This window comes from Nycticebus coucang, chromosome Y (genome assembly GCF_027406575.1).
Source record: "Nycticebus coucang isolate mNycCou1 chromosome Y, mNycCou1.pri, whole genome shotgun sequence".
In the NCBI taxonomy this organism is placed as follows: domain Eukaryota; kingdom Metazoa; phylum Chordata; class Mammalia; order Primates; family Lorisidae; genus Nycticebus; species Nycticebus coucang.
This window is the reverse complement of record NC_069805.1, coordinates 11,123,623-11,195,711: the sequence shown is the minus strand read 5'-3', so window position 1 is coordinate 11,195,711 and position 72,089 is coordinate 11,123,623.

Below are 72,089 nucleotides of genomic sequence, written 5' to 3'. Positions count from 1 at the left end.
GGCGTTGTAGCGGGCGCCTGTAGTCCCAGCTACTCGGGAGGCTGAGGCAAGAGAATCGCTTAAGCCCAGGAGTTGGAGGTTGCTGTGAGCTGTGTCAGGCCACGGCACTCTACCGAGGGCCATAAAGTGAGACCCTGTCACTACAAAAAAAAAAAAAATCTATTGGTTAGGATTGTGTTGATAATTTTTGAATCTATATTCATTACTGAAACTGGTCTGAAGTTCTCCTTTTATTTTGGGTCTTTGCCTGGTTTTGGTATCAGGATGGTCTTTGCTTCATGAAATGTGTTGGGGAAGATTCCTTCCTCCTCAATTATTTGGAATAATTTCTTCAGTACAGAAATAAGCTCTTCTTTGAAGGTTTGATGAGATTCTGGTGTGAATTCATCTAGACAAGGGCATTTATTTCTTGGGAGACTGTTTATTATTTCTTTGATCTCAGTGCTTAAAATTGGTCTGCTCAGGGGATCTATTTCTTCCTGGCTAAGTTTAGGGAGGGAGTTTGATTCCAAATATTGATCCTCTTCCTTCACATTGTCAAATTTCTGGGCATTGAGTTTCTTTTAGTAGTCAGAGATAATCTCTCATATCATTGTGGCATCAGTTGTTATTTCCCCTTTATCATTTCTGATTGAGGTAACTAGAGATTTTATTATTCTATTTCTAGTAAGTGTGGCCAAAATTTTATCTATTTAATTTATCTTTTCAAAAAACCAACTCCTTGTTTCATTAATTTTCAGAATGATTATTTGTATTCAATTACATTACTCTCTGATTTAATTCTGGATATTTATTATCTCCTGTGGGGTTTAGACTTAGATTGTTCTTCTTTTTCCAAGTATATAATGATTTGTGAGTTTGTTGATGTTCTTTCTGTTTTTTGGATGTAGGCATCTAAAGTGATGAATTTTGCTCTCAGGACTGCTCTTGCTGTATTCCAGAGGTTTTGGTAGCTTGTATTCATTGTTTTTCTCAAGTTAGTAAATAATTTCCTCTTTTATCTCTTCCTGCACCCAACTGTCATTCAGCATAAGGTTGTTTAATTTCCATGCCTATGTTTGGGTTTGAAAGTTTATTTTTTATTTTTTATTTTTCATTTTTTGAGTTAATTCCCACCTTTAATTCCTTGTAGTCTGAGATGTCACAGCTAAAATTTCAATTATTTTGATTCTATTGAGGTTTGTTTTGTGTTCATATAAAATTCATCACTTTATATGTACACAATAGAAACAATTTTGGAGATTGTTCTATAAGCTGATGAGAAGAACATATTCTTTAGCTTTGGTATGAAGTGTTCCTTATACATCTATCAAAAACAGCTATTCCAGGGTCTCTTTTAACCCCCTTATATCTTTGTTTAATTTCTCATTAGAGGAACTGTACAGTTCTGTAAGAGGAGTGGGAAAGTCTAGTTTGTTATTATGGTATTATAGGATGTTATATTGCTCAGGCTGAGTAATTTCTGTTACAAAAATGTGAGGGCATTGAAGTTGGGTGCATAAATATTTAGAATTAAAATGTCTTCTTGTGGTATTTTTCCTTGACCAATACAAAGTGACTATCTTGAGATTTTGTTATATAGGCTAGTCTCGCTGGAGTTAGATGATATCTCAAAGTAGTTTTGATTTGCATTTCTCTGATGATTAAAGATGATGAGCATTTTTTCATATGTCTGAAGGCTGCACGCCTGTCTTCTTCAAAGAAGTTTCTTTTCAAGTCTTTTGCCCAGCCTGCGATGGTATCTTTTGTTCTTTTCTTGCTGATGCATTTGATTTCTCTGTGGATTCTGGTTATTAAACCTGTGTTGGAGACGTAACCTGCAAATATCTTCTCCCATTCTGTGGGCTGTTTGCTTGCTTTACTTACTGTGTTCTTGGCTGTGCAGAAGCTTTTTAGTTTGATCAAGTCCCAATAGTGTATTTTTGAAGCTGCTTCACTTGCCCGTGGTGTCCTTCTCATAAAAAACAAGCCCAACCCAATTTCTTCAAGGGTTTTCCCTGCACTCTCTTCTGGTATTTTCATAGTTTCATGTCTTAAGTTTAAATCTTTAATCCAGTAAGAGTCTATCATGGTTAATGGTGAAAGGTGTGGAACCAGTTTCAGTCTTCTACAGGTTGACAGGCAGTTCACCCAGCACCATTCGTTAAATAGGTGGATGTGGAGAAACGGGAACACTTTTGCACTGCTAGTGGGAATGCAAATTAATACATTCCTTTTGGAAACATATATGGAGAACTCTTAGAGTTCTAAAAATACATCTGCCATTCAATCCTGTAATTCCTCTGCTTGGCATATACACAGAAGACCAAAAATCACAATATAACAAAGATATTTGTACCAGAATGTTTATTGCAGCCCTATTCATAATTGCTAAGTCATGGAAAAAACCCATGTTTCCATTGATCCATGAATGGATTAATAAATTGTGGTATATGTACACCATGGAATACTATGAAGCCTTGAAGAAAGATGCAGACTTTACCTCTTTCATGTTTACATAGATAGAACAGGAACATATTCTTCTTAGTAAAGTGTCTCAAGAATGGAAGAATAAGTATCCAATGTGCTCACCCCTACTATGAAACTAATTTAGGACCTTCACATGAAAGCTATAACTCAGTTGCAACCTAAGAATAGGGGGAAGAGGGAAAGGGTGGGGAGGGAGGGGAGAGGTGGGGAGTGGGAAGAGAATTGAAAGAATGACATCTGTGGTGCATCTTACAAGGATAAATGTGCAGCTTAGTAAATGTGAAATGTAAATATCTTAGCAAAGTAACTAAGAAAATGCCAGGAGGGCTATGTCAATTAATGTGATGAAAATGTGTCAAATGGTCTATGAACCAAGGGTATGGGAAATTTAACATAAGAAAAATGCCATCTGAAGCCTTGGAAGGTACTTAGAAGTCCCCTTTATAACATCTATAAATTTATTCACCTATCCTAATTAAAATTGCCTGTAATCAAAATCACTATTAAAAATAAATACATGTACATTAAATAGGTTAATTGTATAGAATAGAAATTTTTCACAATAAAGCTGTTACTGAAAAAATTAAAAAAAAAACAATATAAAAAATAAAGTGACCATCTTTTTATTTTTTGACTTTAGTTATTTTAAATCCCATGTATCTGATAATAAGATTGCAACCCCTCTTTGCTTCAGAATTCCTTTTCCCTGAAATTTGTCTTCCAACACTAAACTCTGAATTTTAATTTGTCTTTTGAGGCTAGGTGTGTTTCCTAAAAACAGCAAATGGATGGCTTTGTTTTTTTTAATCCAATCAGCCAATCGATGCCTCTTCAGTGGGGAATTCAAGCCATTAAATTTTACTGAGATAATTGGTAAGTTTGGTAGCATTTTATTCATCTTCTTCTATGGAAGACCATTGCTTACTTTTGTCTTTTGCGTCACTCTGTAAGCTAGCTTTTGTCCTTTAATTTCTGGGTGCTTACATTGCTGGTGGTGCATTGTGATGGTCTATGTGTGGAAGAGGTTGAAATATTTTCTAGAGAGCTTGTTTTGTTGAGGCAAATTTCCTCAATTTTCACATATCGGTAAAAAATGTGATTTCTTAATCAACTGTAAAGTTTAGCTTAGGGGGATATAGAATTCTGGGCTGGAAATTGTTCTCTTTATGTAGATTAAAAATATATGACCATTGTGTTCTGGCTTGAAAAGTTTCATTAGAGAAGTCTGAAATCACCCTGATGGATTTGCCCCTGTAGTTCAATTGTAGCTTACTCCTGGTAACTTACAGAATCTTTTCTTTTTTCTTGACTTTTGGCAGTTTCATCATGATGTGTCTTGGAGAAGTCCTATTATTGTTGAGGTCACCTGTTGAGGTCACCTTTGATATCCTTCTGAAAGGAGTGTGTCAAAATTTTTGGTAATATTTAGGAAGTTTTCATTTATAATATTCTCTAGTATGACTTACATTCCTCTGGGGAATTCTCCTTCCCCCTTTGGGAAACCTATAACTCATGTTTGAAGGCTTCATAAAGAAACATAATTATGTCATTGAACATTCTGCTTTCTCTCTTGCCTCTTTAAATATCTGAGTTATCTTAAGAGCTCTGTCCTCTATAGCTGAGATTCCTTCTTCTGCATGGTCTAATCTGTTGTTGATTCTTCTATTGCATCTTTAACTTCACAAATTGCTTCAACTCCTTCATCTCTGCTATATCCTTTCTATATTGTTCATGTCATTTATCTCTTTTTTTTTTTTTTTTTTTTGGTTTTTGTCTGGGGCTAGGTTTGAAACCGGCACCTCCGGCATACAGGACCAGCGCCCTACTCCTTGAGCCACAGGCACTGCCCTCATTCATCTCTTATTTGATTCTGTTTTTTGATTTCCTTATTTTACACTTCCTCAGCAATTTCTTTCATTGTTTTTGTCATCTGTATTTTAAATCCCCATTCTGTCATTTATAAAATTTCTTTATAGGTGAAATTATCTGTAGTAGGTACCTTGTTCTCTCTTTGACAGGGTGCTCTGTACTGTTGTTCATATTGCCAGAATTTTTCTTCTGATTTTTCCTCATAAGTGTTTTCTTTTATCTGTTTCCTTGCCCTAATTTTTCTTTCACTTCTTGCTCTATAAGTTATTGTGCCTCTGACTTAAGGTTTTGTTGAGTGATTAAAAACCTCCAACCTCATGGAAGGCTGGATCAGGTGGTTCCCTTGAAGTCAGCAGTTCTTTGACAGCCTGTTCATACACAGTATCCCACCTCCCCCAAATGGAGAGGAAAAACAAAAATACTATAAATAAAACCCCAAAAAATTAACAAAACAACTCATAGGATAAAATTGCGGGAAAAACCATATGTTAGGGGCAGAAACATTAGCAGAAATAAAGTTATTTTTATTAAAGATGGCTACCATGGAAACTAGAAAAATGAAGTAAGAAAAGAAAAAAAATCTGTAGGGAAATATTAGAAACAAAATGCCAAAGCAATGCTATATATATATCTTGCTGAATATTATCTGGGCGACAGGTGATCTTTTAGGGTATGAGATGTTAATCACATTGCTGATACAGCTCTATGAGATGGAGACAGTAGGCCTATGCTGATTTCTCAAACCCAGCAGTATTGAGAGCCTAAATTTTTTTCTAGCTCGCTTAAAGTCACTTTAAACCACTAAACTTGGCTAAGCAGAAGTTTTCCCAGAAAATCATTTGTCACTAGAAATTCTCCTGAAGTGGCTTCCTGTTTATCCAGTGAGACAAAACTGGTCTTTCTCTATGCCCCTGAGGGGCAAGGTTGCAAGGCAGCCCTGCTACTGCCAAATACTGAAATCTCTGCTTTTCCCCAGCAACTCAGTCCCACCCTTTGGCACTGCTCAGTCAGTAGATCACTCACCCAAGGTCTCACAGCACGACCCAGGCTCTATGATGCTGAGAGCAGAGCCTTCAGGGGCAGTTCTCCTATAATGGCTACACCCAGCCCACACTGAACGATATCAGCACTATTCTGGCTCCGTGGTTCTGTCGGGGCCATAAACAACACTTAAAGTATTCCGCACTCTCGCCCAAGTTCTCCCAATGTAGTTCAACTGAGTGCCCAAAGTCCAAAAATAACCAAGTAGCCCACAGGGAATACCTTCCTCATTTGTAATCTCACTGTTCTTAGTTGTAGCACTGACAGCCACAGTCTCAGATGGAACACATGCAACCATTTGCCAGTTCTCCACTTCTTTTGTCCTTCTCCTAGGGTCCAGAAGACTCTAGGTATCTCTCTGTGTCCCCATGGGGATGCTTCTGGGCAGCGTCCAAAAGTCAGAGATACCTGGATTCTTCTCTCCCCAATCTAATGGTGATTGGTTGCAAAGAAGCTGTTACTTGGCCAGCATTTTACTCCTTCCTGTGGGGAGGTATTTTTGAGATACAGTTTCAGTATGTTGGGCAGACTAGACTTACATGGTTTCCGCCTAGATCATAGCAAATCTTAAACTTCAGGATTCAGGCAATGCTCCTACAGTGGCCTCCCAAGTGGCTAGGACTACAGATTCTGAAACAACATTTAGATTATTTTTTAATTTTGCACTAGAGACAGGGCCAGATTCTTGTTCAGTCTGTTCTCAGCATTTCCAAGTTAAAGAATTACACTCATCCTAGACACCAACAGGGCTAGGTGTGAGCCACCAATATTGATCATTTTTTCTTTTTTTGTTTCTAGCCCTGCATCTCTTTAGTCATTCTTCCTCTCATTCTCTCCCTCTCTCTCTATCTCTCATTCTCTCTCTCTTATTTCTTTTTTTTATCTTATTTCTTCTTTCATCTCTTTCTTTCCTCTCTCACTTTCACTGTCTCTCTCTCTCTCTTCTACACATTCAGGGATATCACTCTAATAAAAAACGATCAAACTATGGAAGTGATCCATGTAATTGTAATCTTGAGTGGAATATTTTAAATGAAGGAATTGGGTATTTTGTGATTTGTATTTAAGTAAACATACTAGTTTTAATCTATGGGCTTCTATTTGTTATGAAAATAGAGAGAATCTTTTATTCAAACCAAAAGTATGTATGAGCACCATAGCTCACACCTATACCCTTAGGATTTTAATTGGCTCAGGCAGGAAGGTAAACTAAATAAAGGGGTTCCTGACCAGACTGAGCAACTTAGGGAGAGCCTACTTGACAAAAAAAAAAAAAAAGGAAAACTTACCAAGCAGGGATGGTATAAGTCTGTACTCTCAGCTGCTAAGGAGAATCAATTCAGGAGGATCACTTGAGGTAAGTGATTTTCATTGTCTAGAGCAATGATGATACCCACTGCATTTTTCTGAGGCAAAATGAGGAAACACAGTCTCAAATATATAAGTGATAGACTGTATATCAGCAGAAAGTCTTTGGTAGCATACAAAATATTATAAACATGTTTACAAAATCTGACTTCATACAAGTAAATCAAGGCTAGCTAAATAAGGGAAAATCAAGTAAGAGAATACACCATGTTAATAGAACAAAGTAAAAACAGACAAACAACTACAAAAAAAGACATTATCCTGTGAAGACACACAGAAAAGACATTTGATAGATGCAACACATTTTGAAGATGAATATCATTTAAGAAATTAAGACTAGAAGGGAACTTCAGTAGTCTAAATGGGATCTATAGGTGATTGGATAGGTATAATGTGCTGTGTTCATAGGATGGAATATTTTTTAACATTAAAAATGAATGAAGTGCATATTTATGTTATAATACGAATGAACCTTAAAAACGTTATGATAAGGTGGAAAGGCCAGTCACAAAAGACCACACATATAGGAAAATGCCAGTTACAAAGACCACATATATACAATGATCAAACGTACAAGAAAACTCCAAATAATGCACCTTAGGTGTAGAAGGGAGGGGGAGGAAGGTGATGCAGAAGTTGAAAGTGACTGTGAGTTGGTATTGACTTTCTCTGGATGAAGGGAGAAGTACTGAAATTGGATTCTGATGGTAGCTGTACAATTCTGTGAATATAGTAAGAAACACAGAATTGTACACTTGAAAAGGGGGAAAATCTTTCAATAAAGGCACTTAAAGATGTTTTCTAAAACTTTAGGTGCTCTAAATGCTCCTGCATAACTATTACCAAGATAGTGAGAGTGCCTGAGGAGACAGTCAACCCTATTTCCCTGCTCAACTCATCCTACAGTTAATGGATATGGAAGGCACACTTTTCCACACCATTGCATTTGGGATTTTTTTTTTTTTCTTTGAGACAGGGTCTCACTCCTGAACCCTGGGTAGAGTGAACTGAAATAATTGTAGCTAACAGCAAGCTCAAACCTCTGGGCTCAAAAGTCCTATTTTTTGAGCCTCCTGAGTATCAGGGGTGGCCCCCTCCAAATTCCCAGTTACTTGTTTAAACCTGCTTCTGCTTTCCAAAACGTTATAATTATAGGTGGGAGTCACTACTCCAGGAGTGTTAGAATTAGAGGATTGAGCCACCACTGCAGGCCTTGAAGTTATGATATTTATTTATTATCATACTTTATACTTTAATTTCATTTATTTTTTCATTTTTTTGTATTTATTAAATCATAAATCTTACATTTCTATGATTATGGGGTTCACTGTAGTGATTGATATACAAAATGAAATGCTTACATTGAACTAATTATAATAGCCATTACAAATATATTCTTTTCTTAATAGTTTGGAAATATTCCACTGTATTATGCACAATAGCTAAGGCCTCCCAAACACCCTTCACCTCATGCCTTCCCCATCCCTTTCTTTTTCTGTTCTCTTCCATTCTACTTTCCTGACTATAGTTAGGGTTTGCCATTCCTATAAGTGTGCAGGTGATTCTATATTGAATTCATAGTGGTACTGAGTATTTTGGATACTTTTTTTTCCATTCTGGAGATACTTCACAAACAAGAATATGTTCTACGTCCATCCAGGTAAACGTAAAAGATGGGAGGTCTCTATCTTTTTTATGCCTGCATAGTATTCCATGATGTACATATGCCAACATTTGTTAATTCATTCATGCATAGATGGGCACTTGGGCTGCTTCCGTGTCTTTTAAATGATGAATTGGGCTCCAATGAACATTACAGTCAAATGTTATTATTTTTAAATGATTTTTGTTCATCTGGTATCTATCTAGTAGAGAAATTGAAGGATAGAAATGTAGTTCTACTTTTAGTTCCATTAGTATTCTCATGTGCATAAAGCAATAATAAATCTGTTTATTATGAACAGAGTGTGAATGGTTTTACCCCAACAAATGTTTAAACAAGGACACCATTTTCTTATTCTGTTGTATAAGCATTCTACATTGTATACCAAATCACCACATTGCATTCTCTAAATGCATTAATGTACACAGTTATGATTTAATAAATAATTTTCAAAATTGCCATATTAGCTTGCATTCCCAACAGCAGTGTAGAATTTTTACCTTCTCTGCATATCCATTCCAAAATCTGTGGGATTGGAATTTTGTGATGTTGGCTCATCTTACTGAAGTTGTGCATGGGTTCCAGTTTTCAGATCTTTATCAAGCAAACAGGGAGAGAAGAAGCCAACAACTTAATGGGTCATTTCAAGCAAATGGAATAGGAAGAACATTTCAGTCCCAACCCAGCTGAATAATAATAAAAAAAAGGCAAGAATTAAATGAAATTGAAAAGAAAAGAATCATTCAGAAGATCATTGATACCAAAATTTTTTTTTTAAAGTATTTTTATAATTGAGAAGACTTTGGCCAACCTAACCATAAACAAAAATGTAACATCTCTAATACCACCTATCTAAAATGATAATGGAGAAATAACAAAAGACACCTGATTAATTTAAGAAATCCTCAATGATTACAAAAGAACTCTATTCAACAGTGAAAATATGAAAAAAATGGATGAATACCTGTACAATTTCTTTGATACAGAAAGAGTCAGAAATCTTGAATAGACTATTACTGAAATAGCTTCCACTAGACACAATCTCCCAAGAAAGGAAAGTCTGGGACTAAACACATCTGTATTCTGTCAACCCTTTAAAGAGGAACTAGTACCAATATTGTACAAACTTTTCCAAAGCATAAAAAAGGAAGGAAAACTTCCCAACACATCCTATGAAGGAAATGTCACTCTCAAGTCTGGATTTGTTTAAAACTATTGTTTGTGGCCAGCAGTGGTCCTTCATGATTGTCATCTTGGTAATTTGGGAGGCCCAATCAGTTGGAGTGGCCTGAGCTTCTGAATTGGAGCCTAGCCTGAGTAAGGGTGAAACCCCATCTTTGAAGCATAAAAAATAGCTGGAGATTGTGCAGGCACTTATAGTCCCAGCTGAGAGAATAGGTTCACTTGATTACAACATTTGAAGACTGCTGTAAGCTATGCTACCAGGACACTCTACCGAGGGCAACAAAATAATAGTCTCCATATAGAAATGAAGAAAACCATTGTGATGAAACTTGCCCCTCATTTTTACTTTTTTCCCATGGATCTGGTTTCAAAATTTTGCCCATAAATTAGATATAAACTGGAGAAATTATTCTCTCATAAAGAAGTTGTCTTCCTAAAATGTGAATTAATAAAGCCTTTGGATTTTATGTAACTCTGACTCTTTTATATCCTGCGTTCACTGTAGTCCCCTGGAAACTGCACCCAGACTGAATTCATGCCTAAAATCAGGCTTTTCATATGAACGCTATTCAATCCAGAATGTACTCCACCTCTTCATTTGGGGTCTTTTAATATGGGCCAATATTCCCTTGGCCCACTCACTCTATGGCAGCTTCCCAGATATTTCTAGACAACACCTACAATTCAGATCAACTGACAATATCCCAAATAAACAATCAAAAACCCACTTGTCTCAACCCTTATTTGAAGCAGTAAGGAAGTAGGGCTCTTACCCTTCACATGTGTGCCCTAGACTTGAATCCTTAGTGGGTGAATGCCCAATTCCCAGTTCTTTGTTTTGGCTCTAGCCCCAGCCACATAACATGGCTAATGTGTGGAGGAAGAACAACCCTCTGACCTCAACCTTTGGTACTTTGGGAAGGGGAGACAGAACCCTCAAAGGCTGGTAAACTCCTTCAAGCTACTCTTGGGCCACATGGGTTAAAGAAACGTCCAGAACACAGAGAACTGGAGGAGGGAGTCCTCTTCCCTCCACCTGCAGCCACAGTGCATCTGGCAAACCCCCTCAAGCCTAAATTAGGAGCTGGAGGGCTGGAGGGCAGGAGGTCACTTGTCTTCCTTACTGCTTCAAATAAGGGTTGAGATAAAACCACCAAACCTTTCCCCCTGATTCTTACCAAACCAGGACACAGCCAGCAGGAGAGGGTGGCTCAAGATTTTAAAATGGGCTAGGTTGACTGGAGGAAGGAAAAGAGCCGGAGTGGTTATCAGTCATTGCCCATTGAGAAAGAGCTGGCTCTTTAGGGTGGAGCCATGACTATGGCTGGGCTGCTTCCTTGAGGACTGACCTCTTGGGTATCAAGCCCTTGCAGCCTCACATGGGGTGGGGAATGCTAGCCCACGGCATGCCCTCAGTCAGGAAAGAAGTAGGAGGCGCTGGTTCCCAGACCATCAGGTGGATCATCTTTCTCTCCTATCTCCCTCAAGAAAGAGGGACTATATTTTTACTGTACCCTGAGAGTTCTGGAAGAGAAAACAAGGAATCTGGATCAGTGGGCTGCTTAGCCTAGTCGGCAGCTGGGGAAAGCAATGGGAGCAGAAGGAGACTTGGGATTGTAGGCTGCAGCCATGCTCACTAGGTACCAGAGTCGGCTTGTTGCCCCTAAACTCCTGCAGTCCAGGGTGTGGTCTGGGCTGTGGCCTGAGGCCCAGGCCATTGAGCAGGCTCTCCTATCTGTTTACTCGACACCTGCTGCCTGGAGACTCAGCCCAGCCCCAGGCCTGCCACCTGCACCCCCTCCATCTCCCTGTGACGGGTGACCTGTGTACTGTGTCTCGGGTCCATTATATGAATTGTGAGCAGGGTTCATCTACTTTAAACAGATGTTTACAAAATAAAGACTATTTCAAACCACAAAAAAAAAAAAAAAAAAAAAAACACTTGTACTGAATCCTTAATTCCTTCACACATGGGCCCAAATAAACTTACTCCTTTATGTAGTCCCCTATTCCACCTCACTACAGACCCATCCTTGTACTTTTTCTCTTGTAAACTTGAAATAGCACAATGCTGTTCTTTCTTTGTTTTTCTTTTTTTAATTTTTATATAGGCAGACACACACTGTGTTGCCCAGGCTACAGTGTCATGGCATAAGCCTAGAACACAGCCAACTCCAACTTTTGAGTTGAAGTGGTCCTCTTGCCTAAGCCTCTTGAAAAGCTGCAGCAACAGAAAGTGCCACAGGCTTGGCTACTTTTTCCATTTCGGTAGAAACCAGGTAGGGGATTGTCGGTGAGTGTGTCTCCATGTTGCTCAGGTTTGTCTCCAACACCTGAGCTTAGAGGATTAACCTCTCTTGGTCTGCGAGAGCACCCAAATATTTTACTCATGTTTATCAAAAGTCATTGAGTTCCACCTAAAAATTGACCCTTTCTGGGGCTTTGAGGACTGTCCAATCCTCAAGCCTCTATGACACATAAGGATTACATCAGGATTATTTTTCATATCTGTGGTGGCACATATCACAGAAATTATGCACGGATCTTTTATTTGCCTATCAATTTTCACTAGTGTTTGTGTATTCAATGTCCGGCCCAACATAACTCTTGTACTTCCTATGTGGTCAAGAGAAACCAAAAGCTTGGAAACTCCTTGCACTGAGGTCTGGAATGTTGGAATTTTCCAGATAGGCTAATATTGCCAATGATCTTCATAAATACCTAGAACTATTGAGGACATTTTTGGACACAGTGCCTATCTCCATGTTAAGAGAGCATGTTCAGTGAGACACCTACCTTTCTAATCAAGCCTATTCTAGAGAAAGAAGTAAAACACCATGAAAGTAGAAGTGAGAATTACGTGACATACCTGTCAGGTATGTAAAATCAGTGTCTGAATTTTGTGCTTGGTCTCCATTCCAGGGCAGAATTAGGTGTAAATCACACTGTTCCATGTTCTTACAAATCTATGAAGAGAAAAGGAAAGAAAGTGTTCTTGAATACTTTTGCATCCAGATACAAAGAAACTTTGCAAAACAGAAATTGTGTAGAGAAAATAAACCAATCTTTTTTAACAGTTTGAAACATAAGAACAACAAGAAACCCTGACACCCACTACCCAGGCTTAGCATGAATAAGGCTTAGCTTTAAGATTCTAACATGGGACAACACCCATCTGATGTCATCCCCTGTGACAATTTAGTGACTTCATCTTGTAATGTCTTGCGATCTGGGCTTGTGGTCAAAGATACGACATAGCCTTTTCTGATCATTTCAGCTGGTATTCATGAAGGGTTTGTAACAGGAAACTTGTTTGAAATCCATCTGTAGAGAGAAGAATGTTCTCCCATTTGTGCCTCAGTGACTCTAATGACAGTTCAGATTCTGGAACTAGGTTCACACAACAGTTGAGATTTTGTAAAGCACTGTGACCAAGCTTAGTCATAGCTGACAATACTAGATGGAATATTTTAAGTGGCATCCTATTTCAAGTACCTGTTTTGACAAATATCTAAAATGATCCATATTGTAGAAGCTTACAATTTCCAATGCTTGGCTACAGCCTCAATTTTTTTTATATCTTTAAAGGTCTTCAAACGTGTCCAGTTTTTTTCGACTATGAAGGTAATTCTGGTGTTCATAAATGATGAAAATATTTGCTGTTAGTTCATTTAATTATCTAGGCGCATGCGTGTGTTTATGAGTATGATTGTGATATAGTTTCCCTATGTTGCTGAATGGCCTCAACCTAGATCACAGCAACCTCAAATTCCAGGATTCAGGCAATCCTCCGCCTCAGACTCAAAATGTGTAGGACTACAGACCCTGAAGCAATGCCTAAGTAATTCTTCAATTTTGTAGTAGAGACACGGTTTGACTCTTGGCCACTCTCTTCTCAGCACCACCCAGTTCAAGAACTGCACTCATTTCAGCTGTTAAAAGGGCTAAGAGTATAAGTGTGAGATAATATGATTGGTCATTTTCTCTTTCTTGGTTACCCATGAAAGGGGGGTCCTCCCTCCCTTTATCCTCTCATTCTCTCCATCTATTTTTCTCCTTTCTTTTCTTTCTTTCATTTTTTCATAACCTCTCCCTATCAGTTTCACTCTCTCTCTCTTCTACAAATTCAGGGATATAACTCTAGGAAAAAAATGAAGGAAGCATGCAAGTGATCCATGACAGTATAGTCTTGAACTATATACATTAAACGGGTGAATAGTGGAGTGTGTGAATTATCTGAATACAGATGTTATTTTTAAATGTACAGGCTCTTATCAGTTATAAAAATAGAGATAAATCTTCATCAAAACAAAAGTGTAGATGAGCAGCGTAGCTGAAACCTATAATCCTAGCATGTTAACAGGCCCAGGTAGTAGGGTCACTTGAATCAAGGGGTTCCAGAGCAGACTTAACAACTTACTGAGACCCAATTTGTCCAAAAAACATGCAAAACCTAGCCAGCAGGGGTGGCATGTGCCTTTATTCCCAGTGGCTGAGGAGGATAAAATCAGGAATATCATATGAGGTAAGCAGATTGCATTACTCTAGAGCCATGACTGCAGCACTGTATTTTTCTGGGGAAAAGGGGGAGACACCCCTACAGACTGTATATTTGCAGAAGAAATCCTGTAGTATGCAAAATAGTATAAATAATTTTATCAAATTTGATTTCATACCAGTAAATCTAGTCTTTGTCAAAAGGAAAATCAACATATAGAATAGCCTACATTAACACAACAAAGAAAAAGAAGGTCACATGATTGTGTCCAGAGACAAGGAGAAGGCATTGTATAGAAGGAAAACATCCTGAAAATGAAAATCATTTAAGAAAATAAGACTAGAAATGAACTTCTTCAGGAGTGTAAATGCGATCAACAGATGATGGGATGTGTATAATGGGCTATGTTCATATGATGGATTTTTTTTAACATTAAAAAGGAGTGAAGTACATATTTATATTACAATGTGAACCTTAAGAACATTATGATGAGGGAAAAGGGCCACTTACAAAAGACCATATATACTATGATTGAACATATGAGAAAACGTCAAGACAAGGCAAAACAATGTACTCTAAGAGTAGAAGGGAGATGGGAGAGGGTAGTGGAGAAGATGAAAGTGACTGCTAACAGGTATTGAGTTTCTTTGTGTAGGGTAGAATAAAAAGTTTTGAACTTAGATTTTATAATAGCTGAACATTTGTATGAATATACTAAGAAACACAGAATTGCATTTTACAAGGTTATATGTTAAATTTACTATAAATGTCTTAACACAATAATGAAGAAAATACAGTAAAGGTTATGTTAACCAGTTTGATGAAAACGTTTCATAGTATAAAAAAACCCTCACATTAAACCCCATGATTGCATTAATGCACACAGCTGTGATTTAATTAAAAAAAAAGAAAGAAAGAAAAGAAAACAGTGACCTATTTAAATAAAACCACTTAAACATGTTTTCCAATACTTTAAGTACTCTAAATGCTCTCAGAATAACAATTACCACGGTAATGTGAGTGGTGATGAGACTGTCAACCGTATCTTCCTGCTCACTTAATGCCACCATGAATGGACATGGAGGGCATATTGATCTGTACTATTAAAGTAGGCCTTTATTTTATTTTATTTTATTTTATTTTATTTTATTTTATTTTATTTTATTTTATTTTATTTTATTTTATTTTCCTTTGAGACAGAGTCTTGCTCCTTCACCCTGGGTAGAGTGCCCAGATGTCATTGTAGCTAACAGCAATCGCAAGCTTTTGGTCCCTAGACATCCTATTGCCTAAGCATCCTCAGTATCTGGGAGTACACGTGACCCTCCCCAATTCCCAGTTACTTTTAACCACCCAGTTCTGCTTCCAAGAGTATTAAGATTATAGGTAGGAGTCACCACTCCAAAAGTGTTAGGATTATATGTGTGAGTCATGACTTCAGGCCTTGAAGTTGTGATAGATTTTTTCAACTTTTATATTTTTACTTATTTTTTAATATTTTTTATTTCCTTTTATTATATCATAAATGTATACATTTATGCATATCTGGGGTTCACCTTATTGATTTCATATACAATGTGAAATGCTTAAATTGAACTGATTAGGACCGCCATTACAATTATGTTCTTTATAGTTTTGAAATGTTCCATTGCATCATGCACATTTGGTGAGGTGTCCCCAAAAATCCTCCCTCCTCCTGCCTAATCCATCAACTCCCCACCCTCTCCACTTCCTTTTACTTTCTGGACTCTAGTTATGTTTTACCCTTTGTATAAATGTGCAGGTGATTCTATATTGAATTCAAAGTAGTATTGAGTACGTTGGATACTTTTTGTTCCAATCTTGAGATACTTTACTAAGAAGTTGAATATGTTTTATCTCCATCCAGGTAAACAACAAATATATTAAGTGTCCATCTTTTTATACTGCATATTATTCCATGGTGTACCTGTATCACCATCTGTTAATTCATTCATGGGTTGATGGGCACGTGGGCTGTTTCCGTATCTTGGCAATGATGAATTTGGCTGCAATAAACATCCTGGTGCAAATGTCTTGGTTGTAAAATGATTTTTGTTCATTTAGGTATCTTCCTGGTAAAGGAATTGCAGGAAGACATAGCAGGTCTACTTTTTGTTCCTTCAGTATACTTCAAACTTCTTTGGGAAAGGTGTATTAACTTGCATTTGCACCAGCAGTGTGGAACCATTCCATTCTCTCTACATCCAGGCCAACATCTGTGGTTTTGGGATTTTTGTGATGTGGGCTCATCTTACTGAAGTTAGATGATATCTCAAAATGCTTTAGACTTGCCTGTCACTGATGATTAAAGATGGTTAGCATTTTGCCATGTTTTTAAAGGACACATGTCTGTCTTCTTCAAAGAAGTTTATGTTCACTTCCCCTGGCCACATAGAAATAGGGTTATTTGTTCTTTTCTTATTGATTATTTTGACTTTTCTATGGATTCCAGTTATGAGCCCTTCATCAAGAAAGTAGAAAGAGAGGAAGCCAACACCTTAATGGGTCATCTCAGGCAACAGAAAAAAGTCAAACATTCCAACCCCAAACCAGCAGAAAAAAAGAAATAATACAATTTCAGCGAGAAATAAATGAATTTGAAAACAAAAGAATCACTCAGAAGATTAACAAATCAAAAAGTTGGTTGTTTGAAAGGATTAATAAAATTTAGGAACCTTTGGCCAACCTAAGAGAAATAGAAATGTAACATCTCTAATAGCCTCTGTCCAAAATGATGAAGGAGAAATAACAACAGACACCTCAGAAATTCAAGAAATCATCAATGATTATTACAAAATGACCCTATTCCCATAACTATGAATATATGAAACAAATGGACCAGTACCTGCAAGCTCACCATTTTCCTAGACTCAAGCAGAAAGAATTAGAAATCACAAATGGACCAATATTCATCACTGAAATGTCTTCAACTAGACCCAATATCACAAAAAAAAAAAAAAAAGAAAGAAAATTCTGGACTAGATACATCCAAATTGTATCAAACCTTTAATGGGGAACTACTCCAGAGATTATACCAGATTTTTCAAAGCACCAAAAAAGGAGGAAAACTTACCAACATAGCCTATGTAGCAAATATCACCCTGAATTGGTGTTATGTTTAAAAATATTGCATGCGGACAATAGCATAGCAATAGCAAAGATGCTTCATGTCTATCAACGTGGCACTTTGAGAAGTGCAGTCAGTTGGATAGTCTTAGCTTCTGAATTGTAGCCACGCCTAAGCAAGTGTGATACCCCAATTTCTGAACAAAAAGAAATGGCTGGATGTTGTGTAGGCCTCTGTAGTGCCAGATGAGGGAATAGGTTCACCTATTGACAACACATGAAGATTGCTATGATACCAGGACACTCTACCAAGGGCAAACAAAAGAGACTCTATCTCAATATAAAAATGAAGAAAACCATTGTGATGGGACTTACCCCTCTTTTTATTTTATTTTTATTTATTTATTTTTTTATTAAATCATAGCTGTGTATATTAGTATGATCATGGGGCACCATAAACTTGGTTCATAGACCATTTGACACATTTTCATCACACTAGTTAACATAGCTTTCCTGACATTTTCTTAGTTATTTCGCTAAGACCTTTACATTCCACAGTTACTAAGATTCACCCCTGTAAGATGCACTGCAGGAGTAATTCTATTAATCCCCCTGCCTCCACCTACCTCCCCTCTCCCTCCCCTTTCTTTCCCCCTTCTTCCTATTCTGAGGTTGTAACTGCGTTATAGTTTTATTTTTTTTTATCACAGATATAGTTTTGAACGTTCACCTCTAGATTGGATGTTTATTACAGTAAATGCTATTATCAGAAGGAAATTGTTTTTCTAAAATCTATATTATTCAAGCATTTTCATTGGTTGTAAGTCTTACCATTTGACATATCCTGGATTTTTTCAGTCCCCTGGAAAAAGCCCCCACAGTGAATTCTTGCCAAAAATGAGGCTTTTATATGTATGCACACTAACTAATTCATAGTGTCTCCTCCATCTATTCTGTTGGTCTCTGTCAATAAGGGCCAATGTTCCCTTGCCCCAATTACTCCAAGCACAGTTACCAGAGAGCTCTGGACAACCCCTACAGGTCAAGTCCACTGACAATATCTCAACTAAGCAACCCCAAACATTCTTGTCCTGACTCTCACATTCCTCCACATATGGGCCACAATAAACTTGCTTTATTTAGTCCACTATTCCACCAGACTACTGACACATTCTTGCACTTTTACTCTTGGAAACTGTGACTGGCAAGATTTAATTCTTTCCATCATTTTCTTTTTAGTCAGACATACTCTCTTTTTGTTGCCCACACTATAATATCATGATATCAGCCTAGAACACAGTCACCTCCAACTCATGGGTTGAAGGAATCCTCTTCCCTCAGCCTCTGAAGTAGCTGGAACTACACGCAAGTGCCACAATGCTTGGCTACCTTTTCTAATTTAGTAGAAACCAGATGGGAGTTCAGGGCTGAGGGTGTCTTGCTAGTGCTCAGCCTTGTCTCCAACACCTGCGCTCAGGCAATCAACTCCCCTTGGCCTGCAAGAGAATTAAAATATTTTAGTCATGGAAACTTAGTAAATGTAGAATGTAAATGTCTTAACACAATAACTAAGAAAATGCCAGGAATAGCTATAAGGCTATGTTAACCAGTGTGATAAAAATGTGTCAAAAGGTCAATAAAACCAATGTATGGTGCCCCATGATCTCATTAATGTACACAGCTATGATTTAATCAATAAAAATAAAAAAGTCATTGAGCACTAGTTATAGAATGATCCTTTATTGGGCTTTGATGACTGTCCAATCTTCAGTCCTCAAAGACACATGTACATTATGTCAGGGTCATTCTGCATAGCTGTGGTAGCAGATGTCACCAAAATTATGCAGGAATCCTTTTTTTGCTGATCAGTTTTCATTAGTGTTTGTGTATTCAATGTATGGCCCAACATAATTCTTCCCTTTCCTATGTGGCCAAAGAAGCTGAAAGGCTGGACACCCCTGGCATTGAGGTCAGAAATGTTGTAACTTTCCACATTAGCTAATATTATCATTTATCTTCAAAAATAACAGGAGCTATTGAGGACTTTGATGGATACAGTGCCTTTCCCAATGTTAAGAGAGGAATTTCAGTGAGACACTTTTTTTTTTCATATTCTAGAAATGAAAATGCCTATTCTAGAGAAAGATGTAAAACACAATGAAAGAAGAACTGAGAATTGTATGACGCACTTGTCAAGTCTTTGAAACCAGTGTCTGATCTTTGTGCTTGGGTTCCTGGTATACAACATCCCAGAGCAGCAGGTCAGTGTAAACCACACTCTTCCACTTTCTTACAAATCCATGAGTGAAAAGGAAAGAAAGTCTGCTTGAATATCTTTGCGCATAGATACAAAGAAACTTTGCAGAAACTTCGCAAAACAGGAATTGAGTGTGGAGAAAATAAGCCACTCTTTAGTAATAGTTTGAAACACAAGAATAACAACAACAAGAATCCCCGACACCCACTACCTAGGTTTGGCAGAAATATGGATAAGCTTGAAGAAAGTAATGGGGCCACAATCATTGTGCTCTCATCCACTGTGACAATGTAGTGACTTCATTCTGAGATGTCTTGGGATCCAGGCTTGTGGTCAAAGATACCAAGTGGCCTTTTCTGCTCACTTCACCTGGTATCTTTGAAGGGTTTGGAACAGGAAACTTTTTTTTTTTTTTTTGGCAATTTTGGCCAGGGTTGGGTTTGAACAAGCTACCTTTGGCATATGGGGCCAATGCTCCATTCCTTTGAGCCACAGGAGCTGCCTGAAACAGGAAAGTTTTTAGCCCTCCATCCACAGAGAAAGAAATGTTCTCCCATTTGTGCCTTATTGATTCCAATGACAGTTGAGTTCTGGAACTAGGTTCACACAACAGTTGAAACTTTGTACGGCACTGTGACTCAAGCTTCATCACAGCTGACAAAACTGTGTGGGTTCTTTTAAATAAAATGATATTTCAGGGACCTTTTTTGACACATATCTAAAATTATCCATTTTATAGAATCTTACTAATTTCCTATGCCTGGGTAGAGCCCCAATTTGGTCATATCTTCACAGGTCTTCAAACATGTCTACTTTGCTTGAATCATGAAGGAAATTCTGATCATTTTAGATGCTGAAAATATTTGCTGTTTGTTTTTTTTTTCTTTTTTTCAGTGTGTTTTTCTGTGTGGTGGAGAAATTTTTGAGATACAGTTTCCCTATGCTGCCCAGGATAGACTTAGATCTCCTCCACCTCCTCTGTGGGGCTTTTTCAATCTGTACAACTATTTCCTTGCCCCATTAACTCCATGTTCAGATCTGATAAATATCTGGACTGCCCATACATTTCAGATCCACTGACAATACTTCAACTAACCATTCCCAAACCTGCTTGTACTGACTCACTCATTCCTCTATACACGGCCCACAGTAAACTTGCTTATCCATTTTGTCCCCTATTCCACCTGCCTACTGACCCATCCTTGTAATTTTGCTCTTGGAAACTTTTAATAGCAAAATATTTTTCTTTCTCAGTTTTTTTTTTTTTTTAAGAGACAGACGCTCAGTCTGTTGCTGAGACTAGAATGTCATGGCATCACCCTAGAACACAGCCACCCCCAATTCTTGGGTTGGAGAGATCCTCCTGCCTCAACATCTTGAGAAGCTGAACTGACAGAGATGTGCCATAAGTAGTGGCTACCTTTTCTAGTTTAGTAGAAACGGGGTGGAATACTGGGGCTGAATGTGTCTCGCTGTTGCTCTGCTTTGTCTCCAGCCGCTGAACTCAGGGGATCAACCCCCTTTGGCCTGCCAAAGTAACAAAATATTTTAGTCATGCTTATCAAAAGTCATTGAGCATTAGTTAAAAAATGTCCCTTACTGGGCTTTTAGGACTGTCCAATCCTCAGGGCCTTATGATTCTTACAGATAATAGGTGGACTATTTTTCATACCTGTGGTGGCAGATATCACTATAGTGATACAGAGAAATTTTTTTTGCACTTCTCAGTTTTCATTACTGTTTGTATATTAAACATATGGCCCAACATAACTCTTTTACAACCTATGTGGATAAGACAAGCCAAAAGCTTGGACACCTTTGGCATTGAGGTCACAAATGTTAGAACTTTTGAGATAGCCTCATATTTTCAATGATCTTTATAAATAACTGGAGCTATGGAGGACATTACTGGACACAATGCCAATCCCAATTTTAAGAGATGATGTTAAGTGAGACATCAAATCAAGACTTTTTTTTCAAATCAAGTCTATTCTAGAGAAAGAAGTAAAACACCACAAAAGTAGAACTGAGAATCGTGTGATGTACCTGCCAAATCTGTGAAATCAATGCCTAAAATTGGTGCATGTGCTCCTGGTCTACAACATCCATGGGCAGCAGTAGGTGTAAACCACACTTTTCCATTTTCTTACAACTCCATAACATGAAAAGGTATTCAAGGAAACTTTCTTTCCTTGAATACCTTTTCACACACACAAAGAAACTTTGTGGAACAGAAATTGAGTGTGGAGAAAGAATCTCATTCTTTTGTAACAGTTTGAAATACAAGAAGAACAACAAGGAACCCTGACACCCACTACCCAGGCTTAGTAGGAATAAGGCTAAACTTGAAGATGGTAACATAGGGCAACACCCATTGTGATGTCATCCTCTCTGACAATGTGGTGACTTCATCATGCAAGGTCTTGGGCTCCAGGCTTGTGGTCAAAGGTAATAATTGACCAATCCTTCTCACTTCAGCTGGTATCCCTGAAGGGTTTGGAACAGGATACTTGTTATCCTTCCATCTACAGATAGGGAAAAGTTCTACCATTTGTGCCTTACTGATACTAATGACATTTGAGTTTATGGCATAAAGCTAACAGAACAATTCAGATTTTGTATAGCACTGTGACTCAAGCTTCATAAGAGCTGATAAAACTGGATGGAGTCACTTAAGTCAATTTCTGTTTCAAGGGCCTGTTTTAAAATATATATAAAATGATCCCCCTTTCCCATATACTTAGGTTATAACTGGGTTATAGCTTTCAGGGAAGAGGAAGGGAAGAGAAGGGGGAAGATGGGCAGAGGGAGAATAATTGGTGGGATCACACTTAAGGCACATCTTACAAGGGCACATGTGAAACTTACTAAATGTAGAATATAAATGTCTTAACACAATAACTAAGAAAATTCCAGGAAGGCTATTTTAACCAGTGTGATGAAAATATGTCAAATGTTATATAAAACCAGTGTATGGTGCCCCACATTAATGTACACAGCTATGATTTAAAAATAAAAAAATTATCGTTTTTTAAATGATCCATTTTATTGAAGCTTACATACTTCCTAAGCCTGGCTACTGTCTGAACTTTTTCATAGCTTCATGGGTCTTAAAATATGTCCACTTTGCGTGAACCATCAAGGTAATTCTGCTCTTCTTAGATGATCAAAATGTTTGCTGTTGGTTTGGTATCTTGTCTGGGTATGTGTGTGTGGTAAGTATTATTGTAGTTTGTGTTCCCTATGTTGCCCAGGCTAGATTTCCTCAGCCAGCCTAGATCATGGCAACTGGAATTCCACCATTCTGCCTCAGACACCCAAATGGTTAGGACTACAGACCCTGCCACAATGCCTTGATAACTATTTTATTTTATGGAAGGGACAGGGTCTGACTTTTGGTCACTCTGTTCTCAGGACCATGTAGTTCAAGAATTCCACTCATCTCAGTCTCCCAGGGGGCTAGGATATAGGTGAGAGTCACCAAGATTGGTAATTTACTCTTTCTTTGTTTCTCTCCCTCCCTCCATTTATCTATTCTTCCTACCACATTCTTTCTCTTTTCTTTCTCTTCTTTTTTTCCTCCCTTTATTTGCACCCTCTCCCACTTTCACTCTCTCTCTATTCTACGTATTCAGGAAAACGACTCTAGTAACAAACAAGTGATCCCTGAAAATAATGTCTTGCACTGTATACTGTAAATGAGTGGATTGTGGAGTATGTGAATTGTTTCTGAGTAAAAATGTTATTTTTAATTTATAGGACATTATATTTTGTGAAAAAAGAGTATCCTTCACCAAAACAAAATTATGGATGAGCACCGTAATTCATGCCTGTAATCTTAGCACTTTAAGATGTCAAGAAAAGAGGGACACTTGAAGCGAGGGGTTCCAGACCAGAATGAGCAACTTAGTGAGACCTCACTTCTCTGAAAAATAAAATAAAATGTTAGCCAGCACTGGCGAAATGTGCCAATATTCCAAGCTGCTGATGAGGATAAAGAAAGGAAGATAACTTATGGTAAGCAGGTTGCATTGACTAGTGCTATGATGAAACCACTGTATTTTTCTGGGACAAATTAGGGAAACATGGTCTCAAATACATAATGGACTGCATATGTTCAGAAGAAGCTGGTAGCATAAAATATATTATAAACATGCACCAAATTTGATTTCATACCAGTAAATCAAGTCTACTTCATAAAGGGAAAATAAAGTAATAAAATATACTACATTAATAGAACAAAGAAGAAAGACCACATGATCATTCAAGAACTCCCAAAAAGGTGTTAGAGAGGAGCATTACATCTTGAAAGATGAAAACCATTTAAGAAACTAAGACTAGAAGAGAACTTCTTCAATAGTATAAATGGAATTTGCAGATGATTCAATAAGTATGATGTGCTTTGTTCTTATAATGGGATATTGGTTAACATTGAGAAGGAATGAAGTGCATATGTATATTATAATACAAATTAACATTAACAGTATTATGATAAGAAAATTAGCCAGTTACAAAAGACCACATATACTATGATTGAACATAAAAGAAAACATAAGGACAAGGCCAAACAGTGTACACTAGGAGTAGAGAGGATGTGGGGGAGGGTGGTGGAGAAGATGAAAGAGATTGCTAGTAGGTATTGAATTTCTACTTGTGGGGGGGAGAAGAAAAAGTTCTGAATTTATATTGTGATGATATAGCTGTACAATTCTGTGAATATACTAAGAAACACAGAATTGTGCACTTGAAAAGGGTGAACTACATCTTTCAATAAAGGTACTTGAAGATGCTTTCCTAAACTTTAGGCGCTCTAAATGCTGGCAGAATAAAAATTACCCAGGTAGGGAGAGTGCCTGAGGAGACAGTCAACCATATCTCCCTGTTCACTGTCATGCTACCATGAATTGACGTGGAAGGCACATTCACTGGTACTATTGAAGTTGGGAATTTATTTTTATTTGCAACACTGTCTTTACTTCACCCTGGGTAGAGTGTGCTGATATTATTGTAGCTAATAGAAATCTCAAGCTCCTTGGAACAAGAGATCCTATTGCCTCAGCCTCTTGATTATCTCAGAGTACAGGTTTCCCCATATCACAGTGCCCAGCTGGTTTTCAACTCCAACTTCTGCTTCACAGAGTATTAGGATTAAAGTTGGGAGCAATCACTGTAGGACTGATGGGATGAGAGGAGTGAGCCACAACACTGGGCTTGAAGTTGGGTTTTTTTTGTTGTTGTTGTTTTATTTGTTTGTTTGTTTTTTCATCTTTTATACTTTAACTTCATTTTTATTTATTTTTAATTATTTTGTTTTTATTAAATAAAAACTGTGTATATTTTTCTATATATGGGGTTCACTATACTGATGTGATGTACAATGTGAAATGCTTAAATTAAAGTGATTAAAACAGCCATCACATTATATTCTTTTGTTAATAGTTTTGAAATTTTCTATTGCATCATGCATATTTGGTGAGGTCCTCCCAAAAATCTTCTCACCTCTTACCTCCACTGTCATCTTACCTCTCTATTTCCCTTCTACTTTTTGGATTATAGTTTTGTTTTACCATTAGTACAAAGTGTAGGCTATTCTATATTGAATTCATATTAATATTGAGTGCATTGGATACTTTATGTTCCATTCTGGAGGTACTTAACTACGAAGACAAATATGTTCTAGCTCCATCCAGGTAAACTTAAAAAAATGTGAAGTCTCTATCTTTTTGATGGCTGCATAGTATTGCATTGTGTACATATACCAGCATTTGTTAATCCATTCATGTGTAGATCAGCACTTGGGCTCTTTCCATGTTTGGCAATAATTTGGGCTGCAATTAATATCCTGGTCGAAATTTCTTTGTTATAAAATGGTTTTTGTTCATCTGGGTATCTACCTAGTAGAGGAATTAAAGTATGGAATGGCAGTTCTACTTTTACTTTCTTTAGTAATCTCCAAACATCTTTCCAGAAAGGTCGTATTAGCTTGCATTCCCACCAGCATTATAGAAGTGTTCCCTTCACTCTAAATCCACAAATACATGTGGGGTTTGGGAATTTTGTGATTGTGGGTTCACCTTACTGGAGTTAGGTGATATCTCAATGTGGTTTTCATTTTCATTTCACTGATTATTAAAGATGGTGAGCATATTGTCGATGTGTTTAGAGGGCATGTACCTGTCTTCTTCAGATATGTTTCTGTTCAAGTCTTTTACCCACATAGAAATAGGGTTATGTGTTCTCTATCGATTAGTTTGAGTTGTACACGGACTCCAGTTATCAGTTCTTCATCAGAAAAACAGAAAGAAAGGATGTCAACAATTTAAGAGGTCATCTGAAGCAACTGGAAGAGCTAGAACACTTCAACCACAAACCCAGGAGAAGAAAATGAATAACCAAAATTAGATCAGAATTAAATAAATTTTAAAAGAAAAGAATCATTCCAAAGATCAGTGAAAGAAAAAGTTGTTTTTTGAAAGGATTAATAAAATTAATAAAATTGAGAAAACTGTGGTCAACCAAACCAGAAACATAACATCTCTAATATTGGCTATGCAAAACCATAAGGAGAAATAAAAACAGACAAATGAGGAATTCAAGAAATGCTGGAATATTACTACAAGAAATCTCTATTCCCAAAAGTATGAAAATCTGAAGGAAATGGATCAATACCTGGAAGCATGCTGCTTTCCTCCATTCAAACAGAGAGAAGTGGAAAATCTCCAATAAACATATATCCATCGCTGAAATAGCTTCAACTAGATTCAATCTCCCATGAAGGAAAATCCAGGACTAGATACCTTCCTATTCAATCAAACGTTCATGTAGTACTGATATTACACAAGCTTTTCAAAAGCATAGTAAAAGAAGAAAAATGTCCCAACATGCCCTCAGAAGCAAATATACCCTGTAGTGGTAATATTTTTAAAACTATTGTTTGTGGGTAGCACCTGTGGCTCAGTGAATAGGGTGCCAGCCCCATATACCAAGGGTAGCAGGTTTTAACAGGGCCCCAGATAAACTGCAACATAAAATAGCCAGGTGCCTCTAGTCCCAGCTACTCGGGAGGCTAGGGCAAGAGAATTGTCTAAGCCCAAGAGCTGGAGATTGATGTGAACTTTGACACCACAGCACTCTACCAAGGGAAACAAAGTTAGACTCTGTCTCAAAAAAAAAAACAAAAACAAAAACAAAAACTATGGTTTGTGGCCATCAGGGTGCTTCATGCCTGTCACCTTGATACTGTGGGAGGCCAAGTCAATGAATTGTAGCCAGCTGGAGCAAGGGTGAGACTCCCATCTCTGAAGATTAAAAAACGGCTGAACATTGTGCAGGAACCTATAGTTCCAGCTGAGGAAATAGGTTTGCTTGATGATAACACTTGAAGATTGCAGCTAGCTATGATACCAAGACACTCCACCGAAGGCAACCAAATAAGATTCTTTCTCAAAATATAAATGAAGAAACCCATTGTGATGGAATTAATCCTTCATTTTGACTTTTTACCATGAATCTAATTTTGAAATTTTACTCCTAGATTGGATGTTAATTTGAGAAAACACTATAAAAAAACACAGAAAGAAAATACTAATAAGAAGGGAATTGTTTTCCTAAAAATCTTTATTAATGAAAATCTTTATTAATGAAGCCTTTTATTTGATGTAATTCTTATCCTTTGATAGCTTGGATTGTAGTCTCCTGGAAACTGTCCCCATAGTGAATTGTTACCTAAAATCATGCTTTCCATATGCACAAAACCAGTCCACAATGTCCAGCTCATTCAATCTGGGTCAATATTCTCTTGCCTCAATAAGTCCAAAGACAGCTACCAGATATCTCTGGAAAACCCCTACACTTCAGATCCACTGACAATAACCAACTAACCAATACCATACCTGTTTGTCTTAATTTACTCATTACTCCACACAAGGACCACAATAAACTTGCTCCATTTTTTTTAAATTAAATCATATCTATGTACATTAATGCAATCTTGGAGTACCATGTGATGGTTTTATATACAATTTGAAATATTTTCATCACACTGGTTATCATAGCATTCCTGGCATTTTCTTAGTCACTGTGTTAAGACATTTATATTCTACATTTAGTAAGTTACACATGTACCCTTGTAAGATACACCGTAGGTGTGTTCCCAACAGTTACCCTCTCTCCTCCCATTCTCCTCCCCACTCCATTTTCTTAAATATAGTTTATATTCTTAAACTATAATTGCATTATATCTTTCATATGAAAGCTATAAATTTATTTCATAGTAGGGCTGAGTACATTGAATATTTTTTCTTACATTCTTGAGATACTTTGCTAAGATAAAATTGTTTCTTTAAGTAATCTACTATTCCACCAGACTACTCACTTTTTCCAGTTTTCCTCTCCTTTTATTTCTCTCTCTCATTATTGCTCTGTCTCACATTTCTTTTCTGTCCTTCATTCCATTCTTTTCTCTCTCTCATTTTCACTCTCTCTCTCTCATTTACACATTTACGGAAAAGACTCTTGTAACAAACAAGCAACTATACACAGTGATTCCTGAAATTATAGTCTTGAACGGTATACTTCAAATTGTGGAGTGTATGAATTATCTATGAATAAAAACATATTTTTTATCTATGGGCTATTATCTGTTATCAAAATAGAAAGAAATCTTTGGCTTGGAGACCGTAGCACAGTGGTTATCGCACCAGCCACATGCACGGATGGTGCCAAGTTTGAACCTGGCCCAGGCTAGCTAAACAACAATGACAACTGTAACAAAAAATAGTGAGGCATTTTGGTGAGTGCCTGTATCCCAGCTGTTTGAGAGGCTGAGATAAGAGAATCATTTAAGCCCAGTGTTTGAGGTTGATATGAGCTGGGATGTCATGGCACTCTACTAAGGGTGACATGGTGAGACTCTGTCTCATAAAAAAAGGAAAGAAACCTTTATCAAAACAAAAGTATGGATGAACACTGTAGTTCATACTTACTGTCCTAGCACTTTAAGATTCCCAAGAATAATTTGACTTGTTGCCAGGGATTCCAGACCTGTCTCCTTAGGAAGACTCCACTTGTCCAAAAAACAAAACAAAACAAAACAAAACAAAAAAACCTTAGCCAGCAGTGGTGGCATGGACCTGTACTACCAGGTGCTGAGGAATATCCAGTCAGGAGGATAACTTGAGTTTAGCAGGTTGAATTGCCTAGAGGTATGATTGTACCACTGTATTTTTGTGGGACATAGTGAGGAAATACAGTCTCAAATATATAAGTGATATACTGTACATGTGTAGAAAATGCAAACTAATATATTCATTTTAGAAAGATGTTTGGAGATCACTTAGGGATCTAAAAATATAACTGCCATTCAAACCCTCAATTCATCAACAAGGTATATATCCAGAAGACCAAAAATCACTTTATAACAAAGACATTTGCACTATAATGTTTATTGCAGCACAGTTCATAATCGCTAAGTCATGGAATAAGCCCAAATGCCCATCAACCTATGAATGGATTAATAAATTGTGGTATATGTACACCATTGGATATTATACAGCCTTAAAAAAGATGAAGATTTTCATATGGATGGAGCTGGAACAAATTCTTGTCAGCAAAGTATCTTCAGAATGGCAGAAACAGTATCCAATGTATTCAGCCCTACTTTGAAACCAGTTTATAAGCACCCACACTTTCCTACACAAGCTATAACCCAACTATAGACCAAGAAGAAGAAGAAAATGGAGGAGGGGGGAAGATGTGTGGAGGGAGGATAATAGGTGGAACCAAACCTATGATACCTTTCACAAAGGTACAGGTTAAATTTACTAAGTGTAGAATATAAATGTCTTAACACAATAACTAAAAAAATGTGGTGAAGGCTATGTTAACCAGTGTGATGGAAGTATTTCAAATTGTATACGAAACCAGCCCATTTTACCCCATAATTGCATTAATGTGCACAGCTATGATTTAATAATAAAAAAAAGTAATAAAAAAAGAAAGAAAGAAAAGGTTTGGTAGCATACAAAATATTGTAAACATGTTCACTAAATTTGATTTCATGCCAGTAAATCAAGTCTAGTTCAATTAGGGAAAATCAACTAATAGAGTACACTACATTAATTGAACAAAGTAGAAAAGCCACATGATTCTGTCAAGAAACACAGAAAAGACATTTTATAGATGCAACTCATCTTGAAGACTAAAATCATTTAAAAAAACTATGACTATGGAAGCGCCCATCACTCAGTGTGTATGATGATCGACACACATGTTGTTTAGCAAGTATGGGCTTCCAGGTTCAAACCAAGCCCATGCCAGCTAAACAACAATGTGAACTTCAACAAAAAAAAATAGATGACATTGTGGTGGGTGCCTCTAGACCCAGCTACTTGGGAGGCTGAGACAAGATAATTGCTTAAGCTCAAGAGTTTGAAGTTGCTGTGAGCTGTGATGCCACGAAACTCTACTGAGGGCAATATAGTGAGATTCTGTCTCAAAAAGAAAAAGAAAAAGAGAAAGAAAGAAAGAAAAAAGGAAAATATGAGTAGACAGGAACTACATCCATAGTTTAAGTTGGATCCACAGATGATTGGATAGGTCAAATATATTACATTCATATGATAGAATATTTTTTAACATTAAAATGGAATGAAGGCCATATTTATGGTATAATACATTACAATATGAATGAACCTTTAAAACATTATGATAAGCAAAAAAGGTTAGTTACAAAGACCATATGTACTATGATCGAACATATAAGAAAACATCAAGACAAGGCCAAACAATGCACACTAGGAGAAGAGGGGAGGTGAGGAAGGGTGGTGAAGTAGATGAAAGGGACTTCTAGTTGGTATTGACTTTCTCTTAGTGGGGAGAGAAGAAAAAGTTCTGAAATTAGATTGTGATGATAGCTGTACAATCCTGTGAATATACTAAGAAACACAGAATTGGACACTTGAAAAGGGTGAACTACATATTTCAATAAAGATACTTAAAAATGCTTTCCAAAACTTTACATGTTTTAAATGCTCCCAGCATAACAATTACTAAGGTAGTGAAAGTGCCTGAAGATATAGTCAACCTTATCTCCCTGCTCACACTCATGCTACCATGAACTGACATGGAAAGAACTGACATTGTTCCATACTATTGCATTTGGAATTGTTGTTTATTTTGAGACTAAGTCTTGATCTTTCTCCCTGGGAAGAGTGCCCTAATGTCATCGACTGTGAGAACATTGCACTAAGTGGAAGCATCCAAGCCCTAGATGCCACATATTTTATAGTTGTATTTTAATAAAACATTGAGAATAAGAAAATCTACAGAGATAGTAGATGAGTGTCACTTAGGGATAGGGAGTTTGAAAGGTTTGAGTGGGGAGGTGATAGCTACAGTGTTTAGAATTGTATTTTGAAGCTTGACACCCATAGCTCAGTGATTAGGGCACCAGCCACATACACCAAGGCTGGTGGGTTTGAGCCTGAATTGGAAGTGCAAAACAACAATGAATTCCAAGAAAAAAAAAATTGCCTGGTGGTATGGCAGGCACCTGTCGTTGCAGCTACTTGAAATGGCTGAGGCAAGAGAATCACTTAAGCCCAAGAGTTTGATGTTGTGGTGAGTTATGATGCCACGACACTCTACCTAAGGCAACATAGTGAGAGTCTATCTCAAAAAAAAAAAAATACTTTTTGAGATGAAAATGTGTCTTGTTTGTGTGTGTATTTTTGGGATTAAAGTCTCCCTCCGTCATCCAGCTCAGTGCCATGGCATCAGCCTAACTCACAGCAACTTCAAATTACTGTGTTTAAGCAATCCTCCTGCCTCAGCCTCCAAAGTAACTGGGACTATAGGTGCAAGACAAAACACCTGGTTAGGTTTTCTCTTTTTTAATAGAGTCAGGGTTTGACCTTTGCTCAGGCTGCTCTCTGAATCTCTGAGTTCAAGCAATCCACTCATCTTTACTTCCCAGAACTCTAGGATAATAGGTGTGAGCCACCATGCTGGGTCATTTTTTCATTCTTTGTTTCACACCCTCCGTCCGTTCCTTCCTCCATCCCTAAGTCTCTCCCTCCATTCCTTTCTCCATTTATCTCTTTTCTTTTCTTTCTTAATTTGCTGTCTTCCTCTCTCTCTCTCTTCTACACATTCAAATAAACATTAGTAACAAACTAGCAAAGTATAGAAGTGATCCCTGAAAGTATAATCTTGAACTTTATTATTTAAATAAATGAATGAGTACTTTTTCTTCCATTCTTGAGGGAGGGGGATTAATGGGATTACACTTGTGGTGCATCTTGCAAGGGTATATGTGAATCTTAATAAATGTGGAATGTAAGGGTCTTGGCAAAATAACTAAGAAAATGCCAGGAAAGCTATGTTAACTAGTGTGATGAAAATGTGCCAAATGGTCTATGAATCAAGTGTATGGTGCCCCATGATCATACTAATGTGCACAGCTATGATTTAATAAAAATAATTAAATAAAAATAAATAAATGAATGGTGTAGTGTGCGAATTATATCTTAATACATCTGTTATTTTTTAAATCTATAGGTTATCATCTATCATTTAAATACAGTAAAATTCTCAAAAAATTATAAGCATGAGCCCAGATGAAGTGGCTCATACCTGTAATCCAAACACTCTGGGAGATCGTGTTGGGATCATCACATGAGTTCACAAGCTGGAGATAAGCCTGAGCTAGAGGGAGACATCGCCTCCAAAAATAGCTGAAATTTGCATTGGGAGCCTGCAGTCCCAGCTACTTGGGAAGCAGAGGCAAAGAAATCATTTGAGCTCAGGAGTATGAGTTTGCTCTGAGATATGACACTCTGGCACTCTACTGGGGGATAAAAATTGAGACTCAGTCTCAGAAATGGGGCTTTATATAACTATATATAGTTTTTTATATAGTTTATATAACTATATATCGTTTTTCATATAGTATATATAACTATATATACTTTTTTTTTAACGTAGCCTTTCTCTTCATCTATATTGCCATGAAAATAATGAAATTGCTGCTCTTAATTTAGAACAGCATTTTTCATCTCAGATCTGTTCTATTGTGTGTGTATTTATATACGTATAAACATATACATAAATTTATGTATATATATAGTTTATATATATATATAAACTTCATATATATATATATATATATAAAGTTTATATATATATATAAACTTCACACTTATATAAAAATGTATATGTATATTTATGCATGAGTGAGAACTATAGCTCATACCTGTAATCCTGAGATTTTAGATGCAGGAAGATCACTAGAATCCAGGAGTTACAGAAAACCTTGAACAACATACTGAGGTCCCATTTGTACAAAAATTGCAAACCTAGGTCAGGCATGGTGGCAGGTGCCTATAGTCCCAGCTGCTGAGAAGACTGAAGGCAAGAGGATCCCTTGTGCAAAGGAGCTTGCTGTGCTGTGAGCTATTATGACAAATTGGGAAACACTGTCTCAAATACATAAGATATACTGTATATGTGTTGAAAAAAAGTCTTGGAGCATACAAAATATTTTACATATGTTGACTAAGTGAAATTTATTACCAGGAATACAACTCTAATGCAATATGGAAAAATCAACACATAGAATACACTGCCTTATCAGAATAAGTAACAAAACCACAAAACATCTCAACAGATACAGAAAAGGCATTAGATAGATGCAGCATATCTTCAAGATGACAATCATTTTAAAAACTAAGATTAGACCAAGGAATATTATGCAGCCTTATAAAAAGATGGAGACTTTACCTCTTTCATGTTTACATGGATGGAGCTGGAACATATTCTTCTCAGTAAAGTGTTTCAAGAATGGAAGAAACAGTACCCAATGTATTCACTCTTATTATAAAACTAATGTAGGACCTTCACACGAAAACTATAACCCAGTTACAACCTAAGAATAGGGAGAAGGGGGAAAGGGATGGAGGGAAGGGGGATATGGGTGGAGGGAGAAGGATTAATGGGATTACAGCTGCGGTGCATCTTACAAGGGAATATGTGAATCCTAGTAAAAGAGGAATGTAAAGGTCTTAGCAAAATAACTAAGAGAATGCCATGAAAGCTATGTTAACTAGTGTAATGAAAATGTGTCAAATGGTCTATGAACCAAGTGTATGGTGTCCCATGATCATACTAATGTACACAGCTATGATTTAATAAAAAAATAAAAATAAATAAATAAATAAAAAATAAACAAAAGAAAACAAAACAAACAAAAAATAACTACAATTAGAAGGGAACTTCTTCAGCATTATAAAGGACATCTACAGATGCCTGGGTAGATATAATGTGTTATATTCATACAATGGAATATTTGTTAACAATCAAAAGGAATGTAGGGCATGTTTATGTAACAATATGATTGAACCCTACAAACGTTATGATTAGGGGGGAAAGGCAGTTACAAAAGACCACATATAGTATGATTCATCTTATAAGAAAATATCAACACTAGGCCAATTGTTTGCTAGTGTTAGATGGGAGGTGAGGGAGGCTGGTGGGGAGGATGAAAGTAACTGCTAGTAGGTATTAACTTTATTTGGGTGGAGGTCTCACTCTTGTACAGACTGGTCTTGAACTCCTGAGCTCAAGCAATCCTGCCATCCTGGTCTCCCAGAATTTTAGGATTGAAGATTTGAGCCACTGATTGAAGTTGGGATATCTTCAAAACTTTCCTCTTGGGCCATGCATAATTTTTCATCCCTATAACAAACCCAGAACTCTGGAAGGCCCAGGCAGGTGGATTGCCTGAGCTAAGGAGTTCACAAACAGCCTGAGAAAGAGCAAGATTCCAGTCTCTGAACAAGAGAAAATAGCCAGGCATTGTGCAGGCTCCTGTAGTCCCAGCTGAGGCAAGAAGTTCGCTTGAGGCCAGCACTTTGAGGTTGCTGTGATCTATAATGCGAGGGCACTCTACCAAGGGCAGCAAAGTGAGACTCTGTCACAGAGGGTATATGTATTTATGCATAAATACATAAAGCCATTGTTTTCAGAATTACTCAGCATTTTAAATTTGTATCACCAATCAAGTTTTGAAATAATGCCCCTAGATCGGATGTCTGAAAGAAAAATTATTATATAATAGGGGAATTATTTTCCAAAAACCTGTAATAATTATACCGTTTTATTTTATGTAATTCTGACCCTTTGAAAACCTGGAGTCTAGCAGACCCCCATGAAACTGCCTCCCTTCAGAGAATTCTTGCCCCAAATAGGCTTTTTTTTTTTTTCAACTAGGCTATTCGTATGCAAACTAGACAATCCCTCCTCTGTTGGGCTCCTTCAAACTCAGCCAATATTTCCTTGCCCTGATCACTACAAGGACAGGTACCAGACATCTCTGGACAACCCTTACAATTCAGACCCACTGACATTATTCAAACTAAACAGTCCTGAACCTGCTTATCCTGACTCACTCATTATTTCCCACAGAGGCCATAATAATGTAGCTCCTTTATGTTGATCTCTCTTCCCAGGGTCTAATGACTCATCCTGGCAGTTACCATCATGGAAATTTTGAATAACAAACCTTTTTTTTTTTTTTTGAGACATTTTCTCATTCTTATGCCAGTCTAGAGTGTAATAGCCTCATCCTAGCTCACAGCCATGTCATTAAGTCATTAAGAAAACGTAGGAGTTCCATATTGTGACAACTGCATGGCAGAATCCAAAGATATATTTGAAGTCTGTGTAAATAGTGGCCATTTTTTTATTCTGCTAATGTGCAAGCTGTAGTGAGGGCTATAAGTTTAGCAGCTTATGATGATTTTAGAGTAGGTAGGATAATGTCTCCAGGGTTTCATGTGGGGAAATTAAAGCATTGCCACCTATTATTCTACATTTTGAATCATGTTTGCAAGAGCCATCACAAAAGAGAATTAAGTCTTAGTTGTTTATAGGAATGTCTGAGATATCTTCTCTTGGTTTTGCAATCATATCAACAGCTGTAAGACATTCATGTGAGATGGAGTGGAGTTTTCTATCATCATGGACAGGTAGGACTGTAGCTGTATTTAAAGTGTTGCAATGGGGTAAAATAATGACGGGTTGGTTAGTAAGGCTTTTTCATAGGTGATCTGTCATCTAGTAGAGAGATGCTGTGTTTTATGGACTTGTAATGTTAAGGTAAAAGAAAAGCAAGCCTAATTCCATTTTGATATAATTCCCTTTCCTGAAAATCAGTGAGAATTAGAATAATAGTACATTTTACTGTATTTAAAAACCCAATTCCACTTACCTCCCCTCACTCATGGTATTTTATGTGTACCTGGTTAGAACTGTTAGAATTATTAGTATTGTGTAGAAAGTCACTATCTACCCTTGTGATAACAAGTCTCCTGATTATGTTAAGGTGTTCTTCATGCCATCTGTATATGATGTGGAAATGATAAAAGGGCAAATTTGACTCCATTTTACTGTTCGCTCCCTTTCTGTCACATTCCATTATCTTCAAAACTGGTTCCTCTTGTTTGCCTTCCCACTGTATACCTTTTAATGCATTCAAGTAAAACTGTTATTGATGTAAGTTACTGACTGCACTTGTGATTATATTCTTATCGATTATTGCTTTTTGTGATCATGCTGTTTATGAACCCCACCTATGAGTCTCTCTCCCTAAACTACTTCAGGACATTGTAGATTATACTTGTTTATAAAAAAGAATTACTTAATGTTTTCATGATCATAGCATTGTAAACTGATGAAGTCACCTTACCTTCGTTATTTTCCCTAATTGCTGGTTTCTGCTTTGGGTAACTGTTTCCTTGCTCTCTGGAAATATTTTGCCTTATTAAAGTCAGAGTCTCAAACTACTCTGGGCTTCTTTCAGAAACACCATGTTGGGACCTGAGGCAGTCACCTTCTGCTGTCAATAAAAGGACTCCTTTTTCTTTCTTTTTTTTTTTTTTTTTGGTAGAGACAGAGTCTCACTTTACTGCCCTTGGTATAGTTCCGTGGCGTCACACAGCTCACAGCAACCTCCAGCTCTTGGGCTTATATGATTTTCTTGCCTCAGCCTCCCGAGCAGCTGGGACTACAGGCGCCCGCCACAACACCCGGCTATTTTTTTGTTATTGCAGTTTGGCCGGGGCTGGGTTTGAACCCACCACCCTCAGCATATGGGGCCGGTGCCCTACTCATTAAGCCACAGGTGCCTCCCAAAAGGACTCCTTTTTCATTTGACATGTCTGGTAATGTGATCTTTGAGAGACTCCTGGGCATAACAGTAAGATAGCAGACGCAGCTTGGAGAAACATGCAAATGAATAAAGGAACCTAATGTAAGGGTGCTGACTTTGTTAATTAGGGTGACAGCTGCTGCTTACTGCAGGCATGCCTGAAGCCATGGGATCCAACTGACATGAAAAATACAGAATATGACAGATCTGAGATGAAAAAAGTTATCCTGAAATAAGACCAGCTATTCCATTATTTTAATGACAATATAGATGAAAAGGAAGGCTATATTAACCAGTTTTATTTAAGCATTCCAAATAGTATATAAAATAAGCACATTGTATGACATAAATGCATTAATGTATACAGTTATGATTTAATAAAAAAAATCATAGATTAGGCTTGGCGCCGGTAGCTCTGTGGCTAGATCGTCAACTGCATAAACCAGAGGTGGTGGGTTTAAATCCAGCTTAGGCCAGCCAAACAACAATGGCAACTGCAACCAAAAATAATAGCCGGGTATATGGGTGGGCACCTGTTGTCTCAGCTACTTTGATTATTCTTAATCAAATAAGCTTGAGAGTTTGAGGTTGCAGCTGTGATGTCACGGCACTCTACCCAGGGTGACTGAGACTTTCTCAAAAAAAAAAATTATAAATTAAAATAAAATAATAAGAAATTAAAATAAAATAATATTTTGAGGAAAGAAAAAAAAATTGGGTAAACCATGTGCAGGAGGTGAGGATAAGGCCAAATGAAGAGTTTTAAAGGAGTCTAATTTCTCTGCAGACCACAGAAAAGGCTCTTGGATGTATCAGAAAGGATTTAATATAATGATTTAGTGAGAGAGCAAAATTAGGAATCTTTGGGTGGCAGTAACCAGGTACTCTTAGATATTTACATAGCTGTTTCTTAGTTTTTGGAAGAGGCATAGACAAAATTGACTCAAGGCGTTTTGTGGTGAGTTTTTTAGTATCTTGAGATACTTCATGTTCTAAGTAAGTAACCCTTGTCTGTACCCTTTGAAATTGAGACTTAGATGCTCTGTGTCCTTTTTTAAGATAGAATTTATAAAAGAATAAGAGATTCTGAGAAGGCACCTTGTTAATGTGGAATACAGAGTAGAAAATCATCAATGTAGTAAACCAGAGTGGACCTGTGGGTTAAAGGTTATGGAATCAAAATCAGTTTTGAAAATTTGAGAGAATATTGAAGGAGATTCACAGTATCCTTGGGTCTAAGTTAATTGTAAATGCAAAGAGAAATTGTGAGTCAGGGAGTAGGTTAATTGAAAAGAAAACTGAGCAGAGATCAGTTACTGTACACCAGGCAGCATTAGCAGAAATTGAGATAAAGGTTGTAGATAGTTTAGGTGCAACAATGTGTCCAGGGATTACAAAAAAATTCATGGCTACCAGATCTTCTACAAATAGATAGATCTAGCTTCTTTCTGAATCAATTTTTGTTCTTCCTTTTTTAAGGGTAGAATTGTGTGTTACAGGTTCAGGCGGTAAATGGAATGCTCTTTGTTGCAAAAGGGAGTCTATTATAGGTTCAATTGCCTTTTCTACTTCTCGTGAGAGGGGATACTGAGCTACTTCAGGAGAAATTTTTTTTTTTTTTTTTTTAGGACATGCTTATAGGCTCTGCACCTAATAGTAGTCCAACATTGTTTACGTGTTGTATGAAAGGGTATCCAAAACACTGTCTAGGATTATGTCATTAAGGGAATTTAAAACAGAAAGAGTTTCTATTAAGGAGAGTAAGAAGTTTGGATTTTAATCTGAGGGCAGAGAAATGGATACCATTTTCATTACATTGTAAAGTAGCATTTAATTTACATAACAGGTCACTACCAAAAACGTTTGCTGGAGAAGAATCAGATATTAAAAACGCATCTTCAGTATTTAGAGGACCCAGATATGAGAGAAAGGTAACAAAATAGGTTGTCTATAGACTCCAATAGCTTGAATAGAATTAGAGGTGAGAAGTAGAGAAAATTCTTCTGATGGAATTGTAGAAAATGTCATACCAGTGTCAATTAAAATTCCAGTTCCCGATCCTCTAATTTAAGTATACTGGTGGTATCTGTGGTGTGACTGAGGATTGGCTGGCTCCGTGAATCAACTGGACACTGTCCTACAGAAGAACAATTAACTTTTAAGACTTGGGAAGGCTTTTTTTTTATTTTAATTAAAGAAGTAGACAGTTAATTTTCCAATGTCCAGGTTTTCTGCAGTATCTTCAGACATCTGAAGGAAGTAAATAAGACAATATTAATTTTCAGAGCACTGCCTTTGCTTCTGCAATGATGTATTTTGTAAAGCAAGGACTGCAGATTTTAAATCTTTATTTTCTTTATTTTTTTTTTGTCTGGGGCTGGGTTTGAACCCACCACCTCCAGTCTATGGGACCGTGCCCTACCTGCTGAGCCACAGGCGCCACCCAAATCTTTATTTTCTTATTCTCTTGTAAGTTATTTTCAAAACACTGTGTGGTTGTTTCTATTATAACACTTATAGGTTGAACAGTCCAGCCAAGTATATTATTTTGATTTTTTTTTTTAATTTAGGGAAGCATATTTTCTACCAGGGCACAAATTAAAAGATTTCTATGCTCCAGCACTTCAGGATTTAATGACCTATGTCTTTGTAAAACTAAAACTTGGCTGACTCTTTCAATGAAGGCTTTAGGATGCTCTCCCTTCTTCTGAGTACATATTTCAACTTTAGACCAATTTACGTTAGAAAGGAAAGCCTATCATATTGCCCCTGATAGGTTCGAATGTCACCTTTTAGCTGAGCTATTTCTTGTTCATCTGCAGGAGGTCCAGGAAGAGGATATGGCCACCTGCTCCCTCTATGAAAAGGATCTCCACATTTGGCTTGTCAAATGACTGCAGTATAATCATTTGTGGAAATAACACTGCTTAGCAGCCAGTCAAGATACCTGTGAGTGGGATTATGAATGTCTATAAGCCTCTAATTCATCTCCAAATTTGGTGAGGTCTTATGAAAGTTCAGGCAAAAGGGTTTTGCAATTCAGAAGATCTATGGAAGTTCAGAGAACATAAATTCTCTGAGAAGTCTGGGGTGTGGTGCTGGATACATTCTTAAAGACTACTGTTTTGAGGGAGTTCCAGTGTTGATGGAGTTAGGTTACACCATCTTGGGAAATAAGAGGCATTATATGGCACAGAAAACAGAGTTTTGCTTTCTCTCTGTAACAGATCTACTTCTTGTTTATCAGTTTTTATGCAATCAACCTGCATGTTTCTGAATGGTAGATCAGGCCTGAGTGCCTTCTGTAAATTTTGGAGAGATACAAAGATTAAAGCAGGCAACTGGCTATCAAAAATATTTTCTGAAAAAGTTGGATCTGTGATAGCTTTAATATCTCTTAAGGATGAGGTTTGAGGAATTGAGATTGGATTTTGAAGTTGAATTTGACCAGGAACCCAGTGATCCAAAAGATCTTCTGGGGGATCAGGGATAGCAAATTGAAGATAGGAGTCTAATTTGGAGGGGGATTTGAGGTGGAGGCATATTTTAACTTTCCTTCTAGTTCAGATTTCTGCTCTTCAGGTTTTTTAAGGGAGTTTTTAAGGCTAACCAAAACACTGATGTTTATTTTCCTTTCAATTTGATTTTCCCATAAATATAAACAAGGAAAGTGCTTAGGATAACAGCATTCTAAAATTTTCTTCAAATCAAGCAGTTTTCAATCTTTTGTCAGAAGCATAACCTGCAAATATCCTCTCCCATTTGGAGGACTGTCGGCTTGCTCTACTTATTGTGTTCTTGGCTGTGCAGCAGGTTTTAGTTTGATCAGATCCCAATAATGTATTTTTGGTGTTGCTTCAATTCCCAGGGGTTCCTTCTCATAAAGTATTCTCCCAGGTCAATTTTTTGAACTGTTCTCCTTGCACTCTCTCCAAAAATCTTTAGAGTTTTATGTCTTAAGTTTAAATCTTTATCCAGTGAGAGTCAATTTTTGTTAATGGTGAAATGTGTAAGTTCAATTTCAGTCTTCTACAAGTCACCAGTCACTTTACCTAGCACCATTTATTAAATAGGGAATCTTCCCCCAATTTATATTTTTATGGCTTTATCAAAGATAAAATGATGATATGTGTCTGGATTCATCTCTTAGTTCTCAATTCTGTTTCATACATCTACCTCTCTATTTTTGTGCCAATATCATGCTGTTTTCATAACTATAGATTTATAGTATAGTTCAAAGTGTGGTAATGTGATTCCTCTTGATTTGTTTTTATTTCTCAGTAATATCTTGGCTATTTAAGGCTTTTTCTGATTCTCTATAAAACGAAGTACTCTTATCTCAGATCTTTAAAGTATGATGGTGGTGCTTTGATAGGGATTGCATTGAATTTGTAAATTGCTTTGGGTAGTATGAACATTTTAATAATGTTGATTTTTCCTGGCCATTAGCATGGAATGTTTTTCCATTTGTTAAAACCAGAATCCTCAGGGAACTAAATCTTATTATTAAGTAAAGAACGGGTAATTCCATTTCATTGTGGGCAAGGGACTTGAACAGAAGCTTCTCTGAAGATGACAGGCACATGGCCTACAAACACATGAACAAATGACGATATTCTTTAATCATCAGAGAAATTCAAATCAAAACCACATTGAGATATTATCTAACACCAATAAAAGTGGCTCACATAACAAAATCCTAAAACTACAGATGTTTAGGTGTGGATGTGGATAAAAGAGAACACTTATGCATTCCTGGTAGAAATGTAACCTAATGCATCCCTTTTGGAAAGAAGTATGGAGAATACTCAGAGATCTAAAAGTAGACTTGCTCTTTGTGTAATTCTTTTACTAGTATATATCCAAAAGACCAAAAATCACATTATAACAAAGATATTTGCACCAGATTGTTCATTCCAGCTAAATTCATAATAGATATGTCATGGAAGAAGCCCAAGTGCCCATCAACCCATGAATGGATTAATAAATTTTGGTATATGTATACCAGGAAATATTATGCAGCCTTAAAAAATAGAGACTTTACCTCTTTTACATTTACATGGAAAAGCTGGAACATCTTCTACTTAGTAAAATGTCTCAAGAATGGAAGAAAAAAATATCCAATGTACTCAGTACTATTATGAAACCATTTTACAATCACTCACACATTCATGTGAAGAATATCTCAGAACTATTACCCAAGATGAAGGAGGGAGAAGCAGAGGGAGAAGAAGTGTGTGGAAGTTCGATCATGAAAGAGTGAATGGTTGGATCATACCTATGGTGCATAATGCAAGGGTACATGTCAGATCTATTAGTATAGAGTGCAATTGTCTTAACACAATATTTAAGTAAATGAGATGAGGTATATATTAACCAGTGTGATGTAAGCATTCCTAATTTGTACCCCATAAATGCATTAATGTATACACGATCTATGTGTTTATGATTTAGTAAAATTTACTAATTAATTGATATAGGGGTTTTTCTAACTCAAAGCATACATTTTCTGGCCATTTACAGTTAGAATTTTTTATGGTATATACATTCCAAAAGCAACTCAGTCTAATATCTTTTTATAAATCCCAGGTGATAGAGGGTATAAAGAAGGTTCAAAGGCTGTTTCCAACATTCCTAATACTTCACTGTCAGAAATATACTTCTGCTAGAATACACAATGACAAAAGACTCACACCTCAGAGCTTGAAACATTGGGTACACACAGTGTACTGCTTAAAATATTATGTGTCTTGGACTCCCAGTCTTAACAGACTGGCTGCCTGATCTGTTCCTGAAAATGCATACCCTCCAGATGCAGGAGACTGAGGAGAGAATTTCCACTTAGTAACTAAGTCAAGCTCATAGAACTAAAATAGGATGAGAGGAAAACCTCTTATGGGTTTTGTTTCAGGGACCCACAATAAAATGTGTCTTAAGAGACACAAAACTAGCTAGAGCCATGCAACTAGCTAGTATGCAGGACCATTTTGAGCATTGAGCTGATCAGGAGCTAGGCCTGAGTTCATCCCTATGGTAAACCTCTTTAGACAAAATGACTCTGAAAGAAAAATGACAAAAAAAAAAAAAACAAGCAATAACAATGACAGTGACTAGAATCTATTACTTAGAGGAGATGGAATTAAACATATGAACATCCCGCTTCTCCCTCCTTCATCTTGGGCAATAGTTCTGAGCTATTCTTCACATGAATGTGTGACTGATTGTAAAATGGTTTCATAATAGTACTGACTACATTGAATATTTTTTATTCCATTCTTGAGATATTTTACTAAGTAGAAGATGTTTAATTCTACATGAACATTCATACACCACAAAGTATCTAAAAACATACCAATATCTGTTAGATAATTGTCCCAGAAAAGCCCCTTCTACTATCCACAGACAGAGATTAACTGTGGCCTGCTCCTAAAGCCTCTTCTGGCCAGGGCAAGAACTTCTTATTGGCTATTTTACCCTCCTATCACCGTTCTAAGACTTCCCCTGACTGAACCTATATAACTCTCTCTGGTATGTGTGCTCTCTCTCTCCCCCCCTTTCCTCTCTCCCTTTTTTCTCTCCCCCCTCTCTCTTTCTTTCCTCACACATCCTTGGTGCTGTCCTGCTACATCCCCCGCCTCACCAATAAAGACCTTTCGTACAAGCTTTGGTGGTCTATGAGATCTCTGCCCATCAGGTGCCACCCCTTTCAACACCAGAGTTGCTTACAAGACTAATCACCAACCATAAGTTTGTCTAATCAAACTTCAATGTAGAAAGGACAAAGATCTTTTACCATGTGCTCAACTGAAGCCCCCAAAAGAGAGAAAACCCTGGAAGCTGACTAGTGACTAAAATGTCTCACCACATCCAGGGTGGAGTATGGGTTCAAATCATCCTGCTGTTGATTTCAGTGTCTTTGAAATCCAGCTGACTACTGCACAAAGTAGGGATGAGTGCTAAACCTGCCCTTTTCCCTTTGATTGTTTCACTGAAAGATCAACTCACAATTATAGCTGATTAAGAAGACAAAAATTTCTTTCCAAATACCATGTATATGGGGGGAAATCACAAGAATGATTACTCAAAGTTTCATTGATGATCAGAGACTTTTGTACATGGCTTTTGGAAGGGAGGGGGAGATTGTGGATATTATTGGGGCACCAAGTGATTGCTAGAGGGGAATATGTGTAGATGGGTGAAAACCGAATAATTTGTAGATTTACCTGAGAAACAGGTCTTGTGCTTCAAAAGACCTAGACGCCTGGTCTATTAGTGTGTAATAAGGAAGTCAGCAGCCCCTTTTTATAAATCAGGTTACGCAAGTTTTATGCAGAGAGAGTACAAACTTCAAATGCTTTCTGATCATTAATGGGTTGTAATTCAAAATATTCATTACATCAAGGAATCATATTTGTGGTGAAATTTCCATAGCTCCTTGACATGTAAATTATTTCTCTTTAAATTTTACCTTCTTGGCATTTTAGAATTTTCTTGTAGTCTCTAATGATTCCTGAATGTCTCCTATGAACAATGAAATATGAACTATCAGGCCTTAGGATTGGAACCACCTGGGAAAATATCTGTCTTCAGTCTTGTTAGAGGAAAATGGGCACAGCATTCACATTCACAATAAACTTTCAATTGTGGCTACAGTTCCCTTCTTTATCCCCTTAAATTTAGGTACCCTCTAGAACTTAGGGCAGATAATCTTCTTCTTCTTCTTCTTTTTTTTTTTTTCAAGTTGGATACCATTTAATCTCCCTGTTCTATGTTTTCTCTTTCCCCTTCCCCTTTTAAAATATAAAATATACATTTCTATTCTAATCTTGGCCCAAAGAAATTCTTTTCTCTTCCAGTGTAGAGCACCTCCTGAGTTTTTCCACTAAACAGTTCCACATCCAATAAACAGGTTTATATCCAGTACCTTTCAGTGAATATTTAACAAAGTCCAATTACACAGTCAAGAGGTCATCCTTAGTTTACAGGAGTAAGTTTTAACACGCATGTGTCCAATAAAGGCATCTTGAGTCCCTATTAATATTTTTTTCATTTTTTTCTGCCAATCTTATTAAAAACCTTAAACTATCAATAGGAAATTTGGCAGGGACACAGCCTCTTACCCATCACAGCACCAGGAAAACAATAAAAAAGTTAAAAATGTTACTTGAGTTCCAGACAGGAGGATTGGTGGCTTTGATGTAGCAATGAGCTATGATGGTACCTCATCAGTGTAGCCAAAGAAACAGAGAGAAACGTCTGGGTTCCCATACTCAGTGGTTAGGGCACCAGCCACATACACCAGGACTGGCAGGTTTCAACCCATCCTGGGACTTCTACACAACAATGAACAGCGACAACAACAACAAAAATATTCTGAACTTGTGGCTGGCGCTGGTTGTCCCGGCTACTTGGGAGCCTGTAGTAAGAGGTTCTCTTTAGCCCAATAGTTTGAGGTTTCTGTGAGTTGTGGTGCCAGGGCAATCTCCCAAGGGTGACACAGTAAGACTCCATATAAAAAACAAACAACAACAACAACAAACAGAAACCCTGTCTCAAAAACAAAAAAAGAGTTTGTATTCTACAACAATTAATTTTTTATTTATTTTTTATTTTATTTATTTATTTTGGCCGGGGCTGGGTTTGAACCCGCCACCTCTGGCATATGGGACCGGCTCCCTACTCCTTGAGCCACAGGTGCTGCCCAACAATTAATTTTTTAAATTGCTTTCAAAAAAGAACTGTGCATTAATTCCTTCTTGAGAAGGGACACTAAAAAAGGGGCTTTAAACAGGGAAAAAGTAAACCTGGCCTGATGCACCAAGAAGTTTAAGAACCCATAAGAATGTGGGTAACCAATCACCAATAGAAAGAGACCTTTAATGACAAATAGGAAAGGGCAATATTGCCTGGAGGCCCAGAGAGGTCAATGAAAGACTTGCATCCAATTTGAAATGGAGAAAGTATTTATAGTCCTGCCCATCTTTGCCTCTCTGTCTCTCACAACTTTTCTCCTCCATGAGAATACATACTTTTAACTCTCTTTGGAAGTGCTCTAAACTTTATCTTTGTTCTTCTTAAATAAAATCTCCTTGTTACCCTGAAATTTGTTTATCCCTGAAATTTTCTATCCACACTGTCTTAGCAGCTACAGATTTTTCCTCAGTTTCCACTCACTATTGCTCTTGGTTACCACTGTGCTTTGATTGAACTTTTCTAGAGTTCAGCCCAGTAATTGAACCAGGGCAACTGGATTCGAGGAATTGGGGCTCTTGACCCTCAACTTTCCTACCCTAATAGACGTCATTTCATCAGAAATACTTAATTTTAACGGTTACTAGGAATCCTCTACAAACCAATGCAAGCCATGTTTTGTATAAGTGCACAGCTTCTGCATAAGACAAAACAAACTGATGACTTTAGAACTTCTATCAAAGGCAACAGAAGAAAATTATACCCAGCTAATTTGATTCTATTCTGAGTAGAGCCAGGGTCTCCCTTCTTGCTCAGACTCAGTCAAAATCCTGAGCTCAAGGGATCCACTGTCCTCAGGCTCCCAGAGTGCTAAGATTACAGGTGTGAGTCATCACACCCAGACTCATGTCAGTAACATTGTGGAAATATTTAGGGAACCAAAGGGGCCTTGTTCACTAAACTTTCTACTCATATTTGCTATTATTACACTACAACACACTCTAAAACACTAACATTGAAATAGTGTAGCACCCTTCCCTCCCATAGATATGGAAGTGCAAAACTGAGAGTGGACAATTTTGATATGAGGACAATTAATGACAATTAAGGTTATGGGGGGAAGCAGAAAGAGGGACGGAGGGAGGGGGGTGGGTCCTTGGTGTGTGTCACACTTTATGGGGGCAAGACATGATTGCAAGAGGGACTTTACCTAACAATTGCAATCAGTGTAACCTGGCTTATTGTACCCTCAATGAATCCCCAACAATAAAAAAAAACAAAAAAAAAAAACTGAGAGTGGAGAATATGTAATAGAGGAAATACTATGAAAAAAATATCAAAAATGTTTTTTGTCTCTTTTCAAAACTGAGACATGCATCACTACCTTTGGGGGTAATCAAGAGGGGCAGGAAAATGTCTTTTATAATTTTGCACTAGGACAGTGCTAACTTAGAAGTTAAAGCCTGCCTTATTGGAACAGGTTCATATCTGCTGAGTTGGGAGTAGACCTCCCAAGTGTACAACAGGGACAGCAGTTTTGTCTTCCACCATATGGGACATTAACTGTAGTTAAATAACAATAGACCATCTTTCTTAAGATCTCTGTGATGCTGGATTTAGTGGTCAACACCAGTTATCCTATTACTCTAGGAGGTCTAGGCAGATGGTTTGCCTCTGCTCAGGAGTTTGAGACAAGCCTGAGTAAGAGCAAGACTCCATTTCTACTAAAAATAGAAAAAGTGAACCGGTGTTGTTATGGGTTCCTATAGTCCCAGATACTGAAGAGGCTGGTGGAAGAGAATCATTTAAGCCCAACAGTGTGAGGTTGCTGAGAGCTATGATGCCACAACACTCTACCCAGGGTGGCAGAGGTAGACTCTCTCTCAGAAAACAAAAAACAAAAAACAAAAAACAAACAACAACAACAAAAACAATTTTGTGTTTCTGCTTTGTGTAGAAAAAATCGGTGTTTTGCAATTTGAAATCTGTCATTTTTCCTTCTTTGCCAGTGAGAGGAGATACCAGAAAGAAAAGCCTAAGAAAACATACCTCTTCTCAAGGTGGACCCAAGGACATATCTGAAAAGTCCTCCCCATGGTGAATTTGTAAAATTTTACTTCCTGATACCTTGAAAGTTAGGCTTGCTTCTGGTTAAGTAAAAGCCTGCATTTCTGTAAAATCTGGAGTCCTCTTTCCCAGCTTGATTCAAACTGAGCTTTGAGAAAGGTACTCATTGGCTGGAACATTTTGACCAGACATTAAAAGGAGACAATTGAACCAGTCACAGAGCATGGTTATATGGAGAGTCTGGGTATGCCCCAGCAATACCAGCTAGAATACAGCCCTTCCACTTTTATACATGGTGTTTGGATGCTATTTCTACCCATTGGGCATCATCTTCCTGTACCACCTGCAGTGCAATAGTATTTTTTTCTTTTGAAAACAAACAAACAAACAAAAAACACTTGTTGTGTGATTTTTGCTGTGGATTCCAGAATAATTGTCAGAATGCTTACTACCATTCTGCAGAATTCTATACCTTGAAAGTTTATTTTATATTCAGAATGTATTTTATACTTGTGTATTCACTACTTTATCAAAGGCCTATACCATCTGTCACCTGGATTCATGAGTGACCCATGAAAATTTCACTAGAATATGCTTAAAGTCCACATGTAACAGTGCTTTATAGAATCTCCAAGAAGCATTTTTGCAAAACCTTGAAGTTAAACACATGAGTTCTTTCTTCCTTGAAAACTATTTATAGCAGATATGATAAAGGTTTAATACCTGTAATACATAAAGAACTAGGGAGGGTGGAGACAAGATGGGGGAGGGTGGATACAAGATGGCTGACTGAAGAAAGCTCTCCACAGAGGCTCCCATTCAGAAGGAGAGTTAAAGGACAAAAATTTAGCAAGTAACCTGGTAGATTTGATCTGCACCAAGAGAAAAGGTTGAAGAATGCACATCAACCCCGCTGACCAAAAGGATACAAACAAAAGGTACAAAATCCATCAACAAGCATACAGGTGTCCCCTCCCCCATGAGAACAGCTTGGAGTGCTCCGCAATCAAATGGGCAGAGTTCAAAAATCCTCCCACTACACTCCATGTCAGAGACCCTCTAAAAACTGGACCTACCTCCCCTACTAGGGTCCCATGGCATTCTCCTGCCAGGCATAAAACTGTATAAAATGGTCTATATTCTCTACTTGCAACTCTGAGCTCCTAGAACACCCCTCCACTCTCACTATGAGGTCTGGAGGCCTGTCCCCCCAAAGTTCAGATTCTTGGGTGATTTCTCAAGGGGTGTGGACAGTGCCTGAACTGCAGCTTGTCAGTGCTGACTCTGGGGCATGGGAGCAAGGAGAGTACAGTCAGCTGAGAGGGAATCACATGAGAGCAGTGGTTCCCTGAGGCACAGAGAGGCAGCCATCCTTTAGTAGCAATATGGAAAGGTATAAAACTGTGTAAAACTGTCTATATTCTCAACCTGCAACTCTGACCTCCCAGAACTCCCCTCCACATTCACTCTGAGGTCTGGAAGCCTGTCCCCCAGGAGTTAAGATTCTTGGCTGATTCTCAAGGGGTGTGGACAGTGCCTAAACTATCCTGGTCACACCTGACTCTAGAGCATGGGAGCCAGGAGAGGACAGTGGGCTGAGAGGGAACCACACCAGAGCAGCGATTCCCTGAGGCTCAGAGCAGTGCCTGAACTGCAGCTTGAACAACCATCTTTTAGCAGCAATACGGCCATGCATAAAACTGTGTAAAACTGTATATATTTTCTACCTGCAACTCTGAGCTTCCAGCACTCCGCTCCACTCTCTGAGATCTAGAAGCCTATCTCCAGAATCTTCCAGAATCTTGGGTGATTTTTCAAGGGGTGTGGATAGTGCCTAAACTGAAGCTAGTCAGTGCTGACTCCGAGGTGCAGGAGAGATGAGAGGACGGTTGGCTGAGAGGGAACCACACAAGAGCAGCAGTTCCCTGAGGCTCAGAGCAATCTTTAAGCAGCAATATGGCTCACTCACTAATATTCTGAAGCCACACTCCCTGTCTCTCTGGGCGACCAAAGGAGGATGGCAACCACACGTGAGTAAAGCATTTTCCTGAGGCATAACCAACTCACAGACCCAGGAAGTTCTCAGGGCAGGGTTGACCCAGAGGACCTCTTTATTGAGCCTAAGATGCACCTGGCCCTCAGAGGATCGTCAACCTATAGACAAAGGAAGACAGCAGGATAGAACTGACAGGTAACCTAATACAAACCTGCAGGAGCAAAGACAGTGCTTTGGAACTCAAAACACCTTCTCTTCTGCAAGGGAATTTAGCAGTTCTGTTCAGTTCTGTCAATGACATCAATCAGGGGTATGGCTGGACCTGAGTGAACACCCCCCCAAACTTCACCAAGTGGCTGGGGCTGTCAGTTTTCACTTCCTCCTGCTAGATAGAGGGAGAGAGCAGAGGCCTGGAAGATTTCCTTGTGATTCAGGCAGGTGCAAACCCCTGGAGTATCTGTTCAGTACAGGCAACTAGGTAAGACAACTGCAGGGCTATCAGAGACTGGGTGTGACAGAGGTGCAAGGTAGGGAAGGAGGCATCAACCTTCCCAGACTGATCTATTTGGTCAGTGGCTCCTCTTGACTCCATGCAGCACTGGAATAAGCCATATCAGAGTAGTCACCAGACCCCTGTGATCCAGTCCCAGAGACCTCTTAACTCCAGAGTTAGACCTCTTAACTCCCCCAAGAGACAGATGCTGACTGAGATAATTGATTTGGACCTTTCAAATGGAGCCAATCGCCGAGGACAATTCAGGTGGTGCCCGGGTGTGTGGTTGTAGGAAGGTTTGATTTTCCTTTTCAAATTGTTCCCTGTGATGGGTGGGGTGACTTAATCACTGGTATTTCTCCACAGCTGAGACATCAACCCAGAGTAAATGTTTCAATTGGGTCAAACAGAAACCATCTGAAAACAAAACAGAAACACTTAGCCACACCACACCAAACAGGTCCCCAGTTTATCAGGCCACAGCAATGTATGGGTCCTTGACAAAGCTCCAGGGAAAAAAAAATCAAAGGGAGTAAAACAATCAAGGTTTAAGAATAAGAGGAAAAACCCTGGTAACATGAATAACCAGAATAAATCAACCCCCCCAAGGAAAGATATGCCAGATGTAATTAAAGATCGCATTCATAAACAACTGGCTGAGATGTCAGAAATCAAATTCAGAATTTGAATTGCAAACAAGACTAATAAAGTGGAGGAAAATTTGCATTAGAACTTCGAGCAGCATTCAAAAGTTGGAATTAGGAATTCAACGAGAAATTCAAAAGTTGTCTCAAGAATTTAACGAATTTAAAGTGAAAACCACCAAAGACTTAGACACACTGAAGCAAGAATTTACAGCCCTCAAAGATCTGAAAAATACAGTAGAATCCCTCAGTAACAGAGGGGAACAGGCAGAAGTAGGATTTCTGACATTGAACATAAAGCCTTTGAACTCTCCCAAACTCTCAGAGGAAGAGAAATGGAGAGCAAAAACAGATCATTCTCTCAGAGAGCTCTGGGATAATTTGAAGAAGACTAATATTCGATTCATTGGAATCTCTGAAACTGATGAATTGGCCTTGTTAGGCACAGAGGCCCTTCTGCATGAAATTATGGAAGAGAATTTTCAAGACATGCCTAGAGATTCTGAAATTCAGATAGCAGACAGCTTCAGAACCCCAGCACGACTCAACCCCAATAAGACAACCCCTAGGCATATCATAATTAACTTCACTAAAGTTAATATGAAGGAGAAAATTCTCAAAGCAGCCATAATGTAAGAAAGCCATTACCTGCAAAGCAAAGAATATTAGAATGACTGCAGATCTCTCTGCTGAAAATTTTCAGGCCATAAGAGGGTGGTCATCGACTTTAAATCTCCTGAAGCAAAATAACTTTAACCCCGGATCCTGTACCTAGCTAAACTGAGTTTCATTTATAATGAAGAAATTAAATACTTTCATGACATTCATATGTTGAAGAAATTTGTCATAACCAAAGCAGCTCTTCAGGATATTCTCAGACTTGTCCTCCATAATGACTACCACAATCTTCTACCACAAAAGTAAACTCACTCAGAAACTTTTGATCAAACTCCAACTTCCAAACTGGAGAAATGATTAAAAATGTGCACAGGAACTTTGAAAAACTGAATACCCAAAATTTTATCAGACTTATCAATATTCTCCATTAATGTGAATGGCTTTAACAGTCCTCAAAAGTGGCATAGGTTAGAAGACTGTATACAAAAACTTACGCCACATATTTTGGGCACACAAGAGTCACATCTTACCTTAAAAGACAAATATAGACTCAGGGTGAAAGAATGGTCATCCATATTTCAGGCATATTGTGATCAGAAAAAAAGGAGGTGTTGCAATTTTATTTGCAGATACAATAGGCTTTAAACCAACAAAAGTAAGAAAGAGGGGGGGCTTAGCATGATGGTGGACAGGATAGACATGTAGCCCACCTCTCCCAAGCCATCAGGTGAGAGGAAAGGGGGTCTGGACCTTTCCTGTGTGTGGATTATTGGAGTGGACAGACAGCTGGAGATGCCCAGCAAACTGGAGGATTGCTATATATGAGGGGTAATTTAAAACCACAGACTCTGTTGTAGAGATTCTTCCCTGCTCGGCCATGCCGGCCAGAAGGTCCCTCCCCTACAGAGGTCAGCAGCTTGTAATTGATGACAAAAACCAATTGACAAATATTTATTGCTGAACTGAGGGAGGCATCTGAAAGGAGAGCCACTCAAAACCACGGGGAGCTGTGCAAACTGTTGGACAACTGAAGGGAAGGGATCCTGCCTGGGAAACAGACATTTTGAACTACCCAAAAGGGAGGCCACCTTTTCCCAAAGTATTGGAGGGGGCTGGAGGTTCAGGCTGTGTGGCGAACTGGCGGGTGCCAATCCAAAAGGGAAACTCTGAACCATAAAATTCCCCTAACGCTCCAACCACGGGAACCGGCTACTTCTACTGAAGCCACGGACCGGGCTTCAGCTACTAAAGCCGTGAACTTGGCTTCAGCCCTGGGAACCAGCTATAGCAGCTAAAACTGCAAACCCACCAGCAACCATGCGAACTCAGCACCACTCCCCCTACAGCTGATTGCAGTTGCCAGTTTGCAGAACCTGGGAACAGAGTGGAAAGACTTAAGAAACGTGGACACATGCACTGAGTGAGAAGGCCGGTTGCAAGTGCTGTCTGCAAAAGACCAACCGATGTTACACAATTCTTAGGCGACAAACTTTTACAGAAATTCCAAAATGGCGATGGGCCATGGAAGGTGGTTACCATGGTAATAGTAGAAACTGTAAATCAGGTATAAGCCTTGGAACCACTCAGTGCCACCTGGTGTCCAGAAAGCATATTGCAGTATGTATATATTCCTATGGAAGTTGATCCCTACAGCAGACAAATAGATATATATAGGTATATTTCTACATGCAAAATATTTTTGTAGTTGGTGCCTTTTTTTTTGTTTGTTTGTTTGTTTTGTTTTGTTTTGGTCTGTTTTTTCCTCACCATTTTCTTGGAGGACATTTAGATAATTTTTTACTATTACTTTTTATATAGATATATTTTTTATTTCTATGTTTTCTAATTTTAATTTCTTCTTTCTTCTCTTTTAACATTTATACTAACACCACATTTTTCTCTCTATTTTTTCCTTTCTTTCAATTATTTTACAATTAGCACTATTTTTATTGCAATTGTTCTTATATTGCTGTTGTCGTGGCTGTTGCCTGTATGTCTATGTGTTTCCACCTGTATCAGTAACTATGCTCCCATGTGCCTGGTAATGTTGTATATGTTTATTTGTTCATTTGGTCTCAAAGAGCTTGGTGTTACGACCTGCGACTCTGAGCTCTTAGCCCTCCCCTCCACTCTCACTCCGTGATCTGGAGACCTGACCCCCCAGGAGTCCAGATTCTTGGGTGAACTCTTGAGAGTTGTAGAAAGGACCAGGACTGCAGCTGGCCAGTGCTGACTGCAGCAAAGGAGTGAGAAGACGACTGTTGGCTAAGAGGGAATCACACTGGAGCGGTGGTCCTCCGAGGTGCAGAGCAACAGCCATCTTCAGCAATAATAAGGCCCACCCCCAGATATCCCATAGCCTCACCTCCTGTCTTCCTGGACAACTAGGTGAGGCCGAGCATCTTCTCAGATGGCAGCCACCACGGAACAGACCTGGGACTGAAACACAGGCCCCTTGAGGAAAGGGTTTGCCTGAGGCGGCATTGACCTGGGTGGAACACGGGAACAAGAAAACACATCAGCAGAGCCGGGAAACTCCCAGGGTGGGGCTGATCCAGAGGACCGCTTTACTGAGCCTAAGATGCACCTGGCCTTCACGGGATCACCAGCCTATAGACAAAGGAGGCCAAGAGGCTACAGCTGACAACTAATCGTTCTGCAAATACAAACCCTCAGGACTAAACACAGGTCCTGAGGCACAGGTTCTGGGAACTCAAATCAGCCTCTCCTCTGCAGAAGAATCTAGCAGGGTCAGAAACAAACTCCCACAGGGTTGTTCCGTTCACCCAGTAACAGAAACTAAGGGTGGGGTTGGAACTGAGTGAACACCTCCAGCCTCCATCAAGTGCCTGAGGTTGAAAGGCCACACCACACACTGCTGGATAAAGACAGAGAGTGAGTGGCCTAGATGAGCAGACACAGACTACCCTGTGACTTAGACAGGTGCAAACCTCTGGAGTATCTGCTTTCTGCAGACAACTGACTGGGTCACAGCCCTGTGGGGCTAGCAGCAACTGGGTGTGATAGAGCTGCAAGGTGGGGAAGGAGGCATCAAACTTGCCAGACTGATCTATTTACTGGGTGGCTCCTCCTGATTCCTGACGCAGCAGTGGAAAAAGCCATATTAGAGCAGTCACCAGACCCCTGTGATCCAGTTCCCAGGAACCTCTTGAACTCTCCCACCACTTTTTTTCTCTCTTTTTTTCCTATCTTTCAATTATTTTATGATTATCACTATTTTTATTACAGTTGTTATTATATTGCTGTTGTTGTGGCTGTTGCCTGAATGTCTATGTTCTTCTGTCTGTCTCTGTATCTATGGGCCCATGTGCCTGGTAACCTTTGTATCTATTCATTTGTTCATTTGGTCTCAATGAGCTTGGTGTTACGACCTGCAACTCTCAGCTCTTAGCACTACCCTCCACTCTCACTCCATGAATGGAGACCTGCCCCCCCACCAGGTGTCCAGCTTCTTGGGTGAACTCTCAAGAGGTGTAGACAGGATCTGGACTGAAGCTGGCCAGTTCTGACTCTGAAGCAAAGGAGCGAGAAGATGATGGTTGGCTAAGAGGGAATCACACTGGAGCAGTGGAGCCCTGAGGTGCAGAGCAACAGCAGTCTTCAGCAATAAAATGGTCTACCGCCAGATATACTATAGCCTCTACTTCTGTCTTCCTGGGCAACCAGATGAGGCCAAGCATCTTCTCAGATGGCAACCACCACGGAACAGACCTGGGACTGAACACAGGCCCCTTGAGTAAAGGGTTTGCCTGAGGCAGCACTGACCTGGATGGAACACGGAAACTAGAAAACACACCCGCAGAGCCGGGAAACTCCCAGGGTCAGGCTGATCCTGGGGACCGCTTTACTGAGCCTAAGATGCAACTGGCCCTCAGGGGATCACCAGCCTATAGACAAAGGAGGACAAGTGGCTATAGATGACAACTAAACATGTTGCGAATAAAAACCCACAAGACTAAAGACAGGGCCTGATGCACAGGTTCTGGGAACTCAAATCAGCCTTTCCTCTGCATATGAATCTAGCAGGGTCAGAAACAAACTCCCACAGGGTTGTTCTGTTCACCCAGTAACATAAACTAAGGGTGGGGCTGGAACTGAGTGAACACCTCCAGCCTCCATCAAGTGCCTGAGGTTGAAAGGCCATACCACCTCCTGCTGGATAAAGGCAGAGAGTAACGGCCTAGACAAGCAGACTCAGACTACTCTGTGACTAAGGAAGTTGCAACCCCCTGGAGTATCTGCTTACTGCAGACAACTGACTGGGTCACAGCCCTGTGGGGCTAGCAGAAACTGGGTGTGACAGACCTGCAAGGTGGGGAAGGAGACATCAATCTTTTCAGACTGATCTATTTACTGGGTGGCTCCTCCTGACTCTATACAGCACTGGAGCAAGCCATATGAGAGCAGTCACAGGACCGCTGTAATTCAGTTCCCAGGGACTTCTTGAACTCTCCCACCCGAGGCAGCTGCTGACTGAGACAATTGATTTCGACCTTTTGAACTGAGCCACTTACCTGGGGACTATCCAGGTGGTGCCCTGGGTGTGTGGTTTAGGAAGGTATGATTTTCCTTTTCCATTTGTTCCCTGTGGTTGGCGGGGGGACTTAATTGCTGGTATTTCTCCACAGCTGAGACTTCAACCCAGAGTAACTGTTTCACTAGGGTCAAATAGAAACCAGCTGAAAACAAGACAGAACCACTTAGCCCCTATACACCAAACTGGGCCCCAGTTTCTCAGGCCACAGCTCTGTACGGGTCCTCAACAAAACACCAGGGGAGAAATCAAAGGGAGTAAAACAATCATGTGTTGGAATCAGTGGAAAAACTCTGGTAATGTGAATAACCAGAATAGATCAACCCCCCTAAGGAAAGATACAGCAGATGTATTTGAAGATCCCATTTACAAACAATTGGCTGAGATGTCAGAAATCAAATTCAGAATTTGGATGGCAAACAAGATTAACAAAATGGAACTAGGAATTTGTGGAGAAATTCAAAAGCTGTCTCAAGAATTTAACAAATTTAAAGATAAAACCACCAAAGACTTAGACACACTGTAGCAAGAATTAACAGCCCTCAAAGATACGAAAAATACAGTAGAATCCCTTAGCAACAGAATGGATTAAGCAGAAGAAAGGATTACCGACATTAAAGATAAAGCCTTTGAATGCTCCCAAACTCTCAAAGAGGAAGAGAAATGGAGAGGAAAAATGGATCTTTCTCTCAGAGAGCTCTGGGATAACTCGAAGAAGGCAAATATCGACTCATAGGAATTCCTGAAACAGATGAAGTGGCTTCACTGGGCACAGAGGCCCTTCTGTATGAAATTATGGAAGAGAATTTTCTAGACATGCCTATAGAACCAGAAATTCAGATAGTAGATAGCTTCAGAACCCCAGCACGACTCAACCCCAACAAGACATCCCCCAGGCATATCATAATTAACTTCACTAAAGTTAATATGAAGGAGAAAATTCTCAAAGCAGCCAGTGAAGGAAAACGACTACCTTCAAAGGGAAGAACATTAGAATGACTGCAGATCTCTCTGCTGAAACTTTTCAAGCCAGAAGAGGGTGGTCATCCATGTTTAATCTCCTAAAGCAAAATAACTTTCAAACCTGGATCTTGTACCCAACTAAACTGAGTTTCATTTATGATGGAGAATTTAAATACTTTAATGACATTCATATGCTGAAGAAATTTGCCATAATCAAACCAGCTCTTCAGGATATTCTCAGACCTATCCTCTTTAATAACCAACCCAATCCTCTACTACAAAAGTAAATTCACTCTGAAACTTCTGATCAAACTCCAATTCCCACAATGGTGAAAGGATTAAAAATGTCCACTGGACTTTTGAAAAACTCAATACCCAAATTTTCACCAAACTTATCAATACTCTTCATTAATGTGAATGGATTAAACTGCCCTCTAAAGAGGCATAGGTTAGCTGACTGGATACAAAAACTCAGGCCTGATATTTTTTGCATACAAGAGTCACATCTTAACTTATAAGACAAATACAGACTCAAGGTGAAAGGATGGTCATCCATATTTCAGGCAAATGGTAACTAGAGAAAAGCAGGTGTTGCAATTTTATTTGCGAATACAATAGGCTTTAAAACAAAAAAAGAAAGGAAGGACAAGAATGGTCACTTGATATTTGTTAAGGGTAATACTCAATATGATGAGATTTCAATTATTAATATCTATGGACCCAAACAGAATGCACCTCAATTTATAAGAAAAACTCTAAGAGACATGAGCAAGTTGATTTCCTCCAACTCTGTAATAGTCGGAGATTTTAACAGTCCTTTAGCAGTGATGGATCTATCCATCAACAAAAAGCTGAATAAAGAAATTTTAGATTTAAATCTATCCATGCAGCATTTATGTTTAGCAGACATCTACAGAACAATTCATCCCCCCCAAAATGAATACACATAATTCTCATCAGGCCAAGGAAGTTACTTCAAAATTGATCACATCTTAGGTCACAAGTCTAATCTCAGTAAATTTAAAACAACAGAAATTATTGCATGCATCTTCTCGGACCATCATGGAATAAAACTTGAGATGAGTAACAACAGGAATCTGCAGAATCATACAAAAATATGGAAGTTAAATAACCTTATGCTGAATGATAACTGGGTCAGAGATGAGATCAAGAAAAAAATTGCCAAATTTTTGGAACAAAACAACAATGAAGACACAAACTATCAGAACCTCAGGGACACTGCAATGGCAGTTCTAAGAGGGAAATTTATAGCACTGCAAGCCTTCCTCAGAAGAATGGAAAGAGAGGAAGTAAGCAACTTAATGGGACATCTCAGCGACTGGAAATGGAAGAACACGCCAACCCTAAATCCAGTAGAAGAAAAGAAATAACCAAAATCAGAGCAGAACTAAATGAAATTGAAAACAAAAAAATAATACAACAAATCAATAAATCAAAAAGCTGTTTTTTTTGAAAAGGTCAACAAAATAGATAAACCTTTGGCCAACCAAATCAGGAAAAAAGGATTAAAATCTCTAATCTCATTAATCAGAAATAACAAAGATGAAATAACAACAGATTCCTCAGAAATCCTAAAAATCCTTAATGAATATTACAAGAAACTTTACTCTCAGAAATATGAAAATCTGAAGGAAATTGACCATTACTTGGAAGTACGTCACCTTCCAAGACTTAACCAATATCAAGTGGAAATGTTGAATACACCCATATCAAGTTAGGAAATAATATCAAACATACAAAATCTCTTCAAAAAGAAAAGCCCGGGAACAGATGATTTTACTTCCGAATTCTACCAAACCTTTAAAGAGGAATTAGTACCTATATTACTGAACCTGTTCCAAAAGGTAGAAAAAGAAGGAAGACTACCCAACACGTTCTATGAAGCAAACATCTCCCTGATCCCCAAACCAGGAAAAGACCCAACAAGAAAAGAAAATTATAGACTAATATCAGTAATGAATATAGATGCAAAAATATTCAACAAGATTCTAACAAACAGAATCCAGCAACATATCAAACAAATCATACATCATGACCAAGTTGGTTTTAATTCAGGGTCTCAAGGCTGGTTCAATATACATAAATCTATAAGTGTAATTCAGCACATAAACAAATTGAAAAACAAAGACCAAATGTTTCTTTCAATTGATGCAGAAAAAGCTTTTGATAACATCCAACATCCCTTCATGATCAGAACACTTCAGAAAATTGGTATAGAAGGGACATTTCTTAAACTGATAGAGGCCATCTACAGCAAACACACAGCTAATATCATATTGAATGGAGTTAAATCGGAATCATTTTTACTCAGATCAGGAACCAGAGAAGGCTGCGCATTGTCTCCATTGCTCTTTAACATTGTAATGGAAGTTTTAGCCAACACAATTAGGGAAGAAAAGGCGATCAAGGGTATCCACATAGGGTCAGAAGAGATCAAACATTTGCTCTTCCCAGATGATATGATTGTATATCTGGAAAACACTAGGGACTGTACTACAAAAATCTTAGAAGTGATCAAGGATTACAGCAGCGTCTCAGTTTACAAAATCAACAATCATAATCGGTGGCCTTTATATATACCAACAGTAGTGCAGTTGAAAAAACAATTAAGGACTCTATCCCATTCACAGTAGTACCAAAGAAGATGAAATACTTGGGAGTTTTCTAACAAAGGATGTGAAATATCTCTATAAAGAGAACTATGAAACTCTAAGAAAATACATAGCTAAAAATTTTATAAAATGGAAAAACATACCATGCTCATGGCTGGGAAGATCAACATTGTTAAAATATCCATACTACCCAAAGCAATATATAATTTCAATTTAATCCCTATTAAACTTGCACTGTCATACTTTAAAGATCCTGAAAAAATAATACTTCGTTTTGTATGGAATCAGAAAAAAACTAGAATAGCCAAGACATTACTCAGAAATAAAAACAAAACAGGAGGAATCACGCTACCGGACTACAGACTATACTACATATCGATAGTGATCAAAACAGCATGGTACTGGCACAGAAACAGAGAAGTAGATGTCTGGAACATAACATAGAACTAAGAGATGAATCCAGCTACTTAAGTGTTACTTAATCTTTGACAAGCCAATTAAAAACTTTCAGTGGGGAAAAGATTTCCTGTTTAACAAATAGTGCGGGGTGACTTGGGAGGCTGAGGCAAGAGAATCACTTAAGCCCAGGAATTGGAGGTTGCTGTGAGCTGTGTGATGCCATGGCACTCTACCGAGGGCCATAAAGTAAGACTCTGTCTCTACAAAAAAAAAAAAAAAAAAATTGTGCTGGGTGAACTGGGGGGCAACCTGCAGAAGACTGAAACTGGACCCAAACTTTTCACCATTAACTAAGATAGACTCTCACTGGATTAAAGATTTAAGCTTAAGACATGAAACTATAAAAATACTAGAAGAGAGTTCAGGGAAAACTCTTGAAGAAATTTGTCTGGGTGACTATTTTATGAGGAGGACCCCTCAGGCAATTGAAGCAGCTTCAAAAATACACTACTGCGATCTGATAAAACTAAAAAGATTCTGCACAGCCAAGAACACAGTAAGTAAAGCAAGGAAACAGCTGTCAGAATGGTAGTAGATATTTGCAGGTTATGTCTCCGACAAAGGTTTAATAACCAGAATTCACAGAGAACTCAAACGTATAAGCAAGAAAAGAACAAGTGACCCCATTGCAGGCTGGGCAAGGGATTTGAAGAGAAACTTCTCTGAAGAAGATAGGCCTACAGACATATGAAAAAATGCTCATCATCTTTAATCAACAGAGAAATGCAAATCAAAACTACTTCGAGAAGTCATCTAACTCCAGTATGACTAGGCTATATCACAAAATTTCAAGACCAGAGATGTTGGCATGGATGTGGAGAAAAGGGAACACTTTTGCACTGCTGGTGGGAATGCAAATTAAGACATTCCTTTTGGAAAGATGTATGGAGAACACTTAGAGATTTAAAAGTAGATCTGCCATTCAATCCTATAATTCCTCTACTAGGAATATACCCAGAAGACCAAAAATCACATCACAACAAAGATATTTGTACCAGAATGTTTATTGCAGCCCTATTCATAATTGCTAAGTCATGGAAAAAGCCCAAGTGCCCATTGATCCACGTATGGATTAATAAATTGTGGTATATGTACACCATGGAATATTATGCAGCCTTAATGAATGATGGAGAATTTACTTCTTTCATATCTATATGGACTGAGCTGGAGCATATTCTTCTTAGTAAAGTATCCCAAGAATGGAAGAAAAAGTATCCAATGTACTATACTATGAAACTAATTTATGGCTTTTACATGAAAGCTATAACCCAGTTACAAGGGAGTGGAGAGATGGGGTAGTTGGGCAGAGGGAGGAGCATTTTGGGTTTACACCTGTGGTGTATCTTACAAGGTTATATGTGAAAGTTAGTAAATGTGGAATGTAATTGTCTTAGCACAATAACTAAGAAAATTCCAGGAAGGCTATGTTAGCCAGTGTGATGAAAATGTGTCAAATGTTCTATGAAACTACTGTATGGTGTCCCATGATCACATTAATGTACACAGCTATGATTTAATTAAAAAAATTGATATATGTATATTGAACCTCTTTTTGCAGGTACTTGATGATATAATCATCTTCAAAGGTACCTGTTACAATAGACCTAGAAACATTTTATGAGTTATTTGAGGTGTTCGTGCAAGTTACCCTAGCTTGATATGTGAAGTCTTTTGCCCCTTCCTTTCTTTACCTTTTCCATTTTTTGGTCCAGCCACTCTGTTCATGTGAAATGTAGACTGTCTCCCCTCCTTTATATATTTAGAAATATTCATTGCATCTGGCATAATTTTCCACCACATACTCTGACATCACATGAGAGTGTCTTACTTACTACTATATGTGTAACAAGAATATCAACAGTGTTGGTAGCCTTCACTATATGTATGTATAATTTCATTTTCATGTAGTCAGTGTTTCAAGCTCAATTACTATTTCACATTGGAGAAAAGACATGAATAAATATTATCAATCCCAAATACTGGAATTTTAAAACATGCTGTAACATAAATGTGAACCTTAAAAGCAAAAGTGAACTTAAAACCAACATTGAACAAAACAAAAAGTGAAATTGTTCTGATTTGAACTTCAATAGGAAGGTTTTACATCTCAGGCAAATGATTTTTTAAAAGAAAATAGGTGTCTTATGTGTCATTGTTCTTAATCAAGAAGAATTTCATCTTAAATTTTGTCTCCTAAAATAATAGATGCACAGTGTCAATGGCTAGAAGAATTACAGCCAGAGTGTACACTTTCCTTAAGGACCTTGTGGAAGTAAAGCCCCAAATTGTATGACCATGTTTCATGTTTGACGGGCAGGGGAATGAAGAGACTGTAAAATAACCAATATGAATAAAACCACCTTACTCCCAGGGGTATGATTTCCAGGTCAACTATATCCAGGTGAAGTGCTCATGGCTTAAGGAACTCCTTGTCCTTACAAGACTTTATTTTTGGTTAACAATACTAGCTTAGGTCAGCACCTGTTCTCAAAGGAGTAGGGTGCTGACCCCATTTTCTGGAGGTGATGGGTTCAAACCTTGCCCTGGCCAAAAACTGCAAAAAACAAAATAAAACAAAAAAAGAACAATACTAGCTCATCATGAGAACCCTCATAGGAAAGGGTTCTAATAAAAACAACTCCTCGTTCCAATCATCAAACTTGAAATTCCCAGGCACAGTTGAAGTGTTCTCATAGCTAAACTGTTTTACTCTTTCCTGTTGCTCTATGTTCTTTCTCCCTCTCTCCTTTTTTCCTCTTAAAATGTCTCTATCATTGGTCTTGCTTAGATGACTGGATATGAATATTATTAGATAATAATTTTTCTTTCCAAGCAAAATGTTACTACTCATTTCAAAACAATGGTGATAGGGTATTTGGATATGGGTATCCTTTCCTTATATTGCTGTACTGAAAATTTGCTGAAGTAACAGGAAGTGAAGAATGTAATAGAAGCTTTTCTTATTCTTTTATTTTTAAGATCAGTATCTTTCACAGTACTCTTTCTACATCATCCATTTTTATTCATTTAAGAATATTTCGATTACATCAAACAAGACTGCTGATTTTGCTACTTTTACTAAGGGGTCTTCAAGTATGAGAAAAACATACAGTAGTAGATAGAGAAAAAAATGTACCTTAAATTCACATCTTTCCTCTTATGCCCAAGCTGTAAACATTTGAAATATTTTGCATTATATCACTTGGTTAAATACATTCTTGTTTGTTTTAAAACCTGTGTCATCATGCTGTCTCTTTAAAATTAAAATGCTCTGGAATAGGCACCTGAGGAGACAGTGTGCTCAGAACATCGACGGGATTTGTTGACCATTATATTATTTTAATTTTACCACTAAGAAAAGATGTCTTCAGTAAAAATAAAACACACATGTAGGACTTAATGTACTCTTTCTTTGTCAAGCTGTTTGCTATAGTTTTCAATATCACGTTACTCTAACTCTAAAAAAGAGATGTAATCTGATAGCAATGTAGAAGTTCCAATAAAGTAATTTACATTATAATTAGTCTCTCTTCATGTTTCTGTCCCTTAGAAAGTACACCATTATTTGTCAGATGTTTTTCCTTTTTCTGGTGCATTCTATAGAATGGTAAATCTTAAATTTGAGTTTTGGGAGCTGAAATGGAGATACTAGTTAAGTAAATTTTCTCCAATTTACCCAAATTTTCTTATCTAGTTCTTCACTGACCCTATTTTTATTCTCCCTCAATCTTTATACAGACCTTGAAACAATGGGGATGTGAATAGCTTGGGAAGTGAAATGATGAATGGAAGATTTTTTCAACTTCATCACTATGAACATTTTGGGATGGGTTTGACATAAAGGAATTATCCTGTATATCATGGAATGTTTAGCCATATTAATAACTTCTACCTACTAGATGTTAATAGTACCCCCCAGTTGTATCAACCCCAAATTTCTCCAGACAGGGCCAGATGTTGCCTACACGGCAAACTTCTCTCTATTTGACAACCAGTGGTTTATGGTACTCTGTTAAGCCTTTGTGTGGATAAGTAATAAAGTACCATCCTTTAAGGATCCAATTACAGGGTAATATTATAAAATATATGTATAATCTGAAAATAATACTAGGAAAAGCCTCTCTAATTAGGGTATAAATTCCAAAAACTTAGAATAATAAAATAATGATGAAGTTAACAACACTGCTTTGTCTCAAAAAAGAAGAGGTTTAATTTTTCTGGGTTTTTTTTTTTTTTGTGTGTGTGTGTGTATTTGAGACAAAGTCTCATACTGTAGTGGTGTCAGCCTAGCTCATACAAACTTCAAACTCCTGGTCTCAAGGGGTTGTCCTGCCTCAGTCTCTCAAGTAGCTTTGACTACAAGACCCCACCACAAAACCTTTGTATTAACCTGGATGAAAGTGGAAGACATTATTCTTAGTAAAGCATCACAAGAATGGAGAAGCATGAATCCTATGTACTCAATCTTTATATGAGGACAATTAATGACAATTAAGGTTATGGGGGGGAAGCAGAAAGAGGGAATGAGGGAGGGGGGTGGGGCCTTAGTGTGTGTCACACTTTATAGGGGCAAGACATGATTGCAAGAGGGACTTTACCTAACAATTGCAGTCAGTGTAACTGGCTTATTGTACTCTCAATGAATCTCCAACAATAATAAAAAAAAAAAAACTGGCTAACTTTCCTATTTTTAGTAAAGATAGGGTTTTCAGGCTGACCTTAAACACCTGAGCCCAAGGGATCTGCTGCTTCAGCCTCCCAGAGTCCTAGGATTACAGGAGTGAGCCACCTCACAAGGCCAATAGTTGAATATTCATATAAAGCAGTGGGTATGATCAAACACATGATTTTTTCTTTCCTCCAAAAAAATCTGGAACACACAGGAAAATGAAATGAAATAATGTGTTAAGAGTTCTACCAAATGTATAAGAAAAAGTTATAGTAGAAAATGGGCAACGTGGCTGAGGGCCTAAAATCTGAGCTACTCTGGAGGCTGAGATAGGAAAATCTCTTGAGTCTAGTTATTAAGATCAGCCAGGGTAACACACCAAGACTTTTTGTTCTTATTGCTGTTGTTGCAGAGACAGAATCTCACTCAGTTGTCCTGGGCTTGAGTGCTGTGGCATCATAGCTCGTAGCAAACTCAACCCTGGGCTCACATCATTCTCTTGTCTCAGCCTTGAGAGTAACTCAGACTACACTCAGCTGCCACAATGTCTGGCTATTTTTAGAGAAGGTTTCTCACTCTGGCTCAGGCTGGTCTCAAATCATGAGCTCAGGTAAGCCACCTGCCTTGGCCTCCTGGAGGGCTAGAATTATGTGAGGCACTGCACCAGGCCCAATCTTTTGTGTTTTAAAAGAAAAATAAAGAAGTCCTGGCTTAATGGCTCATTTTTGTAATTCTAGCACTCTGAGAGTTCCAGGCAGTGGGAGAATTGCTTGATGTCAGGAGTTGGAAACATCCTGAGCCAGAGTGAGCCCCTATATCTCCTAACACTAGGAAAAGCTGGCTGGGCATGGGGGCTCATGCATGTAATCCTAACACCCTGGAGACAAAGGTGGATAGATTGCCTGAGCTCACAGGTTCAAGACCAGCCTGAGCAACAGTGAGACCTCATTTCTAAACATAGACTAGCATAGTGATGGGTGCCTGTAGTCTCAGCTACTTGGGAATCTGAGGCGGGAGAATCACAATTTGCTATGAGCCAGTCTGAAACCATAGTTCTTCATCCTGGTCAACTAAAGGAGATTCTGTCTCGAAGAAAAAGAAAGAAAACAAAACAAGAAATAAATAAAATAAAAAAAATGAAATGAAAATGGGAAAAAGAAAAAAAGGGGAAGAAAGATAATAAATAAAATGAGCAAAGGAGATGGTTATTAATTTTTTTCTTTTCTTTTTTTTTTTTTTGTTAAAACATAGCTGTGTACATTATTGCAATCAGGGGGAACCATGCACTGGTTTTATATACAATTTGAAATATTTTCAACAAAGTGGTAACATAGTCTTCCTGGCATTTTCTTACTTACTATGTTAAGACATTTATATTCTACATTTAGTAAGTTTCACATGTACCCTTGTAAGATGCCTCGTAGGTGTGGTCCCACCAATTACCCTCCCTCCACCCATTCTTCCCCCTGTACTCCATTTCTCCTTTCCTCATATTCTTAGGTTATAATTGGGTTATAACTTTCATATGAAACCTATAAATTAGTTTCATAGTAGAATTAAGTACATTTGATACTTTTTCTTCCATTCTTGAGATACTTTACTAAGAAAAATATGTTCCAGTTCCATCCATGTAAACATGAAAGACGTGAATTCTCCATCTTTCTTTAAGGCTGCATAATATTCCATGGTGTACATATACCACAATTTATTAATCCATTCATGTGCCAATGGACACTTGGACTTCTTCCCTGATTTAGTAATTATGAATTGGGCTGAAATAAACATTCTGATACAAATATCTTTGTTATAATGTGATTTTTGGTCTTCTGAATACATACCTAGTAGAGAAATTATAGGATAGAATGGCAGGTCTATTTTAGATCTCTAAGTGTTCTCTAAATATCTTTCCAAAATGAATATAATACTTTACATTCCCACCAGCAGTGTAGAAGTATTCCCTTTTCTTCACATCCATGCCGACATCTCTGTTTTTTGGATTTTGTGATAAGGGCTAATCTTATAATTTCTTTTTTTTGGAGATAGAGTCTTACTATGTCACCCTAGGTAGTGTGCTGCAGCATCACAGCTCACAGCATCCTCAAACTCTTGGGCTTAAACAATTCTCTTGCCTCAGTCTCCTGAGAAGTTGGTAGTACACGTGCCAGCCACAATGCCTGGCTAATTTTTGATTCAGTTTTCAGTGTTGTTTAACGGATCTGGGCCTGGCTTGAACCTCCAGTCTCTGTGTATGTGGCCGGCACCTTACTCAGTGAGCTACAGGTGCTGAGCCATGACTATTAAATATGACAAATGAAAATAGAAAGAGATGGTGATTCTCAATGGTAATTAGGGCTATGGAATTTAAAACAACCAAGAACTGCACTTTTTAAAATAGACTTTATTGATTAGTTTCAGTTTCACAAAAAATTGAGCAGAAAATACAGAGATGTTTTATATAGCCCCTGCCTCCACACATGCAGAGCTTCCCCTGCTATCAACATCCTGCAAGGACATTGTACATTTGTTACAATTGATGTAACTACATGTCTCCATCATTGTCACTCTAAAACAGCCATAGTGTGCATTAGGGTTCATTTTATGTTTCATGAGTTTGTATAAACATAGTGACATATACTCAGCAGTGTATTACCATACAAAAGAAGATCAGTGCCCTAAAATCTTTGTTCCACCTACTTATCTCCCAACAACCCAAGTAACCACTGATCTTATCATTGTAGTCATTCTTTCTCCTTTCTAGACTGTCATATGATTGGAATCATAAAGCATGTAGACTTTTCAAATTAGTTTCTTCCCCTAGTAAGGAAATGCATTTCTAAAGAGAACAGCCTCATTTATAAATGCCCTTTTTGCCTATTAGACTAATACAATTTGATAATTAACTGATGTTGATAAAGTTATAGGTATATAGGCAGTATCTAATGCCAGAGGTGCATAAGTGATCATTGACAGTTTTGTCAAAGACAAGTGGGTAACAGTTATAAACCAAAAACTGGCATGTCCTTGTACTTTAAAGCCACCAACTATAACAAATTCCTTGATGTATCTTCTCTTATAATGAAGAACTGGTAAAATAAACTGTGCTCCATCCATGCAGTAGGATATTTATGTAACTGTGAAAAAAAAAAAAAAAGAAATCTGCTGTGGTGCGCGGTGCCTGTGGCTCAAAGAGTAAGGTGCTGGTCCCATATATTTAAATAGTGGGTTCAAACCTGGCCCTGGTGAAAAATGCAAAACAAAATTCTGCTGTCTTGACTATGCTTGCTGTATATATACTGACATGGAAAGATGTCACATATTATTCTTATTTTTTTAATGGTAGTATGTACATGGAAAAAAATGTGGATAAAACTACATAAATATGTATATTACTATAGTTATACATGTGATGTGGGAATAAAGTGGAATAACAAGAGCTTTTGCTTTTGTTACATGTTCCTATAATTTGGGGAAATTACTATTTTTGGAGGGGGGACAGAGTCTTGCTTAGTAACCCTAGGGTTTAGCGCTGTTGTGTCATAGCTCACAACAACCTCAAACTTTGGGCTCAAGTGAGTCTCTTGTCTCAGCCTCCCAAGTAGCAGAGACTACAAGTGCCCAGCAGAATACCTACTTATTTTTTTTACAAATGGGGTCTCACTCTTGCTCAGAATGATGTTAAACTCCTCAGCTCTAGCTATACACCTACTTTGGCCTCCCAGATTGCTGGGGTTGCAGGCCTAAGCCACCACACTGAGCCAATTTGGGTAAACTTTAAAAGAAAAGTCAGAACATATGGATCAGGCTTAGGGGTCCAGTTTTGTAATCCTAGCATTTTGGGAGGCTGGAGTAGGATTGTTTAAGGTCATGAGTTTAAGACAAGCCTGGGTTCTGGGTTTGTTGGCTCATGCCTGTAATCCTAGCACTCTGGGAGACTGAGGCAGATGGATTGCCTGGGCTTGAAAGTTTGAGACCAACCTGAGCAAGACAGAAACCCCCATTTTTAAAAATAATTAGGTGGCAGGCAGCTATAGTCCAAGCTCTTGGGATGCTAAGACACGAGAATCACTTTCAGTACAGGACTTTGATTTTGCCATAAGTTATGACACCATGGCACTCTATTGAGAGTAACAAACTGAGACGCTGTCTGAAAAAGAAAAAAAAAAAAAAAAGAATAGTGAAATTTGCAGGGACCAAGGCCCTTAAGCCCCTTAAGTCTAAAAAAGAAAATCAGTGACATGAGGCAGATTGGTTAATACAAGACATGTATATTTATTTTCATGTATACTTGGGAGCCTTCAGAATTTAAATCCAAATATACTGGGGAAACTATCCATTTCTATACTTAGGTTCAATCAAGTATTGACAGCTGTATAGAAATATGGTTGTACAAAATGTATACTATAATGCTAACAAAGTGAGTGGGAAAACACATTAAGTCCCATCTGTCTAGATTGTTTCTAGCTTCTTTGACCAGCATGTCTTCCTTCCATGTATGAGACAGGGCCCTTACTGGAATGGGTGTCTAAATATCCTGCAATATAAACTATCTGTCTAAACTACCTACAATAACCTGTCTAAATTTTTCATGTCTTTTATTCACTTTTTGATTCAATTCTTAATTTCCTTTTGTTGGTTTTCAAGTTTTCCTCCCATTTCCTTCTTCATTTTTGACAGTTAGTATCTAAATTCCCTTTCTATCATTTTTATGATTTCTTTATAGATGGTATCTTCTCTGATATTTGCATTGTAATCCTTTGGAAGAGTTGATTTGTTCTGATTTTTCATATTTCCAGTACTTTTTTATTGTTTCCTCCTCATGTGTGATTTCTTATTTTTTATTTCCTTCCCCTACTCAGTTCTTTCACTTGTTACTTCCCTTTCAGCTTCTTTCCCTCTGTGCTTTCAGGTTAAAATGACCCTGAATGTTTGGCAACTGTCTCATGTCTCTTCACCTTCTATATTTATTTTCTTTGCTGGAAAAGGTGATCAGATCCATCTTAGAAGCAGCAAGAAGCAAGAAAGCCAGGTTTCTGTAGTTCTTGAAAATCATATTCTTACACAAGAGACTTTTGCAACAGAATGTTTATAGCATCCAAATTCATAATTGCCAAGTTGTGGAAGCAGCCCAAATGCCCATCAACCCATGAATGGAGTAACAAAGTGGTATATGTGTAATATGGAATACTATGCAACCATAAAAATGATGGACACTTGACATCTTTTAGTTATACCTGGATGGAGCTGGAATATATTCCTCCTAGAACAGTCTCTCAAGAATAAGAACAAATGAAGGGGCAGAGAAAGATGGCTGAGTAACAGCTTCTTTGAAACCAGGCACAGTGAGATTAGGGAGAGAAGAGTCCAGGTACTTTTGGATTGTGGGTTATGCCATAAACATCCTTTTGGGAATTCAGGGATACAGAGGGCGACTTCTATACCCCAGGGGGATGAGAAACACTATGAATAAGGGGCAAGTAGTTGCATTTGGTCGGAGGCCATGGTGCCTGTCACAGCAGTAGTTACAGCAACAGCAAGATTGCAGATAGGCAAGGCATTCTCTGGGGGTTGTTTCATTGTTTTGTACTAGTGCACTTGGTTGAGTTAACTTGGAAGACCGTGCGCGAGGGTGTAAGTGGCTTTCAGCAGTGTCCATATTTAGAAGTAAGCCTCTGGGCCTGGCAGAGTTTACCTTGTTCGGTTGTGGGCCCTGTATAGCCATTGTGGGAGATCTTTCCTGCAGGATCTGTCCTCAGGTTCCCAGAGTGAGCCCTGTGCTGGGAGACCTGGTGGGAGTGATCTGGTGATTTTGAATAGTGCACAGAGGTTAGAAATGAGACTCAAGGGAAGAACTAATCTTTCAGTGTTCCTCGATAGAAGAGCTGCCTTGCAGCCTGAGCCCTAAGAAGCTTATAGTGAGGCCAGTTTTGGTGTGCTGATAAATGGGCAGGCTCTTCAGGAGAGATCCCAGTGACACCTGCTTTTCTGAAAAAGGCTCTGTTTAGACAAAAGTGGGCTGAGGAGAGATTCACGCTCTCAACCCTATGTTGTTTGAGGGTAAAGAAGTCAGCAGAAGACTCCAGTCTCCATCTTTTTTTTTTTTTTTTTTTTGTAGAGACAGAGTCTCACTTTATGGCCCTCTGTAGAGTGCCATGGCCTCACACAGCCCCCAGAAACCTCCAACTCCTGGACTTAAGCAATTCTCTTGCCTCAGCCTATAGAGCAGCTGGGACTACAGGCGCCTGCCACAACGCCCAGCTATTTTTTAGTTGCAGTTCAGCTGGGGCCGGGTTTGAACCAGCCACCCTCGGTATATGGGGCCGGCGCCTTACCGACTGAGCCACAGGCGTTGCCCCAGTCTCCATCTTATATAGCTGTACCAGCACTGTGATTAGCATCTCCTACGCCAGAATATCACATGTTCCCCCGGCAACATTCACCAAGATATATATATATATATATATATATATATATATATATATATATATATATATATATATATATATATCTTTGTTTTTGTTTTTATCCCCCCCCCTTTTTTTTTTCAACTTTTTCCTCCCAGGATTTTCTTTTTTTCTTTTTTTTTTCTATTTTTCTTTTTCTTCATTTTCCTAAGTGTAAACATCATTTTTTATTGTTGCCTTTTTTAAATAATAAAATCTTTATTTTTGCGAGTATTTCTGCCCCTATTACTTCCCTCTCCCTCCTAATTCTACCTAGTAAGTTTTTTGTTTGTTGTTTTGGTTTGGTATATAATATTTTTGTTTTTCCTATTAGGTGGAGGTGGAGTAGTGTGTCTACTTAGGCTGTCAAACAGCTGCAGAACTAAAGGAACCACCTAACCCAGCACTCTCAGAGGGGGGATAATTTTTAAAGTGTGGGTACAAGTACACTACTGTACACCTTTATTACTCCTGTCTCCCTCTTTCTGTGCCTCTCTTCTTCTCATAAATCTTCCATTTTACCCATACCCTATCCTTTGTCTTATTTCTTTTCTTTAATCGTTTTTCCCTTCTTGTTCTTCAATCTTCTCATCTTTTTAGTCCTCTACCAAAAGGACTCATCAACATCTTAGGTCCAAGGCACAGTAACTTAAGAAGCAAGAGGAAGTGAAAGAATACTTAGTGAAAAAAAAAAAAAAGACAAAACAAAACACTCATGAGGAAGAATCAGAAGAAAAATCCTGGCAACATGAAAAGCAAACCAGAGTAACACATCCCAAGGGAAAATGAGATAGCAACTGCAGAGGATTGCACATGTAAATAAATGATAGAAATGATGGAAGGGGAATTTAAAATATATATGATGAAAATTATGAAAGAAATTGCTGAGAAATTGGAAAATAACCAAAGGGAAATCCCAAAACAGAATCAAATAAGAGATTAAATTTATGAAGACTATAGAAGGGATTTAGCAGAGCTTAAGGAATTGAAGCAGTCAATTAGGGAATTTTAAAATGCAGTAGATAGTATCAATAACAGACTAGACCATGCAGAAGAAAGTATCTGAGAGGTAGAAGACAAAGCTCTTTAGATTAGTTAGATAGTTAAAGAGGCAGAAAAAAAGAGAGAGAAAGCATAATCCCCACTGACAGAATTATAGGACATCATGAAACACTGAAACATACTAGTTATAAGTATCCTGGAAGGGGAAGAAAAACA